This window comes from Calypte anna, chromosome 1 (assembly GCF_003957555.1).
Source record: "Calypte anna isolate BGI_N300 chromosome 1, bCalAnn1_v1.p, whole genome shotgun sequence".
Classification (NCBI taxonomy): domain Eukaryota; kingdom Metazoa; phylum Chordata; class Aves; order Apodiformes; family Trochilidae; genus Calypte; species Calypte anna.
This window is the reverse complement of record NC_044244.1, coordinates 56,468,677-56,540,765: the sequence shown is the minus strand read 5'-3', so window position 1 is coordinate 56,540,765 and position 72,089 is coordinate 56,468,677.

The following is a 72,089-nucleotide window of genomic DNA, read 5'->3' as shown; positions in this document are numbered from 1 at the left end:
AATATTATCTGCTCCTCTCCTTCCCCAAAAGACATCTTTGATCTTTAAATGCAGCAAAAACAGAGTTCCTCAACAAAAGGGGAGAAATACAAGCAGAGATTTTTTGCCATGTTTTCTCAAATCTTCCACCCACACCACTGAGGTGATTCTTCTGCCTCCTTTTTAATATTTGGGAGTTTCCTCCACCCATTATTACATACTCATGCCTTACTCCATTACTTCTTTTTCCCTGAAGTTCAAAAATACATTTCTAATAGGCATCCTGCAGGGGCTGTGTGGAAAAACCAGTTTTGGTCCTTGGGTCAGTTAGTGAGCAGTACCATCCACCAACTCCACCACTACCACTGTTTCCCCTCAAGATAGAATGCACCATGAATCCAGTATGGGCTGAGCCTCCAAAGACCTGATGGCCAAGGCTCTCTTGGGAGAGTCACACAGTATGATATTAGGCATGGTCACAATATCCAGGTGTGCTGTGATGGACCCTGGAAAATTTTCTGAATTTCATGGGGCTGAGCTCCTGGGTCAAATTGTGGAAGTTTGCTTGCCTATAGCTCATAAAGTGCTTTGAGATAAATGAGCACAATGGAAGATTTAAACTTTATCAAATACAAAAGGAATCATAACAGTTGCATTATTCTACTGACAGGAAGAAGAAGAGATGTGAATGCCAATAACTGCAATAAAGAAAAAGCAGAAGTGCTCAATATTAAGGTAATTAAAAGAACACCAAACTGTTATACTGAGCTCACTGCTGTAACAAAATCATAGGATGATCATGAAGTGCCTTCAACTATAATATCAGCTTATAAGGGTACTAAAAACAAACCACAGAAGTTAGACATCAGCCAACCTAGAAAACTGTTTCCAAGAGTTTTAACAGAAATTAGAACAGTTCTTTGGCTCCTCAGTAGCCAAACACCAAGGAAGAGACAGAGCCAGGAAGAAAGCTAATATTGTGCCACCATTTAAAAAAGGGTAAATGGCACGACCCAGGTAATTATAGACCTGTCAGCTTGACATCAAGCCCAGGCAAAACAGTGCAACAGCTGATAAGGGATTTGATTAATAAAGAATAGGAGGAGGGAAATATAATTAATGCCAGTCAACACAGGTTTATGAAAGTAGATCTTGTCAAACTAACTTGATTTCTTTTTTGGATAAGATTACTGGTTTCATTGATATAAGTAATAGTCTTAGGACTTCTACTGTGTATTTCACTTGGTAACATATCAAATTTTGATTAAGACACCACAATGACACAAAACTATCATGCTACCTATTCAGTGGTTTAAAAACTGGCTGACAGATCTGAAAATGTAATTAAAGATTAAGGACATTTATTGAGCAGTATCTTGGCCCACTTTTATTTAACATCACTGTCAACAATGTGTAAGAAAAACTTGTAATTGAAGAAGACCAAAGAGGGCCAGTTGGTTGGTAGGATGATAATTTCTAGGTGTCTTCATTGCTGATCCAGAGTGCTCTGGCTGGAAACAGTCAATGTCAATGCCAGCTGAGCAAAGCTCTTAACTACATTATTGCTGAAAAGTCTCTTTGTGACACTGAATGATGATTGTATCAGACATACTCTGAGAAGCAGAGAAGCACCCAGGCATCCTCTTAGCATGAAGCTAGAAAGCTGATCTAAGGGTCTTCATCAAGGAAATTGTTTCACTGGGACAGAATTAGGACTGGGCATTCATTGGCTTGCACCCTTTTTAGAAAAAGAAAGTTGAGCAGGTGTCAACATCTGAGATCACAACTTGGAATCTGCCAGTCAGATTGAACTGCTTTCAGTTTTTCAAAGGGAAAACAAGCTCGTGACACCACGGGAATCAAGTTGCACTCAAACTGCTGTTGTAACTTCTGTGTGGTGTCCCAGATACTTTGTGATGAGCCAGATTAATAAACAGTTGCTAAATTTCTGACTTTGAGTTCATGTAGAAAAAAAAATTAAAACTAATCTTTTAGTTTACTTTGGGATTCTGTTTGGTACAACTCTATTTTAGATTTAACACAAACATTTCTTACTGTCTATATTTTTGGCGTGTAACAAAAACTCAGCCTTTCTTATGCTGTTACAGGGACTGTTGTTCTTTCAGAGGTATTTTAATGTATGTTGTTGTTTCTGTTTTAGCAAGAGTTGCTCATTTTGTCAGAAGCAGATGGTGTTTACTGAATTTTGTTTGTTCCAAAAATAAGCAACATCCAACTGTTCAGTACAGAGGTGTGAAAAAGGAAAGGCCTGGTACAGAAATACAGCTTCTCTCTTTTACTTCCCTTTGCTATTCTTCTAGTGAAAGACATTGCCAGGAATTGTCTCATTACCAGGCTACAAAACTGTGAGATTTGTGCTGTGGCTGTGCCACAGAGGGCACAGAGCTCCACGGGCATCCCTGCTAGAGCAGAGCAGTAGCTATCAGCTCCAAGGAGAGCAGCACAGAGGGGTTTGTAAGAGCTCCTTAGCAGCTTAGGAATGAGGAAAGCACTGACTGGCTCATGTATGTTGGTAGCCTACATTAGGACACATCAAGGTAGACACATCATAGTCAGTGGAGAGAAGTAGGCTTTTCCCAGTGAGTCGCAGAAATTACACTCTGCTGATTAAAGAGACAGTCTATAAGGACTCACTTCCAACTTACAGTTTCATAGGCAAATGAGGTTTCCACTCAGCTGACCTCCCTCTGTCCACCATGGGGCAGAAAGAGCAGTGCAGAGGCTATGTGAGGTCTCAAGGGATGGATGTTCCTGGGCAGATTGTTCTGAAGATCACAGGGGAACCACTGGTTTCCAGGACTGGGCCCTACTAGGAGGAAGAAAACATGTCAGGGGTGAGAGAACAGATACAGTCTGACTCACATCAAGGAGCTGAGAACAGCACATTGAAACCAAAAGGAGCCAGCTCTGGATTCATATGATCATCTTTGTGGAAAAAAACCACAGAAAAAAGCAGAGGGAACAAAAAAGGAACATAACTGGAAAATTTTTCTATAACAACCTGAGCAGCAACGAATCCCATTGGTCTCCCTTTTCTCATAGCAGTGCTTGCCATGATCCCAGACACCAGCTCAACACCTGAGACTCTCTTCCAGGGTTAGACACAAAGGCTCAGGAGATGCATCATGTTTTCTGTGTTTACCAGCATCAAGCTCTGCCTTGGAATTTGCACCTTTCCTGTGGTGGTTCATCCAGAGTTCTGGCTGGGGCTTTCTCTGGCTGTTGCTCCACCTCTTTTGGTCTCTTCATGAGCCAAGGCATTGTTGCTCTGATTTGATTAAGCCATTAGAAAGTGTTAATTTGGCCAAACTATCTATTTTCAGTGGTGCTCTGTGACAGGACAAGGCTCAATGGACACAAATTGGAACACAGGAAGTTCCACCTCAACATGAGGAAAAACATTTTTACTGTAAGGGTGACAGTCCAGTTTTTACTGGAACAGGCTGCTCAGAGAGGTTGTGGAGTTTCCTTCTTTGGGGAACTTTCATGACCTTGTGAATGCATTTCTCTGTGACCTGCAATCAGGGCAATCCTGGTTTTGGTAGCTGGACTCAATGATCCCCAGAGGCTCCTTCCAACACCTACCATTCTATGATTCTAGGAACTAGCACCACACCTTTAAATCCTCTGCTAGGTGAGGCCCCTTAAAGACTCCTGAGAGAAGGCACCTGCCTTGCACACAAGACTAAGCAAGGTTTGTGAAACACCAACCACTGAGCAAGGCCAAACAGGAGAATCTGTGGCATCTGGAAATATCTTTTGCTGAATAAAGTAATAAAAAAAAGATAACCACTGCAGGGTGCACTATTACATTTTTAAAATTCTCCCAGTTTGCTTAGTGTTTATCCAGAAAAGCTAATTATACTTGTCGCTTAATGTAAATTGCTGGATAAATAAACAGAGAAACAGGAGCTCAGTGACTGCTCTGCTTTCTTTAAAATGCTGTCTGAAGGTTCATTATGCTAAACACAAAGGAGAAGGGAACTTCTTACAGTGCGCTTATTAAAGGCACATTTTCTACAGAAATGATTGCAGCATGATTGTACAATAGCATATAATTTGCTTTGTTGGCATTTTCAGCATGAATCTTGCCCACAGCAAGCGTGGATCAGAAAAGTGGCTGTGGGGCCGCCGCTTGTGCTGTTAGGAGCTGTCAGCAGCAATTTGGAGAAAGATGATGGCCCAACCCAGAAGAGAAGCATTTTTGGTAAGATGCACACATTTGACAACAGGGCAAGAACCCCACAGCTCATTTCCATGTGCAAGTATCCCTGCAGAAGTGGAAAAGCTCACCTTGACACTGACACCCCAAAAGACCTACATGACACCACTATGATCATTAACAGCAGAATGTGCTGTGGGAGGTGCCAGCAACGCAAATGAGATCCAAACCAGGCATGAACAAGAAGTTGTATTTATGTCAGGGCAGCCAGGAAAGGTACAACATGGAGTTATGTGGCACTAATGTGTAGAGAAACAAGATAAACCAGGTGCCTCGAGTTGCCAAGGAGTGGGTGTGAGTCCACCTGTGCCTGGTTAGGGCAGGCCCCCTATTACCAGGGGGCCAATAAAGGTGGGACACACACCCACAGAGAGCAGCTCAGCTCGCTCTAGGCAAGGCAATGAAGAGGCCAGCAGCTCATCGAGCCTCAGGAGCAAGAAAGGCTCTTCCTGCAACACTAATGTCCACTTGCTGGCACAGTGCCACCTGGAAGAGGATGAAAAACACCTGACACAGGAAACAAAGTGGCCCAAATTATTATCACCTTTCATGACATAGAACTGGCAGGTAGAAATTTGACCCATTAAAACAGATCATGACTTTGAACCACAGGCATCATACTTCTTACAGAGCTGGAGGAGGCCTAAAGTCAGTGATAGTTTAGCATCCATGCTTCACCTTGGAAGGGAGTTTCCAGAGACACAACAGGGAACATATCTCAGTGGGGTTAGGGTTGTGTTTTTAATCTTGTACAGATACAGCCAAATGAAAGGAGCAGCAACTGGAAGAAATAAGCATGAGGATGATATACCTGAAATTAGCCACTGAAATACTTCTTGAGTCTAAACAGGCAATAACAGTTGTATGTGAGTTTGGTCCCACTTAAGTTAAATTTAGTATCTGCAAGTCCTAGATGTAATTTTTCCTGCATGGCACCAAAACATCGCCAGAGCCACCCAGGCCTTGGCATACAAAGTGAGGAAATGTGGCTGCCAAGGCCAGGAGGGCAGGGAGTTCTCTGGGCAAGCTGTGTTTTTTCACCCCTGGCCATGGCCATTCTGCAGGTCACTGGACAGATTGAAATACTCACAAAAGAAATTTGTCTTTCACCTTTCTAGGCTCTTGAGAGACTTTTACTTGCCACCATTTCAGTATGATGGATGTTCAAACTTTGTTAAACTGTTCCTGGGAGCTGTGTGTTAGTTTGCACTGCCTTTGAAACTCAGTTGTTACCCTGAAAGGGCAGGAAGTGGGGATTAAATCCATTAGATGTTGTTTGAGCAACTCTCTTTTCACTCTGTGTTTTGACTCTGCAGCCTGCCAACACATTTCAGCCTCTTTCCAGGAACTGGCACTGTGGGATGAAGTGTGGCTGGCTGAAGACCTGGCATCTCTGCTGACTTTCATAGGTACCACACTGGAAGTCCAAGAAATAAACTCAATGGTAGAAGAGGAAGAAATGTCCCTGGCACAACCCTCTGCAAGTGGAGCATGGAAGACCTGTCTTTCAAAGAAGCCCTCTGCTGCCTCTGGGTTACAGGAGCAAAGTACATTATTCAACTGGAAAACGTGACAACCTAATCATCCTGAAGGGTACTATTATTGTCTGCTTAATATGCTTTACAGTCCCAATGAAGAGGGAAGGCTGGCTGACAAGTGTAGTATGATGTATCTAATGGCTCAATACCACTGTGATGGATCCATAAAAGGAATCTAATTTCACAGTTTGAGGGAAATACAGATCATACAGCCAGCACTTTAAGGCCACTGATTTCAGCAATTTGAACAAATAATTCCAGTTTTGGATATTCTGGTGGGTCAGCATTTTGCTTTATTTGTTGCTGTCTAATTAAAATCTGGGATCAAATACTAGAACCTGGGAAGGTTTAAACGCTACAGGATGCAAGTCTTATTTGCCAAACACACAATAACACCAGCACAGACATTTTTCGTTCTAATCAAATGAAACAGAACATTTGAAAACTCTTTGGGTCAGAATTATATGGCATTGAAGCTTGAACTGCACATGCAAAAAATTGTAGCTTTCAGGCATGTTACTTGTGCAGATTCAGAATTTCTTCTGGGCAATTGCACATGACAATTCAATTATTCCAAAGTTACAAAATGGTTCGAGTGTGTAAAAGGAAGGCTTGCTTGGGTTTTGAGTGCTTTATGTACTTTTGAAAATAAACCCCCTGTCTCTCTTCTCGTATAGAGAAAGATATCACTTTACAGAGCACATAATCTTCAGGAGTGTGTTCCTGATGATTAAGGGTTATTTGATAATAACAGTCATATCTGAAGTATGGCAAGATAATAGAAAACCGTGAGGGCAGTGGTTTGTCTCTAATGGTGCAGCTACCTTCGTCCAGTTTCATCTCTGGAATCAAACACAAGCTTCAGTATAGAATCTCACTACCTTGGAAGCCAGAGACAGTAATTTTTCAGTTCCTTGGCAAGGGGGAGCTGAATTTTTTTGAATTTTGAATTAATGTCAAAGACTGGTGCTTCCCCCTCCTCTTCTTCCTACCTCTGAACCTCATTTTGAGGGTTTCTGTAATCTAGGTTGAGAGGTCTACCCAAGCCCACATCAAGGTTCTCAGGCAGGCCTTCCACAGAGTTCAGAAATCCAACAGCTAGTGCAAAAGCTATATTTCTTTTTGTGTGAATCTTCAACTGATTCTTATAAGTCTAGGTGACAGAAGGCAAATCATACCTAAGGGTATGAAGAGTGAGAATTGTTCCAAATTAGAAGACAAAATATTAGAGACTAGGCATGCATCTTTTTTGGCCCTTCCTGGTGAACGGTTAAGAAAAACTTGATGTAATACTTCAAAGCATCAATTGCTCTTGCTTCTGTTGTCAAGTGAAGAGGTCTTACTTCACAATTCCAGTGTTGGGAGCACTCTCACTTCAGCTGTGTCCTCAGAAACTTTCCACAACTACTTTGGTCTGTATCACTGGACAAATAAACCTGCACCCCCTGTTCACAGAAGTCTGAAAGATTCATATTATAGGCTAAGCTGGCTGCTAGGGAAAAAATTCAGCCAAATCTGTCTAGAGTTCAGCCTTTCTTCATTAAAGCTGTGCTTGAGCAGTTAGTTTTATTTCACACTTTAATCTGTCCATGAGGAAGCCTTTAACTTGCTGGCCATTGTTGCTTGGGGATGAAGGACCTCAGAAACCCCCTGGGCACCTACATGCAAGGAGTCTGCCCAATGTAGCTGGCCTTTTCACAAATCTGAAGACTTTCTTTACTAGGAATTGAAAAGCTGAGCCAGACAATGAAGGCCAATGGTTGGCTTGCTAGGAGCTCAAAGCAAATACATCAATGCAAGGACAAAGATGATATTTTTCCTGCTAACTGCAGCCAATTGGGATGGTTTTAACTGTGTGGGAAGCATGGGCTTTGCTGAATGATTTTAATAAGTGAAGCACAGAATGCCACTGGAAATCTAATCCTGCTATATTTATGCAATTATTTATTTCAGTGTGTTATTCCTGTGAATAAATTGAGAAGGATTTGGCTTTGGTTATGGATAAGTGAAGAGGACACCAAAGCGTAAAATGGCAGCTTAGAATGACAGAGGAGCTCCTAACCCTGGGGAGCCCATTTACACCAGCCAGCATGGTTCAGACAAAGCACTAAGGGGGGACACGGTCCCTTTCTGAAAAGAAAGAAAGAAAGAAAATTGCCCCTAAAAGAAAAATCCATAATCAGGAGGACCATCAATAGAGGAGATGCCCTGTTGGTGAGGTACCTTCTTTCGACTGAGAAAATTCCCTACGTTTGTTGATTCTAATCCAGCTGGCCTGGCTTGGATTTGCAACCACCAGATGCATTGCAAACAACTAGGGATAGTCTAAAGAAAATCAAATAAAGGCTTTTTTAAACCAATAAGTAGCATTCCTGCAGATGGATGCAGAAGACAATCAGTCACAAAATGGATGAAATTGCTGTGGCCCCCTCCAAAATATTTAAGATGCTTGCATCAAGCTGCCTCTGGTTTGTATACATATCAGATTATAGAAGATCTGCCTCTTTATAATTTTTTTAAAAGGATGGCAGCCTTAGTTCAATAGAGTTAGTGAGACAATCCTTTAAGCTGTGTCAAAATGCCAGTTATCCTAAGATGCCACCCAGTTTTGAATAATTTAGAAAGAGACAAAACCACAGAAAGGAGGAATCATCCTTTGACTACTTTTGCTTTTGACACGGCTGCCTCCCTCTCCTTTTTACCAAAGCATCTTCGTCTCTCTATCAGCCATGACAAGTGCCAATCAAACCTTCTGTTTCTAAGGTGCTGGGGGAAAATGAAACATGAAACATTTTCTAACAATCACTGACCAAAGGTCCACTATCAGTGTGTGGTCTGGGGGAAGCCAGACTTTTCCTTTTTCACTTCTAATCTCTGACCCACTGTTTACCTCTTCTTTTTTATATACTTTAATCTCTTTGTTGCTCCAAAGGATGCTAAACAAATTGTAGGTCAGCATGGATTAGGCTGCTTTGTTACCAATGATTAGTACATTTACGTTTGCTTTAACATCTTCAGCAACAGCTGAATGTCAAAAAGATCCAGCAAGAGTTTGTTTAATCACAACAAAAACTATGCCCACAGTCTTACAATTGCATTGTCAGCCTCAGCATAAAAAACTGGAATACAATAGGAGACAGTGACCATGGACCTGCATTGTTAACATGTGTTTTCAGAGGTACTACTCCAGCAATTCAGTATTATAATCGGGTTCACAGGCAATAATTAAACTTCAGATATTTGCCCAAGAATCTCAGTTCTGGTCCCATTTGCACAGCAGTTGCACAGGATTCAGAAACAATCCATTTAGCTTGATATTTCTGGAAATATTTTTAGCAGAGAAATGATAAAGTTTCCCAGTAAGCATGCAAACCTATGGATCAGAACTAAAGAGGGGAATTATCAGACTCTGGACTAACTTCACACGGTTGTATAAGAATCAGGTAGACTTTTTCAGTTGCAGGTAAGCTTTCTTAAATCAATGTTGCATCTGCTCAGCCTATGCACAGTGGATGGTATAGTGATGTGGTTTACATGTAATGGACCATAAGGAAAAAAAAATGGGCAGGAGAGGAATTTTGTTTAAAGTCCCTTGATATTGAAATTATAACAGTTTACATCACTTTATCCATTAAGGTGATGGTTAAGGGTCAGGACCAAGAAGTTTGCCCACAGAAGCTAAGATCATCTTTTTACCTCGTCACCCCATCTTATCTTTCCACATCAAGTGGAAAGTTTTGTGTCATGAGTTTCAAAGTGACTTTATCAGTCCCAACTAGTTTTTTCCTTTACCTGCCATTGCTTCTGGTCCTCCAAGCACCACCAGCAATACCTGACCTGGGCCCTGTTTGTCCACGTCTCTGACAATCATTGCCCTTGGCTTCCCCCGTTCACTTGATGTAGGAAGTGACAACCTGAATTACTCTCCTTCTCTGCACCAAACCACCCCTGCCTGCTATCACCATGTATAAACCCTCCTGATTCAAAATTCTATCCAAATTTCTGAGACAAAACCTGCTTGAACAAGAAGCTGTTGGCAGTATCTGATATAACTGACAGCTTAGTAAAGTTTCCAGTTACTCTTTATTTTAAATCTTTGTTTTGTGGTTTTCACCAGCAGTAATAATTCAGTGATAAGAAGGCTCATATGTCAGTAGCTAAACATATGTTTCTTTTCACTGACAGGAAAATAAAACTGTGATACAGTTAACTTTTTGAAATATCAGAGTGATCTGGAAATTGTGATGATGCACTCAGTACACAAATCCATATACAGTGTCTTATACAATTCATCCAATTTTAGTGATTAGACTATCTATCTATATCAATATATCACTTTACTTATGGACAGAGAAAGAACATACACATGTAATACTGGAGGGAAAAAACCCTCAATCACTGAGTTACAAACCAGCCAAGGGCTTTCAGGTCTGCAAATCAAGTAATCAGACCTTCAAAAGCAAGTGCTATTTGAGACCAGTCTCCATTCTGCAACCCCTGAGACGTGTAATAAAGGCAAACGGAGAGATCAGAGGAAAAAAACCACCATGAGATCAGATAAGAAAAAGGCCTAGAAACTGGAGGATAAACCATCAGTTTATCTAGGCAATCAGTAGTATTTATTATTGAATATACAGGCTGGTGTGCTTCAGTGAGAATGTAAATGCAATATATGAAAGTTAAGATCACTTTAAGGAAAAAATCCTCAGCTTACCTGTACCATCCCCAATTGCCCAGTTAAAATAGTGTCTCAGTTCTTCAGCATGGATTCAGTTTCATGGAAACTTGTCAGAATGTGTTATAATAAATGAGACTAAAAAAGGGCCAAGAGATTTTTATCATAATCTAAACATTAACAAGTTTATCTGTACAAGTCACCGACCTCTTGTTTTACTGCAATGGCCTTTGTTTTCCATGTAATTCCAATGAAAGATAAACGAAGAAATATTTGACATAACAGAGTTAGAAGTTTTGAAGATTAATGCAATAACTGAAATTTTCAAAATCATCTCTAACATTTAAAAGGCCTTTTAAGAGGCCCATTTTTTCTTTTGTTTTCTCTTTATATGATTGAGCAAGCAAAAGGGAACTGCACCTAAAAAAAGAACTTTCATCTGGATGCTTTCTCTGCCAGGTTTTTGCATGTTAGCAACATTTTCTCTAACAAAGGTGATGGACATGGTGCAAGTTTAGCCCAGACTGCCTCATGCCCTGAGAAGGCTCCCAAGCAAGGACCAAGTTCCTGTTGACTGCATGGCTTCATGAGAACTTCTCTCCCTATCCACTGCAAAGGCAAACAGGGATGTGAAAGCCACTTCAAGATAATTTGCCTGTATTTGCATTTGCCAATTACAATCTTGTATAAAGTTGTGTACAACTCACTATGGCTTCTTCCCCAGTGATGGAGGCCAAACTGCTCAGAAAGGTTTGCCTCAGCCACAGATCCAAACACAAGCCCTGAGATCCAAACTATGGGCCACAGCTGCCTGGATGCAGGAAGAGTAGCTGTGTAGATGGACCACAAGAAACAGCATAAATTCAGGTTCAGACCTGAACTGAGCATAGGAGGATGACATCTCTCAAACCAAAACACAAGCCTGCAGCTTCATTTCAGTCACTTCTCTGCTATTAACTCTCTGCCCCTGCTTTCACGGTATGTTCTGCCCTGCTGCTGGCAGAGGTGATGACAATATTACAGTTAAGGGTCTTGGCACATAAATAGATTCCTTTTGTCTTTAAAAAAAACTGGGATTGAGGGAAAGGGTCTCAGCCTCCTCACACTACAAGCTGTTAAGGACAAATAAGTATGCTCACTTGGTGACTCTGAAAAAACCCTAAAATTTAATGAAATATCATATCGATAAACAGCAGCAAGTACCATCACCTACAAAAGAAGCTGTACACCCAGATCACTTTGTTCAGGTAAAAATTCAAGGAACTGAAAGTGCTCTCCTTCTGAATGTGACCATTATCAAGGGACCTCCAGGGAACAAATTTTAATCTGCACCTTGGTCTGCTCCTGGGGCACCTTAAAAAAGCTCACCTTCAGGTCGCAGTTATTTGCTTGGTCTTCAGTCAGGCAAAACTTCCAAAGAATCAGGAGAAAATCAGGATCAAGTCTTCAGTGAGGCTTTAAGTCTGTTTGGGGCTATGACCATGCACATGTCCCACTTCTGCATCTGGTCTGAAGATCATTATCTCCTTGATATGTGCTATCCAGGTGTGTCCTGTGAGAGATGTAGGGAAAATATAAAAACTTTTAAATGAAAGTATCTATGTAAGTAACAGTGGTTTAGCTGCAAAACATTTACAGATCAGCGTTTCTTTGGTCACTGTCTACTGTATTTAACTTTTTGAAAATCTGTTTTGCCAACTCATAAATAATTGTGGTTAGATCAGTCTAATTACTGAACATGAACAGATCTGTCATAAATAAAATACCACTGATGTCTTCACACTAATTGTTCTGTAACTTGAGCCTTGCATGTACAGGGGTAGCTGCGCTAAAACATTGTAAATCAATTTACCAGTTCCGTTCACACATTGACAAACCCTGTAACAAACAGGATCACATTTCCTACCTAGACAGCCCCTGATAAGCAGTCAGTCAGAAAGGAGTAATTTGAACAGGCTCACATTAAAAAATAGATGATACTACACAGAGGGAGCTGTCATGCATTTATTTCTGACCCATCCCTACAATAACAAATTATATTGTTACACAGCTAAATATTCCCTTTGTGGCCAAATTGATTGTAAAACTTCAGTAAAATAAGAAAATCTCTAGGCAATTAACAAAAATTATAGCTATGTTATCCCTTAAGAGGGCAGTGTAACTGCTAACAGGTCTCAGTGCATTGCCCAGGTGTGCAGAAGCAATCTCCATCCAGGAGCTCACAGGTGCTGTCATCAGAGAAGCTCTGGGTGTACATAAAGCAGGACAGGGATGGGGTAGTGATAGGGATAGAGAGTGCCTGTTCTGTCCCATGTACTCCAGATTCTGATGAGTATTTTTTAAGTCTTTAGAATTATTGTCCTTTATCCACCACACATTCTTGTAGAGAAACAAGATAAACCAGGTGCCTACAGTTGCCAAAGAGTGGGTGTGAGTCCACCTGTGCCTGGTTAGGGCAGGCCCCCTATTACCAGGGGGCCAATAAAGGTGGGACACACACCCACAGAGAGAAGCTCACTCTTGTGTGAGGCAATGGAGAAGCCAGCAGCTCATCAAGCCTCAGGGGCAAGAAAGGCTCCTCCTGCTGCACATTCTTCTGCTTCTCTCCGAGGAAAAAACAACCATCCAGGACACATCACAGTTATTACACAGTACTCTACCTTTTGTAAGTCAGCTTCAAACGTCAAATGCACCTGAACAGTGCTTACTCCAGGCTTAATTATTTATGGACAAGCATTAAACATGTTAATTCTTTTCTGCAATTAATTTCAGTAAATTACAAAAGTATAAATAAAATTCAATCCCCCCGGCCCTCCATGACTATATCTGGATTTGAGGAGTCTGTAGCAGAAGACTTGAAATGTAGTTCAGTAGAAATGACAAAAAGAAAAACATTCAGAGAGGGCTGGGCAGCTCTGCAGAACAGAGTGAAGACAGAAGACTGTTTCTGGCAATAGTTCTAATATTTGGTTGTTAAATGCTATTTTCAGTGACATTTTTCGTGCCATAGCAGCACAGGTCTGGTTCACTCTAGAGCCTGGGGCTGGCAATGGACTGAAGCAAAACTGTGCAGCACTCAGCCCTTCTGCACACAGGTGGGCAGCAAAGCAGCTCTGCATGTTTGGGTGTAGTAGGAGATATTAGTAATAGGAAATGCACAACAAGATATTTACTTGACTGAGGCATAAATGTTCAAAAGCAGCTGAAGTGATGCAGAAAGTTTTGACTGGTTTGACTGGCTCTGCAAATTTTTCAGGGTCTTTCAGTACAGCTGAGGAGCAGGAGCTGCCTCACCACTTTGAAAGAAATTGTAGGATTCACCATGAGTAGGAAGGCTTGATGGATGCTGAGGAGATGTTCCTCACAGGTGTCTGGTGAGCACTCCTTAGACCCTGAGCAGAGCCATCCTGCCTCCTTGCTTCCCTTCTTCCTTCATCATTTTACCTAAGGAGCAAAGTATCATGACTCCAGCAATTCTGCCCTCACTGCTAACCTTGCAGGGCTTATCCCAAACATGTTCTATTTGTGGGCAGACTTGTATTGCTGCTGAGAGACCAAGCCTTCAAATATTCTTTTTTTTTTTTTTTTTTTTTTTTTCCTGTATACATCTGTAAGACTTGATTCAGGACATACAATTATTTACCTGTAATGTCCCAGCTGCTAGATATTTTTTGCTAGTTTTATTTTGTCCAGACCTTATTTTGCCCACTCCAATATCTCCTCAGAAACGAAAAATGCCACTGCCATAATTCTGTTAAGAATGTAATGGTGAAACTTGATTTAAATTTCTAACAATTCAATATTATGTGGAATAGTATAGCCCTTGTTAAAGGCAGTATGTCCAGTATATATTGTCTGACCTTAAATTTCTGCAAACATGCCATAGGTAGACTCTTAAAGGATCATGTCAAAATGGGTTTTTGTTTTGGAAAGAAAAAAAAATTGTTGTCAAGAAAATGAGCTGTTTATGCTGTCTTTTGCCATGCAATTGAAACATTCAGCTCTTGTGCAGTATGAAGTCATTCAGGTAATTAATTTCCACAGTTAGGAGAGGGAAAGGAGCAGGCATTTATATTCAAGAGTTATTACCACGGAGCCACTGTGCATCCTTCCTCAGATGAGCTCTGTGTCCATTTATCATGCAATTCCACCACAAGTAATTTGCCACTGTTATGAAAAATAGTCCTGGTAGAGTCCTGGGATTGTTTGTATATCCTACCTGTATCAACTGTTGATAAAACAACTGACAGGAGCAACCAGACTTATGTCTTCTTCGTCCTCAGTGTTGGACCACACAGTCACACTTTTCCTTTGCTCACTATTTTGCCCAGTACATTTTGGTTTCTGTTTTTGTATAGAGGTACAGCTTCAGCAGGTGGGTTACAAGGGCCCATGGCTGCAACACAGGACCCTGTCATGGAGGATGTGGGGTTAAATCCCTTCTGGAAAAGGCAGGAACTGCCCCTGAGAGCCCTGTTTCCTCAATAACACAGCTCTCCCCATCCTTCTTGCTGATGTGGGGTTTTTTTGAAATACAACCATAACTGTGCTTCAGCTCAGTCCTGCTGGTTGTGTTGGGCAAGCTTTGAGGACAGGTGCTGGACTAAACCCTACAGAGGGGTTATGAGCTCCCTATATGGAGCTCAGGCTTCAGGCCCAGGACAGAGGAGGGATGGAGCAGCTCAGGGGAGTATCTCCAGTACCTCTGGGATTAATTTCAGTAAACATCAGAAAGGAAGCAGTGACAGCAACTTTTCCAAGTGGGGAAAAGCCAGCCAAGAGCTTCTAACTATTGAGGCATCAACACTATTTATCTACATTAAGGTATTAACAAATAGGCCTGAGCACCTGCTAGAGATGGGCATGTCAAAGGGAGAAGTTCCTCGCTCCAAAAGCTTAGGGTCAAAAGAAGAGAGACCTGGGGTGATCCAAAACACAGAGAAATTAAATTATTTACCAGCACACCAGGCTGAGAACTGATCACATTTCAGTACTCCACTCTGTGAGCTTCTGAGCTTGACATGAGCTGGCCTTTAATGCTGGAAATAGAGGAAAACTGCTGCTGTACAGGAGGTTTTATGAGAACAGCCAATACATTTGTTGGTTTTGTTTCACAACGACAACAACATGCTCATGATTTTTATTCTGATGAGTTTAGTCACAACACTTTTCTTGCATCTTTCAAAGATGTTATGACTGAAGAGTGTCTGGTTACAGTTTTCCTGCTGCTACCACTTTAGACAACACTCACTGTGCATTTGGTTTCAGTAGTAAACACGAACCCCAATGCAACCTCCTGTCTGCATTAGGCAAGAATATAATACTGGGTGGACAGTGACATTTCAGAGTGCTATACCATCAACTCCCCTTTCTTTAATAACCTTGTGGAGTTGGGTTAAATTGATTGCTACATGAAGATAGGATATTTGGTGAAAGGACATACGCCTTTTCAAGTGTGGCTTCAAGACAGCTATCTTAACATTTTGAGAATGTTGTATCTGGCAATCCTACATATTTTTACATGTCATCCCACCTCTCTCAGAGAAAGCAAAATAGGAGGCATGCTATACTCTGAACACTACAGCTTACCTGCTTCTGCTTTGTACCTAACATGGTAACTGTTAGGATGAGCAGAAATCTTTAACCAAAGGAGATTGAGGAGTTTTCATTCCAAATTGCTTATTGTGATGCATTTCAGGAGAAGATAAAGCATTTCTGAGTGTATTTGGTGATTTTCTTCCAGGAGACTGCAAACAAAAGCACAAGGAGAAGTAGTTTACCCTCAGAAGTACACTACAACTTGCAATCAAACCCTGGTAATGAAGAGATACCCAAGGCTATGTTCAACTCAGTCTCACCCTAATGTTAAAAAAACCAAGGTCTTTGACAATCTGCTGACAGCAACAGGAAGACAAGGCTGTGGGTGCACATCAGGACTCAGCTCCAGGAATGCCCAAACCAGAGAATGGTCAACAAACAGACTGGCTCTGATCAAAGGTAGGAAATAAGGAGAAACTTCAAAACTGGGAATGACACCCAACTGGGAATTGGCACCCGTGCAGTGCCAGTGAGCACCATAGAATCATAGAATCATAGAATTAGCCGGGTTGGAAGGGACCTCAGAGATCATCTAGTCCAACCCTTGACCCACCGGAGCAGTTGCTAGACCATGGCACTGAGTGCCACATCCAGTCTCTTTTTAAATGTCTCCAGGGACGGAGAATCTACCACCTCACCGGGCAGTCCATTCCATAGCCTAATTACCCTCTCCGTGAAGAAATTCTTTCTAATATCTAACCTAAACCTCCCCTGGCACAACTTAAGACTGTGTCCTCTTGTCTTGTTGAAGGTCGTCTGTGAAAAGAGTCCAGTTCCCACCTCGCTACAGCCTCCTTTCAGGTAGTTGTAGACAGCAATGAGGTCTCCCCTGAGCCTCCTCTTCTTCAGGCTGAACAGCCCCAGCTCTCTCAGCCTCTCCTCATAGGGCCTGTGCTCGAGTCCCTTCACCAGCCTGGTTGCCCTCCTTTGGACCTGTTCCAGGACCTCTACATCCTTCTTAAACTGAGGGGCCCAGAACTGGACACAGTACTCGAGGTGTGGCCTCACCAGGGCTGAGTACAGGGGAAGAATCACCTCCCTGGACCTGCTGGTGACGCTGTTTTTGATACAGGCCAGGATGCCATTGGCCTTCTTGGCCACCTGGGCACACTGCTGGCTCATGTTCAGTTTCTTGTCGATGCAGACTCCCAGGTCCCTTTCTGCCTGGCTGCTCTCCAACCACTCTGTGCCCAGCCTGTAGCGCTGCATGGGGTTGTTGTGGCCAAAGTGCAGGACCCGGCACTTGGCCTTGTTGAACCTCATCCCGTTGGAATCGGCCCAGCTCTCTAGTCTGTCCAGGTCCCTCTGCAGAGCCCTCCTGCCTTCGAGTTGGTCCACACTTCCTCCCAGCTTGGTGTCATCTGCGAATTTGCTGATGATGGACTCAATCCCTTCGTCTAAGTAGTCGATAAAGATATTAAACAGAACTGGGCCCAATACTGATCCCTGGGGGACACCACTAGTGACCGGCCGCCAACTGGATGCAGCCCCGTTCACCACCACTCTCTGGGCCCGGCCCTCCAGCCAGTTCCCAACCCAGCACAGGGTGCTCCTGTCCAAGCTGTGGGCTGACAGCTTTTTCAGGAGAATGCTATGGGGGATGGTGTCAAAGGCTTTGCTGAAATCCAGGTAAACCACATCCACCGCCTTCCCCTCATCCACCAGACGGGTCACCTGATCATAAAAGGAGATCAGGTTGGTCAGACAGGACCTGCCCTTCCTAAACCCGTGCTGGCTGGGTCTGATCCCTTGCCCATCCTGCAGGTGCTGTGTGATTGCACTGAGGATGATCTGCTCCATAACCCTGCCAGGCACTGAGGTCAGGCTGAAGGGACTGCACTAGCACACCTTGGGCATCAGCTTTGTACTCAACAGCCACAGATGAGCAAGACAGCAAAGGCACCAAGCTACAATTTTTCCTCTTCCCTTCTTCCCACAAAAGCTAAGCAAAACGATGGTTTATGCTGATTCTGGGCTGCAAAGCCTGTGCTGGGTAGTTACCTCATCCTTTAGTGGGAATGGAAACACTAACCCTAATCTAGTGTTGCCATAAATCCTCAGAAGGGAAAAATCAATCTGGCTGTACCTACATTTTGTTAAAGTGAGTAGGAAACAATTCTTTACTGAGTCTCATGTTATAACAACGATGCACACAATTTACAGCAGTATCTTTTTTCCTCTCTCACTGGCTTACAAACACTTCAGCAACGGAGGAGTCTGAGAATGTATTCTTAAGTACTTCTCAAGACACTGCCCTTATTCCCAGAGAGCCATCAGTCCCCATTCATAGTCACACTGACCCAGGGACAGTTATTTGCTTTGGTGTCAAATGTTTGTTAAAGTACTCTTACCAGCAGTTACTTGCTTTTTGCAGTATGTGTGGTCTCCAGGCATGGATAAGGACCTCACTGCCCTGGAAAATACTATGCCTATGGAGAATGCAACCTGGAGCTAGTTCTGCTTATTTCAGATTCCCTTTCTACTTAGGTAGGATGTGTAGCACACAGCATTGTAAATTCAAAGAACCTATTTTTCTGCCTAAAATCTTTGCTCAATTTATTTGATTTTGGTGTTAATAGCTTACCTTGATTTTGATGTGGAGATTTTCAAAACAATTGGCCTAGCTTAGCCAGAGTTGTGCAATTGCAAAAGGGTTAATAATTTTATAACTATCTTTAAAACAGCTTACAACTAACATATTAACCAGAATAAAGCTCTTAATTAGCTAAATTGCTTAGCATTAAAGGGAATGTGATTTAGCTGGTATATTTTCACCACTGGAGGGCTCCTACATTTTTGCCATTACTACACAAAAGCACTAAACAGGATCCGGCCTCATTTAACATCCTGAAAGAATAATCAACATCTAAAGTTACTGAAAGAATAATCTACAGCTAGTAATGTATTTGATGACTTTCATTTGTATTTCTACTTGGACCACAGTGGACAGACTGTGAAATTATTGAACCAATAAATTATTCAAATCTAGTCACAAATGTTTTCACCAAATATTTTTCAGATTTTCAGACTGTTCAGATGTTGACATTCCAGTTGAGTATCTGGTTGGCGATTTGCATGATCACTTCAGATACCAGTGCATCAAAGCCAATCTAAACTTTCAATTGTGTCTTCATTTGCATGAAGCGTTTAATTTGTATGTCACTTGCCAAACAGTACAAATGGCCAGATCAAAGGCCACTGAAGACAAAGGAAAAGCTGCTGATTTGTGTCGCTTCTGGATGAGGCCAAGCCTGTATATTGCTCATTTCTTCTGCAGTTCCAGCAGTGAGAAACAGAACAAACATCAATGCTCTGTTCTTACCAGGAAGAATCAGCCGGGTTTATAACTTTTATATTACAGCACACAACTGAATTGATGTTTTCAGGGACTGCTTGAGCTTTAAAAACTGATTTGCAGGCCTGTTTGAGATAGGAAGGCAGGATCCTCTCAGATCTTTGTGGAAAACAAACAAGTAGTTATTTTCAGGATCCAGATCAAACGTTCTCATGTCAATGACCTTCACTTGTTATGCACATCACACTCAGACTGAATCACAGGCTCTCTTCAGCCTGCTTAATGCCAACAGGTCACTTGATAAGTTCGACCGAGCTCTGCTGACTTAGAGGATCTGGCCCTAGTTAGAGTTAAACCCAGTTTCTTCTTGTTCCAGACTTCCAGTGCTTTCCAGGCCAATGGGGTCTGTTGATATTCCCTGAAACATCTCACAGGGTATTTTTAGGCTATGCTTGGATCTTTGAGTGGAGGTTACTGTATGCCTAAGTCCCACCACTTTCTATTTCAGGTTGTCATTCCTTTGGGTGTCTGCCTCTTCCTTAATCTGGTCTATTACAGTTTGTGCTAAAAGCAGAGAAGTTTTGCTGGCATCTTAAGAGAACACTACCATTTTCCCTCTTTCCCTTGCAAATCTTCTAAGACCGTTTTGGCTTTTCCTTACACTTGAAAGCTCCACTTACAAAAAAGATCTTTGGTAGGTATTTCTGATTGAATATTTCCATTGAATACGGTTGCCATCATTTATGTAACCAAACTAAATTAAACATGCCAGGTTGACAAAAATCTCTTATGACAAGCTAGAAAACTCCTTTATGCAACTCTGATGAAAGACAAATGTTTCATGCACACTAAAATGAGAGGTTGCTGGGTGTCTAAGGAACTACCCCCTGAAATTCTCTGATTTCTGATAAAACACTGGATCAGTCAATATTTGTTAAAATATTGGTATGGCTCATACAGTTACTGAAAAGAGAGAATGTCCTCCCCAGGAGAACACCAGTAGCACATGGATAAACTGATTTTCTTATTTTTTATTTCATTATGAATCCTTAATATTTTTAAACATTCTCAAGAAACACAGAACAAAGCCTTCATCCTTATTGGGCTTTAATGCTGGGGTTGAAGATCTTCCTAAAAACAATGCACAGTATAGTCATGAATTGTCTGCATTTTTCCATTTTCACTCAAAGTATGTAATATTTATCAAAACTTTCACATTTATTTGGAATTTCTCAAGGAAGGATGCTTACCTCAAGCCCGTTTACCAGTTGTGGACACATCTGTGGTTCTAGTGAAATAACACAGCTTCTCTGCTTTCAAGTTTTACCCCACTGCCCACCAATGCAATGAAACCTGAGTATTTGCAGGATAAAACAGATTGGCAGTAGTCAAGTCCTTAGTAAGTACTGAGGAGCCTGTTGCTCTTTTGCTTTTGGAGTACAGGAAGCTCTTCTCACCTTCTCACCTCTGCCAGTTTGGTTCAGATCTAAGGAGGAGGTTTAGACCTCACAAAGGAGAAGACTGGATGCTGTCACAGTGAAAAGCTTTTCCAGTGGGAATGGGAAGCCACAACTTGCTAGTGGCAGTTTGTCTTCCTGGTACTCATGCTCTGGGTTTGTCTTTTCTCTTCTGGAAAATTGCTTCCAAGATGCTTCACCTCCTCTGGCTATGTTTTCTTGCCTCACTTCCCACAGAATTTTGTAACCTACCCTGTGGGCTATAACTGCCTTTGAAGTATAGATTGGATGGCACTGACTTTTTTTCTCCTCAGATAAAACAACTATTCCCACCCCAAAATTACCAGAATCACTGAAAATTACCTTTGCCATTCTGGGCTAAAATTCAGCCAGGGGAAAAAAGGAAAAAAAAAAAAAAAAAAAAGGCAGCAATAATTTTTCCAAGTGTTGATTGCTGGGCTCTATTTCAGTTTTCCATATCTAGTGCATTGCACAGAATTGCACAGATTGTATCTGCTCCTAGACAGACCCACAGGTCCTATATAACTTCACTGAAAACAGGAGTGCCTCAAGGGATGCTAGACTGCTTTCAGCATCACCAAACTCTTCCCAAAAGCTCTCACACTGGTGGCACCCATGCGTATGAGCTGAACACAACACAAACATCTGCAGTGACAGCAGGCAGAGGACACTGTGTCTTACACTCAAAAAGTACACTCAGCTATGGCTCAGGTGTCAGGATAATTGTTGGAAGAACTGAGCCTATAGCCCCTCCATGGACTGTTCTGATCCCATCTCATCCCATCTCTTCAGTTTCAGCAATCCCGTTGCATGTGAAACACACTCCTATTTCACTCCTCTTTTTAATTATGGCAGGAGAGGTTTACCCCTGAATTAAATGTAGTTAAGAAAGCTTCCCACCATCATGAAAAAGAGCCCCTTCATGTTTTGTATCTTTAATACGGTTAATTTGCAGGGTCCTTTAAGAGCAGCTGCAAGTTTTATGTGTCAAACGACTGCCACACAAAAGAGAGTGTGGCAGTGAGCTGTGGGTTTTGCTGACACAGCACACTGTTTCAATTGAAAACAAGAAATAGAAGGAGCAGTTTGAGAAACTTGACACTGGCTGTTACCTTTAGAAATCAAAACTTAACAAAATAAAGGCAAGCATACATATTACATTTTCCTTTTTTAAATGAATTCTCACTAGATGCTGCTGGAGACACAGGTAATTGGCAAGTCCTTCTGAAGAAACATCTGTTAGAAAGGAGAAGAGAGGGAGATGGAGAAAGTGCCATTTTTCCATCACTATAGTAAACACCTAATGCACCGTAAACAGAGCCAGTCATGCAGTAAAACATGAAGAAGCTCTTTTTTAATCATCTGAATAGAAATTTAATATCTTTGCATTTGTTAAGTAAGGCAACGTGCCCAAGTAACCAGATACACAAAGCCTTATGCATTTATTCTGCCTTTGTTGCTACTGAACAAAGCTTCCAAGTCACAAGCATTATGGCTGGTATTTACTAAGCAGTTGCACACGAGGGCTCATTTGGAAAATAGGGTATCCAAACGTGTAAAGAAATCTGAGAAATCAAATAGCCACATACAGGTTACAATTAAAAAAAAAAACAACAAAATACAAGCACTTCCATTAATTTTGCTCTCTTAAATTATGAGGTCCAACAGCTTGGACCTGTTCCTCAGGGCACCCCCAGCTGTAAGGTGCTGTGAAGCAGCAGCACAGACCTAGGTCACTCTGTGAGGAGTGGAGGACTCTGGGTTGTGTGGGGATGACATGCTGCAGAAAGCCTTTGCTACCAAACCTGTTCATCACTTCCAAGGTGCACCTCTCCAAGAGGAGAAAAATTGAAAAAAAAAGACTGAAAACAACCATTACCACCCAGGAGACCTATAGGCTTGGGTAGTAATGTTTGTTTAAGTATTATATATGTACTGTCTGCTTCCAGGAGTCCACAATACTTGGCCCTGGCCCTTTTGAAATGATGGTTTCAGAAGATAAGAGCACTGCCACTCTGACCAACATGCTTCAGTTTTCTTTCTTTTCTGAACTCCTGGCAGGAAGGGTGACCTATGTCAAACATTAAGGTCACATGGATGTAACAAAATTCAATTTTCCAACCTGGGAGAATCAAAAACCAATCTGCTAGTCAAAACTGGGTAGTAATAAAAAGGCTCATGTTCAATATCCCAGCAAAGCTCTCGTACTACAACAGCAAGACAGCCCTCCACAAGCCTTTTGTCTGTTATACCACTGTTTGTACAACCGCAAGCACTACAGCATGGGAACATCTTCCAAGGAGCCTGGCAAATATGCAAGCATCTTCTCCTAACCCTGGGGATAAATGCTAAAACTAGGTCTGTAGGTCTTCAGGAGGTAGCAAAAAAATTTAATGCTCAGCACATCAGGATGAAACACAAACCCATTTGTGTAATAGATGTAGAATTAGTTTTGCAGAAAACCAGAAAATCTTCCCTTTGCACAGGCAGAAAATAAAACAGGACCTCAGCTGAAGATCAGGCTATGAATGAATGCAAATTCCTAGTCAGAATATCAATATGAAGAATTCTTTCAGAGGAGACAGCGACCAGATTTAGTCTCTGGGTCAAATGGCTCTTGCAGGTGGTATTTTAGTAGGCAAATGTGACATTATGAGATAAAATCTTTCACAACATGAGCTTTAAATAAACAGCCTGCCTTAAAATACTTTACTGTCACCACAATAGTCCTTTTCTGTAGTCACATTCAAAAGTTTTATGTGTGGCTGCAACAGCTCTGACATGAAAGCAGAGGTGGTTGACTGGCACAGGGATTCCTGAGTATAAGTTCCCACCCTCAGGTGGGTACCTCAAAGAAGCCTTTATTCTTTTAATGTTTTGAGCAACTCCACAGGGTACAAAGTACCTCTGCACAGTACCTCTTCCCCTGCACTCCTCCATACAGTTATGACTTTTCTTCCATTAGGATGCATGTGTCTTTCTCTACCTGTGGCAAAGAGAGAATTCTCTGAGGCCATATTTTTACCTCATTTCCTTCTCACCACTTATATTAAGTATTAAAAAAGCTCAGGAGCTTCTATCTATGTACCATTTGTCCACATAGGATCGTACTCTTGTCACTTTTCTCTTAATTGCTCCATTCTTGCACAGTATTTTCATACCCTCTTTTTTGTTCCTCATTCGATTGAGAGCTCTCAAGCAAGAATTATCCTTAGTTACAGCTCGTAACACAGCATGTTGGTATGAATTCTAAATAATCATAGATAATACAGTACTCCTCAGTGGAATGTAGGTTGGCATTCTCCATCACCATGCCACCATATGCAGCTGTGTTATTCTAATGTCTTAAATGCTTTGGGTCAAATACAAGAAGCTGACTGGTGCCTGCATCTGTCTTTGATAACCATACATGTGGACAATGCGCAGAGAAGGGCTGTTTTACAGATGGGAAGTGGGGCTCAGAGAAGCCAGTCCCAGGGGAGCTGTGGCATCACAAAGAAATGGTTTCCACACCTCAGGCTAAAGCCTTAACCAAAGGACCCACCTCCCATGACACAACATTCTGCTTTTTAGCAGTTATGCATTTTGCTTACAAGGAAAAAATGTCAATTCCTGGTAAACCGGATGACCTTTCCTTTCATATTTGTGAATAAGATTTTATGTATCCTTTTTATTAATATCTCCTACCAGTCCCTTTATATCCTGTCTCACAGATACAGTTTTCCTTTGATTCCTTCTTTGTTTGTGTGTTATGGCCATACTCTATTCCTCAGAAGTTTGTATACACGAATATAAGTGGGTGTGAGTTCATATTTAAATATACACACTCACACATTGATGTAATATACATAAGTTTCATATGGAACAAATACAAATGAACATGTAGTTTTGACTCTTCTTCCACTTTGCTTGTCTACAGAGAATTACTAAGACATCAGCTTCATTATTTGAAAGATGAGACCATGATATTGTTATTTTTACACTTCCAAGAAGAGTGCAGGTGTTTCACAGCATTTCTGGAATTGCTTGATTGACTTTTATATAGAAATCTATTGACAATAAGTTGGACCTTTGCAGCTAGGCTGTAAAAGATTTGATTATATTAACAATACTAACCGTCATGAATGTCATAAATCTTAAGAGAAAGGACACATATGTCACATATAAGGCATGAAAAAGTTGTCCTTTTATCATGGATAACTTACCATTGTGTAGACACTCTGCTGATCAGCTATTGCATTATTTGAATCAGTATCTGATGTCTTGTTTTCTTTCAAGGAGGCAGGTGCAGGATGAAGCAGGAAGCCTGCCAAGAAAGATGATAAATTGCCACTCAGTGCTGGGGACCAGTGCTTAACATTAATGCAATGCTGCTAGGAACTAAAGCACTAGAGTAGTAAGAAACCAGAAAGAAAATAACTTCTCATCCCCCATTAAACATATTGACCTCATTTTCTTTATCCATTATAATTTCTAGTACATCTAAAACAAAACACTGTCCCATTACAGGCAAATTAAAATGGGTTTGGAAAGTATCCCATGACTTACAAGCTGTGGAACTATATAATGATGATACCAGTTGTTTTTGTGCTAGCTAACAAGCTAGCAAGTTGAAGCTAACAAGTTCAAATTAAATTACACAGAAAAATAATTGCAAAGAATTATGGCCTAGATTTTGAAATCCTTTTCCACTTTGGCAAGTGTGAACTGGGTGAAGTAGCTTATTCAGTCCCTAGATCACAGTGTAGTCAGAAGTAACAGAGGGCCCATAATATCCCAGGCTTCCTTGTCTACTGTTAATCCCCTCCTGTACAGAATTTAGACTAATGTGAGTTAACTTTGAAAATAATTCCATGTGATTTAATTAAGTTTATGTGAGAAACAAAGCTAAGCCCTATAGCAAATTTGAAATTGGGTACTTATATATGAGTTACATACTGTACAAAATGTCAATTGAGTGAGCTGTTTGTCATTCATGTGGACTTAAAATAAAGAAAATTTTCTTTACACTTTGACATTAGAAATTAAATTATCCAGCCATCATATTAATATCAGTTTAAGGCAAAGTCACATACACATATTTTCCACTTCCCTAAACTAGCCAATAAAAGCAAAATAAATACATAATTTATTTCTCCTTTTTGCATGCAATAGGATATGTGGAGAAAAATTAGGTTTGCAAACACCTGAGGTCTTAAAAACTTTGACTTCAGAGGCAGCTAGGGTCAAGCTATAGCTATAGAGACAATCAGTGATGCTGTGCTGGCATTTTGCTTCCCAGGAACAAAACTCTGCCAAGAACAAGGATGCTTCTTGCAGGCTGAAGAAATCCATGTGTTTTGATCAGTTCCTTCCTATGTGGCCAGTTCACAGGTATTCTGGAAGATAACTGGAAAACTTAGCCTTGGAATGGCCCCTGATTAATTTGGTCTGGGCAGTGGTGAGGGATCAGGTCTCTATGTATAACCAGAGCCCCTCTTCTGGTAGTAAAACAGACTTCAGCACACTACACAACCAAGAATAAAAGTTGTCCTGCTCATAGAGAACCCGTTCAAGAGGAAGCACTGTTCAGAAAAGTTGATTTTAAAAAAATATTCTAGGTTTTGCAAATTATGGAAAATATAGACCTGTGATTCTCTTACTCCTCTTCATATAATGAAAATACCAACACAGATATCACACAGGGGCACCCAACACTGATTTTAACCAAAACAGTAGGTACTAGGGAAACATCAGCATTTTACTGGAAGGCTGACACATGCAAAAAATTAACTAGAGCTGTTTGCAACATTCATCCATCAGTAAAATTAAAACTAAATGGAACAACTGATGATGAATGTCATCCCTCTTCTTGCACCACAATAATTTTCAGTAATCTTTATATTTTGAAATTTGGCTATAAACCAAACACTTTATCTTCAGAAATCCTCATCTTGATTTAGGAAATCTACCTTAAAGTTACTAAGATGAAAACCATTGAAGAAACATTTTTTAAAAGCTTGCATAAGATCCATATTCTCATCTGTATCATGTCCAGAAATGTGCACGACGTTAAAAACAAAACCTGAAAATCTGTGTGCTACTTAATCTCACCTGTTTTTTTTCCCAGAGCTATGAATCAAACCACCAGGATCAAGTAATGTTAGGACAGAGAAAGATAGCTCACCACTTAGATGCAGATTTTTCAGGCTGGACATCCCTCTGAAACAATTCCTTAGCAAATTATTACATAATTTGTGGTTGTGTCTATGTCGTGATTAGTTTGTCACATAGTGTACGAAATAGGAAAAGAGGACAGCAAAATATTCCAAATACATGTCAGGTCAGTATGATGCATTTTAGAAAAGGGAGAGAGTAGGACTGTGGCAAACTTTGAGAAAAAATATGCCTATGCCTGATTTTAATGTAACGAGCTCATTTCTGGGAACTAAATGTGGTGGTGCCATAAAGGAGGTAGCTCACCAGCAGAGGAGAGGCACAAGTGCTAGTTAATAGTCAAAGTCCCTTCTCAGTTACACTTAAATATTTCTATGATGCATAACATATACATAACCAGGGAAAGCACTGGACTTGAGAACCTGCATTATGGCTTTGTATTTCCATTTCCAATTTCTGAGCCTTGTCAATAACACCTCATGATAGCTAGAATGAAAAAAAATGTATTCCTAAATGGTGTTAATGACTTTACATCTTCAGCCTCAATTCCTGAGGTGTCATCCTTGACCACAGGCCCTATAAATGGGAATAGAAAGGTGTCCTTCAGGATTGGCCTGTAACACCTTCACTAAAAGGAAGAGACATCTAAGCCCAGTGAAACTGTCCTTGGCCTCTGTAGACTGGTACATCTCACACATACCCCCACAGACAAGGCTTTGGCTTTCATTGTCCTGCCCATGTGCCCTCTTCTCTCCCCTTTCTGATATTTCAGACTGGCCGCTGCATCCTTTCAGTTGTTATTCGGCTCCACTCCCTATGTTTTTGTTTATGACCCATTGGAACCAGTTTCAGACCCAGACCTCTGTTACTGTTTGATCTGTGATTATTTCCCCATCTTTTTCAATTCCTCATTCTTTGTTTTGGTTGAAAGAAAATCCTCAACAAGAGTACCTTGCCAGTCTGCTGGATTTAATATATTTCCAGGCAATTATATTAATTGCTGTCCAAGTAAAGATCGGAGTCCCTCTGAACAAAAGAGTTGTTTATGTAAATATTTTCCTATCATTTATGTTGGTGGTAGTAGCTCCAACAATAATTTGCCTCTTATATCCTAAAAGATCTTCTGAAACTTTGCTTTGTTTCCAGATCATTCTAATTATACATTTATGATGCATCTTTTCCTCTTTATCCAGCAAAGAAAGTCTGATACCAGCCACTCTTTCATTGTTCATAAATGATGCTCAAAGCTTGGCCCAAACAGGAAAAAAAATGGTGTTAATTACACAGACATTCTCTGAAAGAATAGAAAGGCATTTGCAGAAATTTGCTGAATTTGCTGTGAATACTTATCAGAATTCCTAAGAAATATCACCACTTATGGCTTCTTAAGAGAGAAAAAAGGAAAATAAGCCATAAAATCAGATTTCTGCAAACCAAAGGTTAAAGAATGCATATAATATTCATATTCTCCACTTTCTCCATGAGTGCTCATGCAGTCTATGCAAAGTAGGTGTCTTGTTTGTGCTTGGAATCCAGAGCTTCTAAGTGTGGTAAGGTGACTTAAGGTAGGTTAACAGGAAAGAGATAGTGTCCAAGAATTGTTTACATTTCACTGTACATTTCACAGATATGTTTTTGATATAACAAGAAAGAAAAAGGGATTTTCAAATCATTTCACCTCATTTTTTTTAAGGATTGTGTTGTATCTTTTGCAACACACTACTAAGATGTCTACTTTTGTCATCCTTTTCTCTACAGTCATCATCAAGCATATTTCAGCTAAAGTTATGTTCCAGGACCAGGTGATCTAGACTAGAATCAATTGATATTATCAATATAAGTCCCAGTTAAATAGTGAGACCTTAATTCCTTCAATTTACTCATCAATCACCCTACTAATGCTAGTAGTCATCGTTAAGACTTCAAATAGGAAGATTAAACCCTAGCCAAGTGATTGATTTCAACTCCCAGTCAAGCAAGAAAACCAAGAAAACCTGAACCAGTAATCTGAACTGAACTTTGTGGAACAAAGAGGAAGAAATACTTGCTTGTTTATTGATTTTCTGTGTCATATTCAAGTCTGAGAAACCTGAAACGAAAAAGTGGTGGGCACCATCTAGTATACTTCTAAATTATGTTATGTTGATATTTCCTATGGAATCAGAATGACAAAATTGTATATAGAATAGAATTGGCTGGGTTGGAAGGGACCTCAGAGATCATCGAGTCCAACCCTTGAACCACTACCGCTGCAGTTACCAGACCATGGCACTGAGTGCCACATCCAGTCTCTTTTTAAATATCTCCAGGGATGGAGAATCCACTACTTCCCTGGGCAGCCCATTCCAATGGCTGATAACCCTCTCTGTAAAGAAATTCTTTCTAATATCCAACCTAAACCTCCCCTGGCACAACTTAAGACCATGCCCTCTTGTCTTGTTGAAAGTCATTTGGCAAAAGAGCCCAACCCCCCCCGGCTACACCCTCCTTTCAGGGAGTTGTAGAGAGTGATGAGGTCTCCCCTGAGCCTCCTCTTCTCCAGGCTGAACACCCCAGTTCTCTCAGCCTCTCCTCATAGGGTCTGTGCTCGAGTCCCTTCACCAGCCTGGTTGCCCTCCTTTGGACCTGCTCCAGGACCTCAATCTCTTTCCTGAACTGAGGGGCCCAGAACTGGACACAGTACTCGAGGTGTGGCCTCACCAGCGCTGAGTACAGGGGCATTTTGTTGCAGACACCTATACAATGATAGATTTTTTTGTTGTTGTTATCAAATGTTTCTCAGTGATATTTCACTGTTTTTATTTTCCTGTATATTAACATAAATTATTCTAAAATGATGAACACGGAAATCTGGAACAAAGTAGTCTGTACTTAGAAGGAAAAAATCAGTTGAGAATTTTTAGTTAAAATACTAACCAAATCAGTATGATTCTGGGGAACATACTAGTTTTCTAAAATCAAAATTTTGCTAAAGGAAAGCTCATGAAAACAAAAAATTTTCAATCTGCCCTAGCAAAAAGTGTGAAGTCATTCAGAATCATTTTTAGAAATCATCTGACTCCTACATGAAATACATCAGCAGAATTCAAAGCAATGAGCAGAACTTTTTGCTTGGCCTTTGTGCATCATTTTTCCACTTCATTATTAAATTCCTACATGAAGAAAAACTTCCATAAATGAAAAATCTTACTGATTAAATATCATCCTCATGATGTAGATGAGGCACCAGAAGGAATTCATCCTCTATATTTTTTTCCTACATTAGTGATACAGGTCGGTCATAGATGACCTTTTCAGTAGCTAATGAATATGTGTACTGTAGTTATTTATTGTAACTATTAATTTATACTTTGAATTTTATTAATTATTTCAAATAGAAGAAGTAAAACATTGCAGGCTACACCATCTGAGACTAACCTTACCTAGTAAAAGGGATTACCTTTTGCCAAGAATGTTTGGATACAGGGTTAGAAGGATGTCTTAATACTTAGACCATACATCAGCACCATCAAATCAGTACAGAACTGAGATGATTGATAAGAGAAATTTATGTACACCTACACAATAATGAAGATGAAAATTTATAGGCCCAGCCTTTTGTTTGAACCTAGTTACATAGATGTGTATGCTGTTGACAGGAATCTCTACTAAATGGACTCAAGCCTTTGTTGTGTCTTTTTGTATGCCTTTTATGCTTTTTTTATGATGAAGATTTACAAGCATGCCTTGAAACACAGCAGGAACTTGAACAAGCAAAGGTTGACTTAGAAACTTGATTTTTAAGTTTTGTAACATACATCAATCCAGTGTTATTTTCCCATACAGATGAAATTATTGCTATGGCAAGGAATACTCCTAGCATGGCTTTCTTGTTAATGGTGTGATCCAAATTTTACCAAACTGGGGAAGAGATTCCCTGTTGATTTTAATTGGCTTTTCATCAGTGGATTCCTTACAGACTATTTCACACTTGGCACTTTGATAGTAATGGGAAATGCTATCAGGTGTCAGGTGCATCTTCAAGTGAACACTTGGGAGCCAAATTGACTACCTGGAGAGCAAGCAGAGCTCTCCTCAGTGGCAGAAACATACAGCTTGGCCTCAACCAGCCTCGGGGTGAATATCTCATTCCCACTGCATTCACTCCCAGGATTAACATGGGAATTAGCACAATCAGCTCCCATATGAGCAGCATTATGTTATCCAATTTGCATAGTCCCCCCATGCTCACACCACGATACCAACGCTGACAGTAGGAGCCTGTGCTTTTGGAGCAGAAGGTACAGCATTCTATCTCCAGTGACAAGCATGACGTCTGTATGGCGAGGGCAAGCAGAACACTTGACAACCATGAAGTTTGTATAGCCTGTGAATTGTTACAGTGGGCATATTTTGAGACATCAGCAGCCTGTGAGAACTCTTTGCATATTTTCCTACTAGGCCTAATCGAAAGAGCAACCATCTTTATTTTGATGATGAGAACCCTATAGACATTTCAGATAGTGATCAAGTAATAAATAACCATCTCCCTGATGACCATAACAAGGACTCTGCCATGCTTACTCTGAAACTCCTGTGAAAAAGGCGTGGGTACCTCTTCAACCTATTCAGCTATGCAACATCTTCAAACAGTGAAAGGAAAACCATAAAACCAAATGTGATGCACATCATCCCAAGAGATTCATGCCTTGTGAGTCCCTTGACAAAATTTTTCCAGCTTCAGAAATAGTCTACTTTGCAAAAGAGCCTGAAGCAATTTAACACCGCTGCCACTTGGTTCTTCCCTGAATGACTTCAGCACCCTCAAGATGAGAAATTTCCATGACACATATTAATTAGTGATGGCAGTAGTAAATAGGTCTCTTGTTAAGACCATCCAACAATCTTCCTAAGAACCTCTTCTCAGCTGCCTACCTCATAGAACTATGAAAATCTGTTCTGAGTTTTTCAGTGCTTGTAACATATTTTCTACAAATAGAAAATCACGAAGTTCACTCCTTGTGACATAAGGAGTTTCAACAAGTTATCAGTCAATACATGAACAAATATGAAACCAGACACCAGTGGTGACAGGTGAGCATAGACCATGGATGGCAAAATTACTGTGTTTTCAGCTCAGAAGAATATCTGCTAAAATAGAGAGATTTTGTATCTCACTCGGAGGACTGACTTACAAAAGGAAGACTCACAATATAAGCAGGAATTACTTGAAAAAAAGTAACTAGAGAGACAGAAAATGCAAGTGAATACAAAAAAGCATTTTTAACATCAAGAATAAAAATTATTAGGACCCTGTCCTAATAAGAATTAGGACTATGGCAGCTGACAGCATTTCAGACAATGCTTTAGCCATGTACTTCAGACCAATTGATCTCAGATACTCAAGAACTTCTGCAGAACGCTTCTCAGCACCAAGGTATCTACTAGTGAAGAAACAAATATAGTCATCCACTGTTGAGAGCATCACAAGCACCAGTCAATTGCTTCCCATAAATTTTATCATTTCAGAAGCAGAAATCATATTTTTAACATGATTACTGACTATATTTGCAATAATAACAGATATAATTTTTATATCATCATGTATGCTAAACCACTAGAGTGAAAGACTCCAAAGATTTCCTCAGAACTGAGACGTCTGTGGAAACTACAGAAGTTGATTGGTTCTTGACATTTTTGGAAACCAGGTCACCTAACAACAGTTTACATAGATTCAACTGCCTGACTTATGTTAGTCCCTGACTTTTTAAAATATTAGTGCAAATATTTTAAACATGCATGCCATAAACTATCAAATTAAGTCCTCAGATGTTCTGAAAGGTTTCACAAAGTAAATCTTTCCAAGCCATTTCTCCCTGTTACAGTAAATTATGTTGTCCATTCCTCTGTTTGATTGGCAGCCTTTAAATTTCTCTTCCCCATTGAGTTTATGCCATGTGAAGCAACTGCAAAAGAAGATCTTGTTTTCAATTTTTCAGGGTCAGGTTGTCTTTCAGTAACACGGATGTCATTCATGACACAATGAATGAGAGTCATACCCGGGCAACCAAAACAAGGGATGTTAATTCTGAAAATAAAAAGAAAACATCAAAGGTAATAGTTGGAAAGTCTGTTTAAACCTAAAATAGGATACACTCTATGCACTAAAAAACCCATAAAAATCTACACAAAACAAAACCAAAAACTACCCACCTTGGAAATTGGCTCTGTGGTAACTTTAAGAGTGTTAAGAAAGAAATAAAATATCTATTGCCATTATAATTTCCTGAATTATGTCAGTTATCATGACCAAAAGGTTGGAAAGAGGGGTGTAAGACATGGTCACTCCGCCTACCCATCTGGGTTAGCTACATATATGCAAAGGGCCATTAAAAAAGGGAGAGAGGGAGAGAGAAAAGGAGGATGGAAGGCTTCACCACACTAAATGAAAAGAAAACAATATGCATATCAGCATCCTAAGGAGACGTACCACTCTGCTGGGAAAAACCAAGACAAAAGAATTATCTGACACAACAGTTCAAAGCATATTGCACCTGTCAAAACGTCTGTCATCTTCTATAGAAATGCACCATTCTAAAAGAAAAAAGGGAAACTCTAGCAAAGTCACTCAGAAACAACAGACCACTTTGTCTTCTTCCTTCCAGCCAATTCCTCCATCTGAAAGCCATTTAACTCAATGCTAAAGATTGCCTGGAAGGACCAGACAATAGGAAGGTCTCTTTCATTGTCAAGGACAGTTACACTTTGAAGATGATGCTCAAAAGGGGTTAAAATGGGTCAACAAGCAATTGTTGGGTCTAGCCAAGGAAATGTGAACAGAACATTGTTAAAGTCACACACACAAAAAATCTAAAAGAGCACATCTTTAAACTGGGCAAGTATGGGGCGAGCAACACAAAATACTGATGTAATCTCATGGTGAAATGGAGTTAAAAACTCTAGCAGCAGAAGAGAACAAAAGGTGAATTTCAGTCTAGATATGGCAGTTCTTAGCAACGTGCATCCAAAGCACAGAAAATATGGGAGAGATACAGGATGCCAAGCAAAGGGGGAAACAACAGCCATCCTGAAAGGAAATCACATTTTCCCATTACTTTTTCATTTCTCTGCTTTCAGCTTTCACGTTTCCCCAGAATCAGTGTGTGTTACACAGCTTGATGGAATCGGTACATCCTAGGTACTGAAAAGGATTTACTCCTCTGTCAATACCAGCTGTGTGAAGGGAAAAAAACAGAAAATTACAAAAATATTTTTGCTCACATGCAAATTATCTAATTATCTAAAAAAAAAGCTTCCAGGCTTAATTTACACAAATTCAGTTCCTAAAGTAAATCTGTGTAATAAAAATTTATACCAAGTAATTTATTTCTCTAAAACTAATTCTTTTTTTATTTATTCTTAGATATTCATTAAAATTTGGTTTGTTTTTTTATCCTTAAATGAAGGATTACATAGGAATGTAGGCACCAAGCCTAAGAAAGACTCACTTCAGCAGAACTAGTCATGAAGTATATTCATTTGCATCTTCATTTGCAGCAAAGAGAGTTCAGTCAGGAAAAATGACTGAAATTTCCATTTTGCTGAAGTCAGTGGCAAAAATTCCAGTAACATCAATGGGGCAAAAAGTCAGCTCTGTTTTCACATGCCTGTACTTCTGAACCAGGTCAGTGATGGTCTTGCATATGTTGTTTGTTAGACAAGTTCTCCTTTTCCAGTGTTTCAAACCTTCAAGCAAGACAATAATGATGACAAAAATCGCTCTTGAATCTTTGCAACCAAACTGAATGGACCCTCAAATTCCAGAAATCCTTGAATCTGGGGCTGGAATTTCCTACATCTTCCTAGATCTATTAAGATTGAGAACTGGTCTCTGGAGTGGTACAATCATTTATCTCCCCAAACTCAACAGTCCAATGTTCAGCTGCTGGGAATACAACCCAGAGGGTTCTCCTTTAGTCTCCAGGGGTGTTGGACATTAAATGCATGAAGGCCATGAAAAATTAAATTCATTGAGACTCAAGGAAGCTCAAATCCATAGTGAAATTCAAAATTGATATTTGCACCAGTAAGTTCTATTCTACAAGAGTAAGAAATAATGAATGTAACAAATGCTATGAGCCACTCCTTCTTTTCTCCGCCTATTAGTTTATTTAAATCAAAGACTGCTATTCCTAAAGCATTAATTGAAGGTCAACATTTTCAAGAGTTTGCAGTCTTTTTTCAGATATAAAACCTTTTTCAAACATGTTTTTCACAACCTATTTCATCTGAGACAGTGCTGGATAATTGCCTTGTAGCAAGCCCTAGCCAGTTATTACAGATAATAACAAAATTCTTATTTCAACTCCTCAGTTTCTTTGTTTCACACTCATACACTGGATTCCAACCCCCCCCATCCCAAAAATAAGTATTAAACTCTCAAAATTATTTAAGTCTCAATGTTCATCTGGCACCAACCATTTCTATTAATTTAAGCTGAGCTGAAAGCCCCATAGACTGATCCTTGTACTGGAATCTGTTGCCTCTGAATTAAGAAGCAGTTCTTTTGGGAGCTTTTTACAGTCCCATGTGAGTGATTATCTGCTACTAAAAAGCAATGGGAAATACAATTAAATTACCTGTGCCACTTTCAGAATTCACTGTTTTCAACAGTTTTTGTCATTTTTTTAAGCTTTCTGCAAAAGCAGTCTCATACTAGACCACTCAAAGTAGGGATAAGAATGTTTCTTACACAACTGAGGGCCTCCTGTGTAATTCAGACACATGGGACTAACTTAGCCTCACAGAAAATGCTTCGGCTGAGGTCAGAGTACAAAACTCCCCTCACCAACAGTGTGAGGCAACTCAGGCTGTGTCATTACTGTGGTTTTCCTCCTCCATTTCCTCTCATATTCTTCCATCCCTCACAAAACTATGGTCTGCACCCTCCGCATTCCCTTCAGACAACTTCTCCAGGGCTCGTGTCCCTCAGCAGGCAGGAGTCTGGAGAAAAAGGGAATGATTATCCCCTTATTGGGTTCTGATGTTGAGGACTGCCACAGCCAGAGGCAAAAGAGAAGGAAAGCTACATTCAGCTTTGGAGATCCTGAAATGGGGATGCTGCACACACTCATCTTCTCAGGATACGTGAAACCTGTGCATGCTCAGGGCCAGGAGCATCTCAGGAGAATGGTGGTGGCAAACTCTTAACTCAGCTACACTGTGTTGCACTGCTATGTGCAAATTCCTGTTCTCAGGAATCAAGAACAAATCTAAATTCACATCCTGTATAAGAAGTCATGTCTTCCTCCTCGCTTTATTACAGCTAAAAAATACAGATTTTTGCAAAGTGACAGGCATTAAAAGTGGTTTGTAATCATAAATGGGTATAGATATTACGAACAGCAGTTCAAATTGAATAAAGTGAAAATAGAATATAAATTACAGAGTCTTTTCATGACTAGTGTGGGTTTGATTTTTGGGGGTTGTTTTCTATTTTGAGAATAAGCAGGATTTTAATTTCCCTGTGATTGATATCACTCGGCACACAACACAAAAATGCTGGGTTAGATTTTCTGCTGGTGTGTCTCTGTGAAAGGCAGAGTTACACAAGCAGCAAATTTTTCTTTTTTTTTTTTTTAGCTTAGCCATAATCATGTGGTTTTCACACAGGTCTGTACCATATTAAGGCAAACAAATTCTCCAACATCTTCTGTTTTCCCGTATTCATGTATTAACATGTGTTCCAGAAAAATCTTTTATCAGAGCTCATTACTCTTCTTTTTAGAAAAACCCCATTCTCAAATCAGGAAAGGAGACAATCATATGTGACTTAGAGAAGCAATTATGCTCCATGATTTATGGCTAGCTGAAAGAACAGTTCACATCCAACACAGGTTGAAGTTTTCTGAAAGAATCTTAAAGTTGGTTCAGGTAATAAGTAACTTTAAAAATTCCAAGTCCATTCCATTCCAACTAATGACAACAACAGGGTTAAATCCACCTGATAATACACTTGAAATGAAATATTTATCCAGCTAGTGTGCACTTGCATTTCAGATACACTTCTGAGGATAACAAGTGGGAAAAAAGGATTAAAATGTCACCTTCAGGTACCTGCTTCCAGTGCTTTCATAAGATATCAGGGGATTTCCTCTCTAAAAAAGCGTTTTCCTCTGATCTCAGGAGTGTACACCTGACTGACACAACGCAATTCACTTCTGCCATTAGCAGAACAAATAAAGCTTTGTTCTTTTTCATATATAACCATCAAATGGATCAGCTATATTCATATCTCCAGATTTTTTTAGGAAAAGGTGTAGTTCTTACAGCACAAAGGCTCAAATTTCTATCAACCATGGTATTGGTAGTGATTAGGAAAACACTTCTCTTTTTTAATATTTAAATTATGCTGTGAGGATTCCAGCTTTTGTAACATGTCATTGGTAAGATTTGTCCTTTACAGGAAGGGTTGCCTTCCTATAAAAAAAATAGGGGTCCAAGCAAACAAGATTTGGAGGGTCACACATTCTCACCCATCTTGACCCTCACTGTAAAACTGTGTGTGGCCGAGGGTGCTTTTAGGCATTTACTTAAACATAAAACATCTGAGCTGATGAACCATTTCAAGGACCAGAAGGAAACTCCTACTCTGACTTAAGGCTCCAAGAAGACTGTAAACATTTTATATTTGACCTGAAGCTGTATTCCTTCTTGAAAAAGTCTGACGGTGGACAGGAGGAGACTCCAGGTGGAAATAATCTCTGACTATAATATATTCATTTGGCAAATCCCACCTCATTCAATCCCCTAACAAAGCCTTTGATTTACTAGGAAATTTCTCTCACTATGCTCACAAGAAATTAGTTCCTGTCTTCTAACGAGAACAAGGCATCACATACAGTCTCCTCCTTGTCTTTCCAAGTAATTCCACTTATGAGCAAGGTTCAAATGGCAGCAAGACCAGGTGCACACTGCAAAATTTTGCCAGCTGACCCACAGCAGAGAGGGTATGAAAAACACACGGGGGGGTATGAAAAGCACAGAGTCACGAGATGATGCATCAGAGCAGCCAAACTCCTGGCTGAGTTTCACACTGCTCCCATCCTGCTGCCAGGGGGAAGCTCTGGCTGCCTGCCCAGCCAGGCTGGGACCAGTGAGCTTCAGTGCACAAGCCCTGACAGCACTGCCCGTGCCTCCTCAGGGCTCTGCACAGCAAGCACAGCAAGGCAAAGGTTTTCAAAACCTTTCAGAGCAACTGAAGAGGTCATTGGTAAGGCAGCACAAGCAGGGAAAGGAGCAGCCGTGGGCAACAGATGACAGTGGTGTTGCTTAATGCAATGTTCAGGGGTGCTCATTCTACAGGGGTGAAGGGAAAAGCAAGGTGAGGTAAGAAGATAAGAAGAGCTGAATTCTTGTTTTCCTCTGAGAAGTTCTGTAGCCTTCAGGAAAATAAAAAGTACAAATTGCAGGAACAGACAATGCAAAAAAACCCACAAATATTCATCATCGAGAACTCCCATCTCCAAAAATCTTCTTTAGATTCTCATGTCCAATTTATAAATCAAGGTTTTCATCTTCCTCCCATCAGCAGTATTTTTTTTTCCTCTGGGTTTTATGCAATAATTAAATGTAGTCTGAAAGAAGAAATATCTCACCAGAAATAATGAGGATTCCCCACAGAAATTATATTTTGTGTAAAGGAAAGCTACAGTGAGATGCATGATCTCAGCCTTGTAAGTAAAATATCATGTTTGCATTTGAAAGGCAGTGAGTCTCAGTTCAAATCAAACTTGTATAGTTTCAAACTGTGCAGACACAGAGACATTTCAGTAGTCACAGCTGGATTTTTGGCATGTGCTGTTCAGGGCACCCACCACACTGTCAGTAGCTCAGCAATGCTCACAGCTCCTGCTCAGCACACCTGATGCTGCCTCACTTATCATGCTGGAAGTTAATCAGGCTGCTCATATCTGTTGCTGCTTTCTACCAGTTGCCAAAGCCTGACAGCAATGAACAGATTTTTTCCCCTGCTCTGTGTGTGTCCTTTCACATTTCCAGGTAACCTTCAGATTTTTAATTACTGAGCTAAACCCAACTTTTAGGTCTAATCTAGGCCTCTGCTTTTTAGAGAAGGACTACTCTGTATCTGCTATCTGTGCTACAGGGCCTTTCATTCGGACATGACTGATAAGGTTAGGCATGCTGTGTGCAGTATGGAGAGGCAAAAATCTACCAATCTCTCAAGTAAAAGGAAAGATGTTTCATGGATGAAGTTCTTTTTCCAACAATATAACAATTCCATTAATAATTAGTGAAAGGAAAAGGAAAAAGATTAAAATTTGTTCTATCGAGGGTGTCCAAGAGACCACTTTATATCCTTAGACCAATGAAGTCAAACTATACAGCTTAACATTGACAACTGCCATGTATAACAGAGTACTAGAGATGCATAAGACAATCTACACCACAAAAGCCTTTGAATCCTTCCTAGGATTCCTAGATTAATTTCTCAGAAGACCACACATATTTAATAAGAGATGGTCTTAGTACAGAACATAGAAAAACTTCCTAAGGCATTGGCAAGAGCAATGGCCAGAACGTGTCTCAGCCTTGCATGGCTACAGGTAGTCTGAGTTAAAAAGGACAATGTCATTAGATGATTATTACTGATATTATTCAATTTTCCAGGAACCAGAGAATCCCCTGGCACTAGGCTGGGATAAATCCCCAATTGCCTTATTACTTCTGAAATTGTAGGAATTAGTCTACCCTGGAGCACTATCCATCAGGATGCTGAATGAGGAGCAAGATCTCCCAAAGCCTTTCCAGAGATCACCATGCAGGTCCCTGCCAGTCTGCTTCCAGAGGACACAGCTGGGCATCCCCATGCCCAGCCAGAAGTTTACCCACTGCCTTAGCCTGGAACCCACTCGTAGTGACAGAGAAGCCACCACACATCAGAACTTGGCAGCCCCCACCACCAGCATGCAAAGTTACTTCCCACCACAGTCCCTCCTAACAACAGGAACAGGTTCCTGAGATGGAATGTCCTTAAGAAAAAGATTACCATGGCAGACAAGCAGTAGACTTCACCCTCAAAAGGCAAATATCTCCTGCATTTTGCAGTGGCCTTGTACTCTGACAAAGTGATTAGTAATCCACGTATTTTAAGAAGCTAGCTGCTATTCCACTATTTTTGTGTTAATATTTTGATAGGCCTTCTGACAGATATAGGTGTTAAGAATGGTGCTGTTTACAGCCTCTTTTCTTTGCCTGTAGAATTTTTTTCTGCTCAGTTGTAACAGAATTATTTCCCCCCTGTATTACAGTAGACCAATGTCAGCATTTGTATCATGTATCTGGGGAGTTGGTCATGACCTGAGGCAGTTTGTCAGTGTTGATTAACAGAACATACAATGAAAACTTGAAGGTGTTAGAATTACTGCTTTAGTGCAACAAACAATTCTAAATTAATCCTAACCTTCTAACCTCACACTAAACCTCATTTACATTTACAGGCAAAGCAGAATATCTCAGAAGGAAAGAATTTTGCCATTTAAAATTACAGTGACTTTTCAAATATTAGGAAAAAGTTCAATAACTTTTTTCTTATGTTGTAACATAGAAGAAAAACACATCTGTACTCAAAACTGTTATTGTATCTATTCTGTCCAATAAAGATGTTGCATTTTCCTTTCTTTTCCCTTTTCCTTTCCTTCCATTTCCTTTTTCTTCCCTTTTCCACTTTTTTTCTTTTCATTATCTTTTCCTTTTTCTCTTTTCACTTTTATTTCCTTTTCCGTTTTCCTTTTCCTTTCCCTTTTTTAAAGGTTCAACTGTAAAACAAAACAATCACAGACGTGAAACCCCTGAAGTATTGTCAAGAGTATCAGAAGCTTGATTTATCAAGCCCCAAATGGATTTTCATTCTCCACAGCAACTGCAGTGAGCTTAAATTTGCTTCAGACCCTGCCAAGTAAAACTACAAGCAAGAGGTTCCTACTGTAGGTCCTCTCCTGTTTATTTCTACTGTAGCCCGAAAACAAGTTAAAATGTCTCTTTTAGCACTAATCTGAAATGAGATGACTAAAGAAAACCACCTGTATAAACAGTTGTTTAATACAGATTGCATCAAACAGCTTTGGTACCACAGAGAATCTGAATGCACAGAAATGTGATGTTTGACATTTTTCCCTAGAACCCAATTAAAATAAGAAAAGTAAAAGCACAGAAATATGTCTAGCAAATGTTTCATCCTATCCTATGTTTCAAACACAGAAATGGAACGATTATCTGCAAATTAAACCACAAATTAAGGACATCTTGTTTGTTATTAATAAGTACTATATAAGAGATAATAGATTGCAGTGAATCTCCAATTAGAGTATTTTCCAGAAGAAACAGTTACTATGGTCCAGTTTAATAGATATTACTGCCAGAGGAGACTACTGTTATCATCTTTGACCATTGCTATCATTGTTTTTCAGTGCATAAAGCAATTGTTAAAACTTTGCTTTAGATTCAATTTAATTATGAGTTATGCAACATAAAACAAAGAAGTTCACTAAAATAGCATATAATTAAGTTCAGCTATTTGCTTTCCTCCCTTTCATTCCATCATTATTAAGATTTGGTCCTCCTGTAGTCTTGGAGTGATAAGGTTATTCAAGAAAAACTAACATTTATGTAAAAAATATTGGAATATCTGCCCAGAAAGGACAGGTTCACATCTCAAAAAAAAAAAATTATTAAAAAAAAAACAATAATGGGAAAGCGGCACGCGATATACCAGATTCCTATTGTGAGGCACAAATTCTTCACAACACTGGGAGACATTGCAGAACAAAAATACTATTAGAACTGATTCAAAAGGAACATTTTTGGCTAGGATAGAGACTTTTGACATTATTTATTAGGTTCAAAAATGCTTAACAAAAGCTTAACAATAGTCCTGTGGAAACCACTACATCTGAGGCACTTTCTGTTGTTATGTGCCGGCATTGATTTGAAGATGGCCAGCATTAGTAGAACAATTCCCTCACAGCAGTCAATGCAAGTGAGCATTCATACATGCACAAGCAAAAGCCTGTGAACAAACCATATGGAAACAGGAAAAAAAGTAAACATTTATTAACCTCTTTGTGGGGAGATGAGTGGAAAGAACAGGCCAGCGGCGAAGAAGACCGTCATGCCAAATTTATGCAAAAGAAGGTGTTTGCCCCGAGCATTTCTTTTTTTTCCACAGGATTTGAAGAAGTCTGGGGAATGTCTCCAGTGCTATGGTAACTAGGGGTGCTGGGGGTGCTGTCACCAGCCATCCGCCACCCAGATGCAGCCTCTACGTGATGCAGGTTGGCAGCTTTGGATGCTGCCCTTGTCTCCTTCCACACCCGTGGCCGAGGGAACCCTGGCAGAGGTGAAAAAAGCTGAGCAGATTTCTGTAAGAAAACAACCCCAGTGAGGATTTTGCTCAGCAGCTGAGCTGACATACAGATGTACATACAAAAAGACCCAGAAAGACATAGATTATTCTCACTGCGTGCACAAAAAGGTACATCAAACCTGCCTAACTGGTGCAAGAAGAAGGTTTGTGCATGATGCAGGATACTGCCTATCTTCCTACCATAGTGGGGCCAGAAAATCACATCCACCCTCATTTGAGGATGGGTATACTCAGACAGTAAACAAAACATACTTTGAGTCATAAGGTCACTGGAGACTCCAACATGTCACTGCACAGCCAGAGTAACATCGCACAACTAAACTGTTCAGGTTTACTGTTCAGTCATAAGCTTCCTTATGAGGGAAATAGCCATTTTCCAGCATAATCAATATTTAAATTGGTCTTGGAGAAAAAGGTGTTCCAACATAGGTACAACACACTCTAAAAATCAGTTTTTAATTTGTGTTTAAAATGTGATAAATGGTGTAACTGGTTTCTGAAGAATGCTACAGACTGTTAGCCAATATAAAGACATCTCAGATGGGCACAGTCTGGTGTTGCTGAAGACAAGACTGAAAGTAAACCACAAAAAAATGGGAAAAATGGGTCCATATGGGGAAGAAGGAGGTAAATGAAGGTAGCATCTACCTGGCCCAGCATCTGCTCTCTCAGGCATGAACCTTGGTATCACTCCTCCCACAGCCCCAGGCAGCACCTCTGCTCTCCCCAGTGACCAGAAGCTTTAGTAGCACAGCTAATGCAGCAGCTTTAACTGCACTCATGTTGGCCCAGAGGATCCAAAGAGGTTTGTTTCTTCTTGCCCTCAGCCTGGCAAAGAAGCCATCCCGGGTGAAGGGGCAAGGAAACACTGGGAAGGTACAACCCATTTCTTCTCTAAAATGGATTGAGAGAAGGTGGAGAAAGAATTTCAAATGCTATACAGTGCAGCAGCAACCACCAATATAAAGTTATTAACTCATCACCTCTCTTTCTCTTTTGCATTAAAATATTGCCCTTCCAGTTCTTGCAGAATAAAAAAAAGATCCTGAATTTCTAAATGCAAGGCAAGGAGTTCATGTTCAAGCTTCTGAGTGCTTGGAGACAGCAATGCTGCCTGCTTAGATCTAGCAGCTCAGCATCTTTAAAATTATCCCACAGATCCACACAGCTACCCTTACTGGTTGTGTGCACAAACCCTGAAGGCCCATATACCTCTGATTGCTTTTAATTTTAGACATTAATTCAATATTTCTAGCTTGATCAAAACAGCTTTTGATTTGGCTTCTTTCCATTCATTTCTGCAAAGCAAAAGATTTCTACCACAGGACACTCATGTTCCCTGTGCAGCAGACCTTGACAAGCGACGGCTGAACATTTTCCCACACCACCTCAAGCCTGCTTGGGAGGGACTTGCTTTTTTATGGACAGTTTATTATATTAAATATGCATACGTGAGATTACTGGGGCTGGGGGGAGGCTAAAAACAGTGCTTTTGAAAAAAGCAAGGAACAAACATGCAATTCATATTAATTAGTACTTAGAATTGCAAAAAAGTTCCTGGGTGCATTCAATAGTTACATATTTTATGGGTATATCTCAGTGCCTTGCAGACAAATACAGTGATGCATGTACTTAAGATATCCATTCCTACAGTAAGCAAGCCTTGAATTGGGGAGGTGTTACCTCTGAGGGCAATTCACACACATGCTTCTAACCCTGACTGTTCATTTACAGTCAAGTCCAAGATCAGATATGATGTAAAATACATGTTTTTCTGAATAATAGCTTACTTTAGTAAGCCATTTGGACATATTAGTGTGACTGTAAAATACCAATGATAGTTGTTATTTTAACTATTGAAATATCATTCCGGTGACTTTAACTATAACAAGAGACAATGTTTAATGGCTCTTGCTCTTTAAGGTGAATTTCAAAGTTTTTAGCATTTTCATAAATAGCTCACTGTCTGTACAAATGAGTTTTCAGAATTTGGAAATCTGTAGGATTGTGGATTCAAATAGTCTGAGTTTTCAAAGAGATTCAAGTCCTTAGATTATGCTCGATTCAAGAGGAATTCATGGCATGAGTAGATCCCAAGAGCTACTACAGATAAGACTGTAGTAGAAGCACTAGGAGACAAGAAAAGAGTAAGAATGGGCCTCATACTGAATTTTTTATCTGCACACCTCTTGAGACTACATGTACATAGACAATTGATTTGACACTAAGATGATGTCATTAGCTGCTCCATCACTCATTATGTTCATGTCAAGTTTAAAGTATATTCTGAAAGAGATGTAAAATTTCTTCCCAGAAATACTTAAATATAAAATGAACTAAACAAAAAAGAAAATTAAGCACCATGGCCCAAGAAATGCACAAAAATATGGAAACATAGGACACATACAGCATATTAAAGGTTAGGAGAAGGCCAGGGGCTATCTTAAGGCTGTAATTTGAGAACTTGTTTGGAAATGTATGTTCAAACACTGCTTTCGCCAACAAGCACCTGGGAAGTGGTCAGCAAAATAAATGTGACAGCCCTATTCTTGTCCCAAAATGATGCAGTATGTAAAGACTGAAAATAACCATCTATGCTTGATTAATTAGGTTTGTAAGTATTGTTGGGGAACTAAACAATATTTCTAAAGATTTCAATAGTTCAAAGATTGCCCTATGGCCGTCTGGCCAATACATCTTCCAGCACACACAGTTTACAAGCATTTTTCTTCCCAATATGTTGTCTTCGTTTGGTGCGACATTGTTTGAGCACAGGTCTGTTTGGGTCAGAGTGGTTTTCTTCCCATCACAGCAGTGGTGCTGAGGACGGCACTCGGACCATACATCTTCCATGTCATTTCAGTCAAAGGCACATGATGCTTCTTGGTGCCCAATCAGGAAGGGTCCAGAGCAGAAACGGGGGCATATTGGCAACCTCGGCTCTCTTAATGACAGCCATTGTCCCAGACAGACAAAAGCACGGTTCTGAATATTAGCATGCAGCCTTGTGTAAAGGTCATCTGTATGACACATCCATCATCGCCCTTAAACAGGAGGGCAAAATGCTTTAAAAATTCTGTCAAACCCTGTTATTGTCAGAATATGTCTGAAAGTTGGCAACTGATGCTAACGCAGCGACCACTTAGAAGACTCCTCCTCCTCCTCCTCCTCAGTGGCAATTCTGCAAGGGGCTGAATGCGTAGCAGCAGTGGAGAAAGAAAACTCAAGATAATGGATATATTCTTCCTAACTGCTAGTAGGGGGGCTACTTTAATTAGGCTACTCAATTAAAAAATTAACCTAATAATCTGTAATAATTAGGCTGAACAACAGCTCTTCCTATAAGGTAGTGCTCCCACAATACCTCGTGTATTGGCTTTCTGGTAACAGGCAGTCAGCAACTGTGCTCTGGGTGTGAGGCTCAGTGACACACAGCTCACTTGTAGAAGCACTGGAAAACCAAAATAAAAAGGATATGAGTAGCAGCTAACATCTTTGACTACTCCTTCAGTAGGCATGAAAATGATGCCAGTGAGGTGACACCAGCTGAACACTAAATCAGCAACTATTTCTCACTATATGACATTCACAATCTGGCCCTTAGACACCATGGAAGGGATGCAACTGTTACAACTGTTTTAGAGGTCTCTTTAGTAAAATTAAGACACGACAGGAAAATTCCATTATCAGTGTTCATTCATTTAGTTAAATTAAATAGTTTGACTCCTTTGTTCACTGAACAAATACTGGCTTCCCAACCATTTTCTGCCCCACTAAACAGTTAGAAGCCAGAAAGATAATATTATCTACGGGGTACTTTGGTTTTAACAGATCTATGTACAGCAGGATTGCACAGATACATATTCAAAATGAAAATATGAATATGACGCATTTCTCTTAAATCTCCTCATTTTTCCTTTTTTTTTTTTCCCTTTTTTTCCCCTTTTTTTTAATTTGGGAAGACTGCTTTACAGTAAGATAGGAACTGCTGCTCTCCTCACCACAGCAAAGGTTCAGCCCAAGTTTGTGACTTCCCAGGCACCAAAGCAACAGCATTTTTGATCAAGGCTCTTTCCAAGCAGCTCCCCTTTGCTCTAATAAATACTTGAAGACATGCTCTGAGAGAAGGGTGCTCCCTAAGAAAGACAAACCTAGACAAGAAAAACAAGCTATTGGAGAACATCCAAAGGAGAGCAACAAGGATGGTGAAGGGTCTGGAAGGGATGACTTAAAGGAGCAGCTGAGGTCACTTGGATTGTTCAGTTTGGATAAAAGGAGGCTGAGGGGTAAGCTCATTGCAGTGTATGGCTTCCTCGTGAGGTGAAGAGATGGGAATGGCACCAATTTCTTCACTCCTGTGACCAAAGACAAGACTCTATACTCTTTCAGTTTGAAACATTCTCCACCTCTCTGATCATCTTGGTGGCTCTACTCTGGAATTCCTTAAACAGCTCCCTGTCCTTCTGTTGAGAATGATAATAAGCATGAAGCAATTGGTGTGGGATACACCAGTAAGTCAGCCTGGGTCAGCTGCCCTCACTTAAACTCACAACTGACCTGAGGGCTATTAATGTCCTGCTCTCCATGGATGTGGCCTATGATTCTGTCCCAGTGCAACCAGAACACTCCAGGATAACATCAGCTACAAGTAATGTACATTAACTGCATCTGGGCATTATTATTTCCCATTAATGTGTTATGCTTCAGCTAAGTATTTCTGCAAGTATTTCTCCTCTCTGACTGCCCAGTAAAATTCAATTAAGCCATCTGGTCAAAAAAAAGGTGATTATCTCTCTGTATTCAGTATTGGTGCAGCCTCACCTTGAGCACTGTGTGCAGTTCTGGACCCCTACAATTTAAGGATATAGGGGTACTTAGATGGGTTAAGAGGAGCATAACATAGCTGGTGAAAGAGTTGGAAGGCATGGAGTAAGGAGCAGTGAGGAATTTGTGTTTGTCTAGTTTGCAAAAGGGAGGCTGATCAGAAACCTCATTTCTCTCCACAGCTTCCTGAGGAGAGGACATGCAGAGGGTGGTGTTGATCTCTTCTCCCTGGTACCCAGTGACAGGACGTGTGGGAATGGTTTAAAGCTGAAACACTGGAGGTTTAGACTGAACATCAAGAAGCATTCCTCTTTCGAGAGGGTGGTCAAGCAATGAGGCTTCCTAGTGAGGTGGTCAATGCCGCAGGGTCAGCCAGTGTTTGAGACATTTGAACCCTCAACAACATGCTTTAACTTTTGGTTAGCCTGGCATTCATCAGGCAGTTTGTCTACATGATTGTTGACGTGGGTCCCTTCCCTACAGGTTTGGCCACTAACTTGTGTGTCCCATGGGAGCGTGTCCCATGCTCCAAGGCTTCACATGGAGGTCAGCAGACACCAGCACAGTCCTGCTTGAGGGTCCCAGAAGGGTCAGTGTGCAGGAAGCAATCCTGCCACCACATCTGTGCCACCATGTGCTACCACTGCCACCGGGTGGGAAGGGACCCCTCCTTCAGACCTCCCATTAACCTGCAAGCACTGAAGAGTGATTGTCACCCTATAAGCAGGCATCCCCTGAGAGCACCCTGCTCTGGAGGTGCACCTTCACACTCTGGGTAGATCGGGTGGGATCAGCCTGCCAGAGAGCAGTCAGTACCTGCCACCCCCACCCAGGCTGCACACACCTCCCACCTGCATTTCAGGGGGACACCCACCTACCAGTCAAATGGCAGCCTCACAGCCATATGTGAGGATTTGGTTTTCACTCAGATAGCACTCATGAAAACCCAGATGTGAACCCAAACATCCCACACAACAAATATTTTCATTATTATTAGAATGATGGGATCAGCTTCTGCACTGACTGCAAAACTGCACTTGTTCAAAGACTAAGGGAACAGTCAAATAGACAAATATGCACAAAAATTACATTTAGGCATTAGATACTTTCCTCCTTGAGCCACAGAACGGATGGCATGTTCACAGCTGGAATTTGTTTTGGCAGTAGGTCCTTATTAGATGAATTAGGGGGTGTCTAAGTTTGTGTAATGTTCTCAGAACAAAGATTAGACAGCTACAGAAAGGAGGCACCACATCAACACATCACAGCTGTCAGCACACATATTGCCTTTTTATAATGTTTGGGTTTTTTTGAAAGATCAATTTCTTCCCCTCCCAACAAATCCTGCCTTTTGAAAAAAACAAAACAAAACAAAAAAAACAACAAACAACCCAAAAAACCCACATGGGCTCAGTAAAGTTTTCATTACTGGGATGGGAAAAACAATATTCCCTCCCAAAAAATCATCATTTGTCTTTAAGTTTCAGCTTTTTTTCCACAATACAATTCATGAGGATTTCCTTAGCAGATGGTAGGTGCCAGAAACAACTTTTGGGGTGTGGAAAACTGTCATATGCACTAAGCAACCAGAGAAAATAAGATTCCTGTCTTCGAGTTACAGACACATCACACAGCTATATCATTAAGCTCAGGATTTACTGACTCTAGGAGAGACTGTGTGCTTCCTTGTGTCCCATACAGGTTTGTTTACCAGACTGTTATAAATATACACAAGACCAAAGATACATGAAGAAAAAAAATACCATTTCTTATCTAAGATGTGGTCAACCAAAACTGAGCCTTTTTATATACAAAATCTGGATACCATAAATACTTGCATTCTCATTCTGCTGTGCCACGAAGGGTACCACTAACACAAACAACTAGGAAAATACGATCCCTTCATATATCCTCTGTTTTGTCATTGGTCTCACTTTTGTAATTTTTGTTGATCCCAGTGTCCACTACATCAGGTGTTTGGTAAGTTTACCAGCACAATAAATAAAATCACGCTACTTACAAACATTTATTCTATTTAATGGTGAGGATATATATAGACTTAGACTCTCAAAGTATATACAAGTGTGTGACATCTTTTCTGACATTCCTTACTCTTACCATAAAGCATTCTGCTCACCACTTTACTTGTGCTTTTGCCAACTCTCAGGAACACTGAAGCACATCGCCAAAAAGAGTCATACAGTGTAAGTCATTTTCATATCCATAGATAATTCATCATGCATTCTTTGTAAAATGCAGAGAACATCATCATAAATGGAATAACATCACACACTGTCTGGCAAATAGAAGAAAACCACAAGACCTGTTTACTATCAATCTTTTTCAGGTATATTTGACAGGTGGTACCAAAAGCTGACACTGAGACAGACATCAAATGGAGTCTGTGTAAAGGTGGACAGATCAAATAACCAGCAAGGCATTTTCATAGAATCATATAATTGGCTGGGTTGGAAGGGACCTCAGAGATCATCGAGTCCAACCCTTGATCCACTACTGCTGCAGTTCCCAGACCATGGCACTGAGTGCCACATTCAGTCTCTTTTTAAATATCTCCAGGGACGGAGAATCCACTACTTCCCTGGGCAGCCCATTCCAGTGCCTGATCACCCTCTCCGTAAAGAAATTCTTTCTAATATCCAACCTAAACTTCCCGTGGCACAACTTAAGACCATGCCCTCTTGTCTTGTTGAAAGTTGTCTGGCAAAAGAGCCCAACCCCCCCCTGGCTACACCCTCCTTTCAGGGAGTTGTAGAGAGTGATGAGGTCTCCCCTGAGCCTCCTCTTCTCCAGCCTCAACACCCCCAGCTCCCTCAGCCTCTCCTCATAAGGTCTGTGCTCAAGTCCCTTCACCAGCCTGGTTGCCCTCCTTTGGACCTGCTCCAGGACCTCAGTCTCCTTCCTGAACTGGGGGGCCCCAGAACTGGACACAGGACTCGAGGTGTGGCCTCACCAGGGCTGAGTACAGGGACAGAATCACTTCCTTGGACCTGCTGGCCATGCTGTTCCTGATTTTGTGGTATTAGGATCAGGACAGGTTTAGAAAGTATAAAATACTTTACACAGAAGTATTGACAGCACTGTAATGGGATTAACCTTATTTGTGCCAAAAAACCCACCAAGCCATTTGCAGCTAATCTGAACAACCTGCTTTAAACTCCAACCACTAAACACAACACAAAAGTCTTCCAGGGCTCCAGGTTAAACTTCTTTTGAGTGCAGAGGCAAAGCCATGGACCCAGTGCCATGCAAGTTGTCAGGATACATGCAACTGGGTTACATTGCCAGAGGGGTTTGCAAGAGACCATACTCATGGAGTCCTTCACAAGCCCATGAGACAAAATAGTCAGGAGCAGCACAACTATAGTATTTCTTTGCTTCATTGCAGGATTTCAGACACTCTGAGGTCTCCTCTGACAATCATGTTCAGTGGTTAGTGCTAGCTGTGTGATAACATTTTTCTGAGAAGAATTATAACTACCAGCAGGGAAGTTTACTCTCCATCCTAATCTAATTGAAATCAAATGCAAGATGAATTGTTTCCTGGGAAAAGGACACTTAACTATTGGCTGACTTTCCCTAAAAAAGGTGTTGTACAAGCCTTGCTTAATCTCCCATCTAAGCCAACTGCTTGAGGGTAAAAACATATAGCATAAATAAAACACAGGGAAATACAGAAAAAATGTCCAGACTCCCTTTTTCCTTTTTTTCATTGTTTATTGCCTTGAAAGTGCTAATATGTGACAGAAGAATAGCAGTGGGATATTTCCCAAACTATACTGAGTTAGTGGACTGCTTCAGCATGGTGAAGATTGCAGTAAAGCCAATATATCCACTGAACATTTGTGATTATTCAGCAAATAAGGCTGACAAAGATGAAACAAAACTAATTTAAGAAGTATTTAAGACATACTTCCTGTAAAAATAAATAAATAGATAGATAAAAAAGCCTATAGTCTGACTGGGGATCCTTATTACTCTCTGTGTTAAAGGATTTAGAAAAAAAAATACACAGTAAAGTTTTAAATATGCAACCTAACACTGAGAGGCACATATGATCACCACACATCCCTCACTTAATTTCCCATTTAAACCATCTTGGTTCATATAATCCACATAAGATGTATATTAAACATGGATAAGAGCAACACAATTCATCTGTTCTAAAGTAAAAGGCATTTTAGCCTAGCAACAGAATAAACAGCATATCCTATCCAAGTTGGTGAGTCCATCACTTCAGCAAAGGACTGTACTATGATTTAAGAGGACTGAATTAAGTATCAAACTCTCCAGTTCTTTGCCAGAAATGGCTGCATTGCTCTGTACTCATAATTTATGGCAATTTATAGAGGGATTTTTTGCAGGCAAGTGTTTACCAGTTCTCTAGATGAAGGGCATGGCAGATCTTGTGCCTCAACACAAAAAGAAAGCTTTTTGTTACATATGGGCTTCAAATCTCTTCTCTTGTTGGTTGGATCAGGGAGTGCTAAACAGAAGCTAAATTTAAACCCTACATTTCAGTGTACTTGTATGTTCTTCAATCTAAAAAAACCAAACAAAAAAACAACAACACCACAACCAACCAACCAACCAAAAAAAACAACAAACCTTTTCTACAAACATCTTTGTTCATAAAGAAAAACATTGTGCTCATCAACTGTCTGTTTTAAAAGCCTGAAGTCTTTGATAAGATCTTTGTGAAGCAAAAGTGTTCAGTGAGCAGCAGAAGTATCAAAGCATGGCAAAAAATGATTTTCATACAAGGAATCATCATGCAACTCCTCCCTATCTCCATTTCACATAAGAACCTAAGCAGTCAGCAGGACATTGAGATTTGAGAGACATTTTCCAGTCCAGATTCCAGTCCCCCAGAGCACTTCAAGAAAAGCAGTCAACACATTAAATCTCATGTTTCTCATACTGTGTGGTGTTCCAGCTGTTTACAAAAGACAAACTGTATCAGTTAAAGGCTCATTAGCTACTAACAGAGAGAAAAATTAATTTATGTCTTCTGCAACTGGAACATGAGATATTGACCCTGACATAGATACTTGGGACGTTCACTTTCTTCATGCCAAACTGTTTTTCAGATTTTGAAGTCTAAAATTGTCCTTGTATGTGTAATATATTTTGGAAGCAGGCTCGGAACACAGATTACAGTTCCTTTATTGAATTGTGAAATACAGAATTCACTTGCTTTTAGCAAAATACTCAGATAAGAGTCAAGGAGATGAGTGGCTGTGTATAGTGAAATCATTACAAAATCATCTTTTGGATTAAAAGCACTTCGTGAAGAAACAGGTTTGCAATGTTTTTCCATCACTGTTCTAGAGCATCTTGCATTCTAAAAAAGGACTGCTCTTACATCCAGGTGCTTTGGCTTCCATATTTGTAACCCAGTATTTTGAATATGCACCTTTTATTTTTAAAATAAATTATTTTGCTATTAAAGATATGCTTGTACACATGTATGTGCATGTCTGGGAAATGGCATGGGAGTGTGTATGCGTGTACATTGTATATGCTGAATTTTCCTAATAAATATTTATCCTCTTTTGGATTTTTCTCCAGGGAAAAGAGGTTATAAGCCATGACATTGTGCAGGCATTCAAATTTATGAATTGCAACCATAAGAATTCATTGCAAATCTCTTTGCAAAATCTGAGGGACATTTTCCAGCTGGAGAGCAGAGAGCTCTCAAAGCTCAGGTGTGCAAGTGGAACACATGTGGAGGAACACTTGATTAAGAGCTGGGGATTTAGAGTCACCTCCAAAAGATACAGGGAAGCAGTAATATGAAAATCCAGCCCTCTAGCAGTCCAGTGATATCAGGGCTGTTTTCTACAGCAACTGCTAGAGGATACAGGGTCCTAATATTCTACTGGACACTCCCTCTTTCTCTAATTCACATACAGAAACTACTAAGGGGAGAAGGGGTAAGCACTGGCTCAGCAAAAGTGTCATCGCAGATGGAGATCACAAAAGCCCATAAAGGCAGGTGATGCACAGCAGAGCCAAGGGGCATGCAGAGTATTCCCACAGAGTATTCTCAGAACAGTGCTGGCAAAAGACCTGATGAGGAAGTTCATTGAATAAAGAGCACTGGTTTATTCCTTCTCCAGAAGAAATTCTCAGTGACAGCAGTGTTATGGACTAGGGAACATCCTTCTCATAGAGGAGACAGAGTGGGTAAAAAGGTCTGATCATGCATGGAAGTCTCGTCCTGATGAAAACTAGTGCTGCTTACTCCTGGCCTGTTGTATATTTTGACAAGAGAATCCAAGATAAAAACACCTTTTTTTTTTTTCTTTTTGCTCAGTCTCTTCTGTGTACTGGCACTGAAGCAGCAAAGATCCCCCCTCCCCAGCCAACCACCACAAGAGCAGCAGATCCCACTTCCAAAGCCAACAGGCTGCTTCTTTGATAGGGAAGAATGGCAAATGGGGTTTGCATGAGGGCTGATCTGAGGACTATGAAAGCCACGTGGCATTCACCCAACAGTCCACTCAGTGTCACTCTGCCATTTCTGTTACACACAGCTACAGAAACTACAGCATTCCTTGTGAACATCCAACAGTGTAACGCCACATGGATATGCCACACATCCTCATTTGTTAATGAAATCTCAAAAACAGTGAATTGTAAAATAATGCTTGAAGTTTGTTATGTAAGAAGATTTAATTTCTTTCTGCTTTTTTGGTTTTTTGTTGTTTGTTTGTTTGTTTTTAGGTTGTGGGGGTCTTTTTGGGGGGAGGGGTTGTTTGGTTGGTTGTTTGGCTGGTTTTTTTACGGTCAAGCCCTCTGTATGTTTGGGCAAAATAAACCAGTAAGAAATGCTTAGAGAAAGGCACTACCACTGAGGACATCACCTACCACCTTTTGTGTAAGAAACTTTGTCTTTTATTCCTGGCAAGACCCAAACCCTGAATGACTGTGACTGATTCACCTGACAACCATCCCTGATGCAGGCATCCATACACTGTCTTGCTTTCACCTCACCTTTCCCATCCTACGTCTGCTACAACCACTCTGAGCAGCATCCATCTGGGCAGGCTGTGCAGCTTCAGAAGCAATGCATTTGCTGCTCATCAACTTTTTCTCCTAGTTCTTGTGAAAGGAGACATGAGAAAATTCTCAACTGCCACTACTTGTTATAATGAGTTCAGATTTAATTTGCAGATAATTCAAACCCACCCAATTTAATGCTGAATGGCACTAAAGTTCAGCAAATCTCTGCTTGGAAACTTCCAGTGCCTGCCCCATTCAAGCACTGTCAAGATGATATGAAATCCAGAAAGCATACAAGTTGCAAAGGCAACATGCTCAAATTAATCTTACCCTCCATTACTAAGCTCCTCTGCAAAAAACACTAACTCATTTCAGGTTTGAGTATTCTGAATCTAAAGCAGCTCTTATCTTAACTTGCCTATGTGAGATTTACAAATGAGAAAAGAACAAATAAGGAGTAATTTAAATTTTAATTTAAAACCTCTCCATTTTCTTATCCCTTATCAAACTGCCAGCATTTTTCCTGCTAACAATGATCCGAGTGTCATGGGCACAGCACAGCCCCCTACCACAAACCAAGTAATCTCTTTCATCTAAAACCCTGATCCCTTTAATAAACAAAATACGAAAAGGCAGTCAAAATTACGCTCTGGCTTTATGAAAGAAGCAGGGAAATCCTCAGAGCACAATCCCCTACTTGTTATTTTCACAGCCCACGTGACCCAAAGTCATTCTGAAGGATAAAAAGACAGAGGCTGCCACCAGATCTCTGCCATGATTTTTCCACAGTTCCCAGCCTTAGCCCATCTGTTATGCAGCGGCCACATGAATGGCATGTGTCAAGAGAGTCATCACTGTGCAAACTGCCCAAAGAAATCAACCAGCCAACATCCTTTTGCTTCCATGGCTCCAGCAATTGTTGCTGAGCCAGCTACCATATGGTGAATAATTAGTTTTTCGACCCCACTCTAGAAAAATGTTCTCTCCAATGCCAGGCATTAGCAATATGTGTGTTAATGAACAGCAGATGATGAATGCCTATACGTTAACAAAAGTTGAGATTGCAGCAAGCTGCACTCACCACAAGAATCCCAGGGACTCTTAATGCACCAAGTGATGGACGGTGGCAAGTCACGGCTGAGAAGTACAATTCGACCATATTCCTCCGTTTCTCAAGCACTGAAGCAACTTTCCAATAAACCATCCTGCTCCTGCTCCTCTCCTCAGCCCCTTTCTTAAAATGATGAATTCACACCACGTAAAGGATTGGCAATGTAGAGCTCTCAAACAGACGTCTTCTGTTCTCAGGCAATTGAGGTACATTGTATAAAGAGCTGGGACACAGGTTCCTCCACACTTCTCTTTGTCTGAGTGCTCGATGCGTATGAATTTATACTGAATACCTGCAGTGTGCAAGCCCCTTGAAAAGTCAGTCCCAGACCTCTGAGCAAACACTCACCTCCAAGGACTGAGGATGGTAAATATGTCTGATGGTTCCATCAAATGGACTTAAAAGCTCAGCTAAGATCTTGAAGCACATTTCACTCCCTGAAGTGATCTATTTTTCTAGCCATCTAATTAAAAAGAGATCTTATCTACATTCCTGTACAGAATGAAATATCCCCATACTGTGCAGACATCATGAGCTGATGATCACATTCAGAAAAGCCGATGGTTCTGTCTATTGTCTGTCATTAATAAAGTCCCAAATGCACCCCAAAGCCATTTTAAAATAAAAGCAACTACTTACAAACAGACCTGTAAGAAATCAACTGCTATTGATGGAAACAACTTCAACTCTGGCACGTACATTTTGTGTAGTACAGATATGCACATTTTATTGTGCATCACAACTATAAAATACCAGGCAATAGCTACTTTGCAGAAGACAGGGGACAGTATAGGCAGTATAGTGGTGAAAAACCCAGAGCACACTGAGATGAATAGCCTGATCCCCATTCAGATCCTTCTGCTGACACTGCCAAACCTTAGGCAATTTGTTCAGTCTCTCTGCACGGTATGGTCCAACTGGACCACGGTACTGACAGTGCCTATTTCCCAAAGTATCATCTTTCAATGGCATCCTGGCCTGTATCAGGAACAGCGTCGCCAGCAGGTTCAGGGAAGTGATTCTGCCCCTGTACTCAGCCCTGGTGAGGCCACACCTCGAGTCCTGTGTCCAGTTCTGGGCCCCTCACTTCAGGAAGGAGATTGAGGTCCTGGAGCAGGTCCAAAGGAGGGCAACCAGGCTGGTGAAGGGACTCGAGCACAGACCCTATGAGGAGAGGCTGAGAGAGCTGGGGCCGTTCAGCCTGGAGAAGAGGAGGCTCAGGGGAGACCTCATCGCTCTCTACAACTCCCTGAAAGGAGGGTGTAGCCAGGGGGGGGTTGGGCTCTTTTGCCAGACAACTTTCAACAAGACAAGAGGGCACGGTCTTAAGTTGTGCCAGGGAAAATTTAGGTTAGATATTAGGAAGAATTTCTTTATGGAGAGAGTGATCCGGCATCGGAATGGGCTGCCCAGGGAAGTAGTGGATTCTCCATCCCTGGAGATATTTAAAAAGAGACTGGATGTGGCACTCAGTGCCATGGTCTAGCAACCACAACGGTGGTAAAAGGACTCGATGATCTCTGAGGTCCCTTCCAACCCAGCCAATCCTATGATTCTATGATTCTATGATCTTTGCCATATGAGTAACCAGAAGAAAGCAGGAGTCAATTGGACCACAAAGGGCAGCTGGACACAGGTCTGAACTCACTTTCTGAGTCTGACTAGCAGGCAGATCTTGACATCTGCATCTGCACTTGTTTTTTTATCATGTGTCAAGCCTGCCCATTAGGCAGAAAGTTTTTTTCCCAAGACTATCCCAAATTTTGAACAAAGCTAACACATGCGGGCGGTGCCAATGGTTTGGGGTTTTCTTACATCTTTATGAAAAGAAAGTGATTGCATATTTAGCTACTACTGGTGCAGTCCTGGGTACTGACTGTTCCATTTAATTCATGTGAGAGTATTAAATGGGGAAACCATCATCTGACAGCTGAACGTTCAGCTAAATCTTGTTGATAACAGTTGTTAGCACAAGAAAGAGTTCACCCAGTTTAGTTCAAACAGTGCTACTGCCTATGTAAAAATGTATTTCATCTGCACTCATTCCTTCTCTATTTTTATTTTTATTCTCTTTTCTTCACCACCTGCTGTAGTTTAAAGTTTGCAGGAAAGCGTTACCACAGAATTACAAAGTTCTTTGATAGCACTTCACTATATCAAACACTCACATATTTTGCAGATGGCCAGCTTCTTTCAGTGGACCTTTCCAAGTGTTTTGGACCTTCTGGGGACAGCATTTTAGTTTTGATGAACAGGAAGTAATGATATACAAAGAACACAGTATAAAATTGTTTCCACACAGCAAGAGGTGGAGTGCCAGTTCTCAGTTATGAAGCTCTGGACCAGTTTCCAGGCCAACCTTGAGACCAAGGTTGGTAATTCAAAAGACATAGTTTCATGATTCACAGATTTGCAGGCAAATTGAGACATTCCTATCCTCTGTGCTACTGCCTTTAGACTGCTTCCAACACATTCTCTGAGTGCATGATCACGAAACTGTTCTGTGTTAAAAATAACTTTTAAAAAACAAAATACCTTAAAACTCTACTGCAATAAGTAACTGGCTGGGACACGAGTTGTCTTATGGAAATTACCAGCATTCAAACTGTGAGCTGTGCCAAATACCAACATATTTGGCAGTTATTCAACTGTTTACATTAGTAGAATTTTTCACATACACAAAATACACTGAGAAAACACATCAAGAGTTGTCCCTCAGTATTCAGTATTCCAAGTCCTGAAAACTTTTTTACGTTATTTAAATGAAATTCTGGTTTTTTTGTGATCAAATTGATACCCTTTATACCAACTGCTGATACCAAGAGTATCAGCTACCTTAATTTCCTGTAAAAATTTTTGTCTTGCAAACTAATAGTCATTTAAAAATACAGTTTATGGTTAAAAGAAGTGAATCTTTAAGAAGTTTATGAACCACAAGCTTTTATTGTCACTGAGATAATATTCTAAATCAAATTCTTCCCTTCTTCAGGTAAAAGTATGCTTCCCAGAGTTTAAGGATTTTAAAATAAAACAGGGAAAGTTTTTGACCTTTTTAAAACCATTCAAGGAGAGATGTTCTTAACTATCTATCACATCCTCTGGCTGTGACTGGTCACAACAGATATTTCAGTGTCACTAGCAAGCCTGTATATTTATCTTTTTACTTTGTGACACAGCAAATTTTCCAGGACAAGTAAAGCATTAGATTGTACTATCTGCCCACCATCATAGAAATGTATCCAGAAGCCTAACCACCTCAAGAATACATCCAGGAGACCAGCTATAGAAGTTAAAAAAACTAATTATATTTTACTGAACAGTAAACTATGTTTTCCTCTATTGCTCTCAAACTTTCAATCCATTTCCAAATAATTAATATCTTCTTTTTTTTTTTTTATCACCCTGGAAAAATCACAAGATAGACCAGGTTCCTTCATCCCTTTGTGAGGAAAAGGTCTCTCCGTGGCTGACCAGATATTGTGTTAAATTACAGAGGCCCAGAGAAGGACATAGAAAAGCTTTTAAATAGAAACTGAAATGATTGGCATGGTCTATCTTACAGAGAATAGAACAGAAATATAATATAAGTGCATGCAACAATTGACAGCCTAAAAATCATGAACTTGTATCAATGTTGGCTCAATGACTACAGAAACCAGTTGGAAAATGCTTCCAGTTATTGCAGTGCAAATGTAGTGATATTTGTCTCAATATGAGCCCTGGAAAACACTTAAGATGCTACAAAGAGCCAAGGATATTGTCATCTTGCATGTAGGAGAGCAAAATTTGCCCCTGTACTCAGCTCTGGTGAGGCCACACCTTGAGTCCGGTGTCCAGTTCTGGGCTCCTCAGTTCAGGAAGGATATCTAGGTCCTGGAGCAGGTGAAGGGACTCGAGCACAGACCCTATGAGGAGAGGCTGAGGGAGCTGGGGGTGTTGAGGCTGGAGAAGAGGAGGCTCAGGGGAGACCTCATCGCTCTCTACAACTCCCTGAAAGGAGGGTGTAGCCAGGTGGGGGTTGGTCTCTTTTCCCAGGCAACTCTCAGCAAGACAAGAGAGCATGGTCTCAAGTTGTGCCGGAGGAGGTTTAGGTTGGATATTAGAAAGAATTTCTTTACCGAGAGGGTGATCAGGCATTGGAATGGGCTGCCCAGGGAAGTAGTGGATTCTCCGTCCCTGGGGATATTTAAAAAGAGACTGGATGTGGCACTCAGTGCCATGGTCTAGCAACCGCAACGGTGGTTCAAGGGTTGGACTCGATGATCTCTGAGGTCCCTTACAACCCAGCCAATTCTATGATTCTATGAAAAAGTCATTTCAAGCAGTGTATTGAGATAATGGCTTTGGTAACACCTGTGGAACTCCACTGCATTTAGAAGTTTGTAGAAATAAGGGTATCAGGGAAAAATAACACATTTGTACAACTGGAACAGCATCTCCAGTTTTCTCCTACAAGATTTCGATTTATAATGGTTATGATCCATCCAGGAGAAACATATCTTGATTCTAAGCAATCAGGAAACTATATGGCAGTGATATCTGAAAAAGATAAATCCTATTTGCTAGGAAATTAAATTAAAAATCAGTTTGACCCCATGAAGACAGAACCTCTCATGCTATTTTACTGTCACTGGTCAGGCAGAACTAGAATTTATATACTGGGTGCCTGGGAAATCTATGAATGGCATCCCCGTGAAAAGAATAGAAGAAAGAAGAATTAAGTCCCTTTAGTAACTTTCCAGAAAAAAATATTAAATCTTTCTTTGAAAAAGAATATTATATACCCAGAATAAAACAAACAAAAAGGCTATAGTACTTATAATGATCTCAGAGTTAAAAATATTCTTAGACTAATTGCAGACACAAAACTAAAACACAAAAATACAAATCTTTGTGCCATTTAAAAAGTTTAACCATTTTCCAAAAATCAGAGAGATGGAATTAAGACATCATTAAAGCCTGCATTGAAAATCCATGGAATATCTATTTTTCAGTTAGGATGTGAAAAAAAAGTCCTTCCATTTCAAAAAGAATATCTTTAAAAGTCATTATGTAGTTGAATGATCTTAAAAGGCTGCATAGAGACAGCCAAGGAAAATTCCTGACATGCATTTTAATGGCACTGGTGCAGTGGCATTTATAGTAATGTTCAAGATAAGGAGCAAGAATACATACCACTATTTTAATTATTTTGGGTTTATTTATCTATCTTTTCCAGTAGTTAAAGAACTCATCTGTCTTAAAAAACACAGATTTTCTTAAGGCTTTTTAAAGCCTTTGTCTTTAAAATACAGCAATAGTTGACTAAATGGAGGCCTTTGAAGCAAGAGGGCTAATACCTTTGCCCAGATGAATCCAAATTTTTGCTGGAGAGGGCTATGCTGGCAGCCTGCCAGGAGCTTTAAGGCTGAAGCTAATTTGCATGAAATGGAGGAAATTGCAGCTGCCCCCAGAATTAATATGGAGTCACAGGCAGCCTCAATTGAGACAGAGCATTGCACAACGGGATTTGTGAATACAAACAAGCCACACTTCCTTATCTAGGAAGAAAGTAGAAAGACTGAGTCTCCATGAAAGCTACTTAGATACCTTTACCCCCACCTTTCAGGTCCAGTGACCTCATTCCAAATCCAGGTGGGGGCTGTCACTAGACTACAAATGGAAAGGAAAGTTGATTCCAGAAGACAACCACTTTCAGAAAAAGTGCTTGAGCATAGGATTAAATCCCATTCAAATACTCTCCTGGAAAAGAATTCAACTCAACATGGCCTTAAAAGCACTCAAAAATTCCTTACTTGGGGCCTCAAAAATCTCCTCCCAGTCGTGACTTGTTGTCACCATCAACACATGGTAGGTGATATGGCTCAGGACCATGTGAATCACTGAAGCTGGGTGCAGGACCCTTGTACGTCTGCTCTGAAAAACTCTTGAAAAGTCACAGCAGGTTATTATTAGCTTGATCAGAGTGACAGTCTTGCATACTGTTCATACAAAATCAGCTCTTAAAGTTTTTTTCATTATTTCTACAAGAACTGGTGTGTTTGCCTAATTCCTCAACAAAATAAGCATTATTGTTATGACTTGCAGTGGAGGTGAGCCATACTGTATTGGGTTTTCATCATACTCCTCATCCTGCACGGTACTGAGTTCACTCTCAGAAATAAAAAAAAAAAAACCACACCAAAAAAAAAAAAACAAAAACCCAAACCAAAAAAAAACTTCTCATCGACTGGTGCTGGAAGATGTGTACAGAAAATTATATCAAAAGAAGCTAAATGTAAAACATAATCTCTGATGCTGAGCAGAGGGACACAGACTACAATTCCCAGCAGCCAGAACTGGCATTATCAACCCATTCCATTTATTCTCAGTCTGATCTCACTGTGTTCCATCAGGAGGATGGATTGGCTCTTTACTCCTGGATCACTCAGCGGTTGTGAAATATGTAGTCAGACACTGAAATCTAGATTTAGAACCTAACCCAAGGCAGTCAGCTAAGAAAGTAACTTCATTTAGACTCCAGTACTTAAAAAATAATGAGTTCTCCAGAACATTAAACCTTGGGTTTATGAGGCTTTGTCTGACAAGAGGCAGGATGCCCACTGCATTACTGGTGAGACGTATTACAACAGTATGAGGGGAAACATTTCTGAATGGATCAGTACAGGATCACAAGGGGTCAGATGTCATTCATTCTATCCCTTGCTTCAAGGCAGAATCAGCTTTACCTAACCCAGTCCTGACAGATTTCTGTCAAAGCTATTATAAAAAATGATAAGCACTCAAAGCAACTGTTCTTGTTGTTAAAGTAGAACTATTTTAAAAAATTAAAAAAAAAAAAAAAAAAAAAAGAAAGAAGGAGGAAGGGAAAAGGGAACAAAAAAAGAAAAAGAGAAAAAGAGAAGAGAAAAGAAAAAGGGAAAAGGAAAAAAGATAAGAGAAAAGAGAAAGGAGAAAAGAGAAAAGGAAAAGAACGAAAAAGGAAAAGAACGGAAAAGGAAAAGAACGAAAAAGGAAAAAGGAAAAAGGAAAAAGGAAAAAGGAAAAAGGAAAAAGGAAAAAGGAAAAAGGAAAAAAGGAAAAAAGGAAAAAAGGAAAAAAGGAAAAAGGAAAAAAGGAAAAAGGAAAAAAGGAAAAAGGAAAAAAGGAAAAAGGAAAAAGGAAAAAGGAAAAAGGAAAAAGGAAAAAGGAAAAAGGAAAAAGGAAAAAGGAAAAAGGAAAAAGGAAAAAGGAAAAAGGAAAAAGGAAAACAAAAAACGTAAAAAGGAAAACGGAAAAAGGAAAAAGAGAAAATAAAGAAAACAGAAAAATTAAAAAAGAGAAAGGCCAAACTTAATTCTCAGGCTGCATTTTAAAATTACTATGTCTTGCCCTACCAGTCATGGAGAGAGAGAAAAAAATTACTCCCTTCTTTGCAAAAGCCTTTCATATTCCTGAAGATTGTGACTCTTACAATCCCTTCTGCTCCAAAGTGGGTCCAACATATTTCCTGCTGTCTGCTACCCAGGTCAACAAAATGCTACAGTGACCAGGGCTGGGCAGAACAGGCTCTGCACTATGTCTGCTGGTGTACATCATATTTCTTAAGCCATCACCTCAGCCAGTACAAACTGCAGCTGTTCACCTCACTGAGTATCTGTGTAGTAAGTTTTCACCCAGTCTCTTCTAGAGTACCCTAGAGTATAATCTGCCAGTAGCTTAAGATAGTGCCATGTCAGGTGATGTCTAAGGTCTTAATAAACTAAAAACATGAAGTTCAACACTTCTCATAGCCACAGAAAGGAATATACATGCTTGGTTTTATCATGTAAACACGGGGTAAGGAAGTGTTTTCTTTCTCACTTTTTTCAAGTGTTTTCTTTCTCACTTTTGGACAGAGAAACATAACAGGAAAATGAGTAGATATTTGTCAGTACCTAGACGTCATTGCTCTCATTTTAGGCAACTATAACTCCACAGCTGTTACTCATGCTGGCAGCAGGAATGCAAATTCAGGTATCTTGGTTCCCTTGCAACATAGCATATACAGCAGCAGTCTCCCCATAGAATCAGAGACATTGCTTCTACTTTCACCACAGGCCTTCGGCCAGCAGAAGAAGCCCCTGTACTCAGCACTGGTGAGGCCACACCTCGAGTACTGTGTCCAGTTCTGGGCCCCCCAGTTCAGGAAGGATATCGAGGTCCTGGAGCAGGTCCAAAGGAGGGCAACCAGGCTGGTGAAGGGACTCGAGCACAGACCCTATGAGGAGAGGCTGAGGGAGCTGGGGCTGTTCAGCCTGGAGAAGAGGAGGCTCAGGGGAGACCTCATCACTCTCTACAACTCCCTGAAAGGAGGTTGTAACCGGGTGGACGTTGGTCTCTTTTGCCAGACAACTTTCAACAAGACAAGAGGGCATGGTCTTAAGTTGTGCCAGGGGAAATTTAGGTTAGATATTAGAAAGAATTTCTTTACGGAGAGAGTGATCAAGCATTGGAATGGGCTGCCCAGGGAAGTAGTGGATTCTGTGTCCCTGGAGATATTTAAAAAGAGACTGGATGTGGCACTCAGTGCCATGGTCTAGCAACCACAACGGTGGTTCAAGGGTTGGACTTGATGATCTCTGAGGTCCCTTCCAACCCAGCCAATTCTATGATTCTAAGAGATAAGATGAAGATGAGGATGCCTTATAGTGGACAATCAGCTGACACCCATCTGTAGGGGAAAATGTTTCTATATTCATCCTTAATGAATGGCACTGACTATGGAAAGAGCTTATAGCCCATATCTTTAAAATTCCATTTATAGAGCAGTATTTCCCATGTTATTACGTTTTTTATTTTAAAAATTTAAACACCCATATGGGAAATTATGCTTCACAACCCTGAAATCACTTATCTTTAATAGATAATAGTCTTAAACAATATTTTAACTCTATTGATTACAAAACATGATAGGATAGGAGGAGATGATGCTCAGTACAATAAAAGAGAAGAATAAAGTGCAGCAATTTCTGCAATACATGGTAGAAAAGTGATTATTTAGTATGGATCAATGGTATTTCATGATCTGTAGGAGAATTTCTAGAACTCAAACAATGATACAGGCTATAAAAAATGGAACCTTAGCCAAAGCAGATACACTATGGAAAGTAAAGGAGGAGCTCACTGCTGAACACCCTGCTGTTTGGAATTGGCTTTATCAGCCTAAAAGAGATTCATTTTCAGAGCAGCATTTGAAAGAAAAAGAAAAGTCAGGCCACTGGCCTCTGACAGGAGAGGTAATTTGGTCTTAGGGGAAGTAAAAGGAGACACAGAGAGAAAAGGAGTTTCAAGAGCTGTACCCCATGAAGGTCGGAGGATGATGGAAAACTGAAATCAGTGGGGATGGACCCTGGAGCATTCTATAAGCAGAGGGTGCAATATGAGAGTCATCCAGCACTGTAGCAATGCATGTATATGGGACACTGCAGTAATACACCAGGACAGAGATCTGTGTAGAAAAGGGGGAATGGAAAGAATTTTAAAAGCCTGAGAAACAACAGGGAATGTAACAAGAAAAATGTTCTCCATAGCATATGAGAAAATGGACATCACCATAATGGATACAGAAACTCACTGTGTGAGAAAACTGTGTTGGACTGATTTGTTAAGGCAACTACATCCTTTATATCAGATCTTCATCCACAGAGTAAATAACGTAGTGTCCTGAAGGCCTAGGACATAGGAGATTAGTTCATGGGCATGTTATTGTAACAGACCATGACACTGTAATTTGGCAGGTTGAATGTAACACATCTGTCCTGAAAGGTGGAAGGCAGTGAGCCCAAACTAATAAATAAAGGTCAGAACTTCTAACTGGAGTGGACAGATAGTGAATACAGGAACATACATAGCATCTCATTGTGTGTGCATAAACCCTAGGCATGCAAAGATAAAGGAGAATATTTTAAAAAGATGTCAAGCTATCTTTGATTAGGATTCTTTTATTACTATAAACCCAGGCCTACAAGTAACAAAAATAAACATAGATGTATAAAAAAATTTCAAGTACATTCTACTCATGAAAAAGAATTTGGTTTGTATTTTGACATTAACTCTATCAGGGTCATCCATTGACCCTAATGGAACTGTTTGCAAGGTTTAAAGGTTCAATTTTAGCTCTGCTAAACCCTGAGATTTCAGACCTTTAACCTATCCATAAGATTGATTACTACTCATCCTACGTCCTGCACCAGTGAAAAGAAGTTGGGGCCTAGAGCAGAGGAAGGGGTCAACCTCACATTTAAGATGCAGAAGGATGCTTTTTGGGAAGCAGATGTTGTAAAAAATACAGAGAGCTGGAATCTGTGAAGAGAGGGAGTTGAACAGTCAGATCCTCGACAGTGGCAGCTTATCACATGGCTTGACAAAGGCTAACATCAGCATAAATTTTTATGTGTGAGGATATTTTAATGAAAAGTGTGAGCCTGTAGCTCCTGAACCACTCCTCTGTATGAAAGCTGTTAGACTACAGGGTTTCTCTGGTGTTAGCCCCTGCCCACCAGCTCCATTCTCCAGCCAGTGACTGCAAAAATACACAAAAGTGGTTGTTCCACAAAAGCAGCTCACTGAGAGCATTCCACATGTGCTGCCTGCCACACTCTTTGCAGAACTGAATAGAAACATGCTGAAAGAAAAAACGACAAGTTTTAAACTCGGTGTATTTCAGGAAGATAGGAACATTAGTACAGGGCTTAGTATATTCAGGCAAATCTGCAGTGCATGATCCATGGGGAAAAATTCAGGAAGCATACCATATAGAGGAGGAGGGTTATAGAATTCCCAGCCTATGGTACTCTTATAAATGCTCCATCTTTTGTTCCTGCAGGGCTCCAAAGAATAATGAAAGAAAATACAAAGCAGAGGAGGCACCACTGAGCGAATGCAACAGTGTTTTATTAATCCATGTGATTAATCCAGCATGCTGAGGAAGATTCTTTACAGAATCAAAACGTTCGTGGGTTTGATCCACATGGATTAAGGGAACACTGTGGCATTCGCTCAGTGGTGCCGCCTCTGCTTTGTGTTTTGGATTTATTCTTTGGAGTCCAGCAGCAACAAAAGAGGGAGCATTTATATGAGTACAGCAGCATGGGGACTTGGATAACCTCCCCTCCCTTCCTGAGGGATTCTGCGTGAATGTTTCTGAGGGCTATGTCTCTTGTTTGTGTCTACAGCCTGCCCTCCAGAAACCAAACCACCACCAAATAATAGAAGGCTGTTTCTGCTAAATCCTGAATGACAGTCATGCTGCTGAGTGGGCTTTCTATAAATCAGGCACATACCTGTGTAAAGTACCCAGACAATAAGTAGAAACACAAGCTACTTTCAAAATTTGTTGGAGGAGAGGAAAAAAGCCACAACGTAGTTCAGCAGATTTCTTTCTGGCAAAGCAAAGGACCCAGACATGATCCATGGGACCTGACAAAATACTTAAGTCTATCCTTAAGGTTAAAGCCAAACCCAGACTTAACTGCTTCGCATTTAACTTTTTACATGCTCTAATGCTTTGCTGCGTAGAGCCTGAATTTCCCCTTGTTTGAACTGATAGTGAGTTTTAACTTGCAGCAGCAAGGTCCTCTGTAGCTAAGCAAGACTTAAATGCCAGAGGACAACTTTTCACTCTAAATAACAAAAAATTCAGCAGATGAATTCCAGTGAGCCATCCCACTCACAGAGGGCACATCTTTGTTAAGCATCTAGGCAGAAGCTTGCAAGAGTATAAACTTGTTCTCACACTGTAGCATCTCATTTCTTATGCCAATGTCTTAAATTTTGCCTTGCCATGCTCAAAAGTCATCACAAGTCTCTACCTCTATTTCTGAATTTTAACTACAGGCTTCCATATACCCTCTTCATTCTCTAGTGGTTTGCTTCTTTCCCACTGTTTAGGTCTAGCTTCTCTCGACAACTCTCTAATCTTTTCTTGGAAAATTCACTGGCTTCCATCCTTCCTGTGCTCAGAACAAGAAAAGAAACACATGGTATCAAATACAAAGGCTAACTTCACCAGCTAGAACTAAGAGCAGTTCTGTTAATTCAGCTCTAAATAATCATAGAATCATGGAATGGTTCAGGTTGGAAGGGACCTTATAGATCATCTTGTTCATAGATCATCTAGTTCCAACCCCACTGCATGGGCAGGTACACCTTCACTAGACAAGGTTGCTCAAAGCCCCATCCAACCTGGCCTGGAAAACTTCCAGGGAGGGGGCAGCCACAACTTCCTTGGGCAACACTGTTCAGTGTCACATCACCTTCTCAGTGAACATGTTTTTTTTCTTAATATCTAAGCTAAATCTATTCTCTTTCAGTTTAAAATGCCCCCCCACACACACACACACCTTGTCCTATCAGTACATGCCCTTGCTAAAAGTCCCTCCCCAGCTTTCCTGTAGCCCATTTGGGTACTGGAAGGCTGCTACAAGTTCTCCTCGGAGCCTTCATTCTCCAGGCTGAACAGCCCCAACTCATACCATATAAATGTCAGGCACACAAGGTCCCAAGAAATGCTGTGCCTTTCAATTTTTTGTGGTGAAAGGTGTGAAGGTGACCTGAGACAGGGAGCAACCAGGTCTTAGCTGGTGGACAGAGGCAGCAAATGAACCAAAGCCCTATTACTTCCTACATTGCCACTATGGTTCTGCAGCGTCTTCAGCCTCCTCTGTGCTTCAAAGCTGTACTAAGAGACTACATTAACACATTCCCAGTCCCTGGGCTGCCACCCACCATAGCCCAGGAAGGGAGGCTGAGAGAGATCCAAAAGCACAGCATAGACAGCAGGAAAGGAGGGAGTTCTCAGGACTTGTGGACTTATCTGAGATTTTAGGTACCAAATAATTCTGTAAGTGCTTTCCTCCCACCCCTTAGTTTTATATTTTTTATAAATTATACACTTGGCAAAGTCCAGATCTCTGACAAAAGGAAAATCCTGAATAGAGGCATAATTTCTGCTTGAGATCTAGTCCCTGCTCCTAGGCAGCATCACTGTTTCTCAAAGACACAGCCTAATTTTTCCAAATTAGCTATGTTTTCCTTGACACTATTCTCAGAAGCTGCATCGTTGCTGTAGCTGAAACTCTTAAAAAGAAAAGATCCTACCTGAGGATGACAGTGAATATGGAAAACTTAAACCTGAATAACTAAAATATGGAAGTGTGTCCTCGTTGCCTTTAATCCCTGATAATTGCATGAAACTAAAAAAGTAGGATGCCTATACTTTATAACAATGAATGAAGATTACAAATTGAAATAGCAATATCTAACAATCAAAATATCAAGAAAAGATTTTTCCACTTATTCTAGGAACTGCAATTTAATTACACTTAGGGTGAAGTTATTCCATGTAAAATTTTGAAAAACACTGGGAAGGCTTGAACTTGTCTGTTTTTCCAGTATTCTTTTTGATGTCCATGCATCAACTATTTTTCATGTATATATATAGTTTTTGTCAGACATTCAAACTGTAATCTATACACAGATACAGTCTGAGAACACTTAGTACATTACAAATTAATGCCAAATAATCTTGCAACATAAGATAAAGAACTTATTTTGATTTTGCCCGTAAATGGCTGGAACTTGGTCACGCTTGTTCTGTCACTTTCAAAATACATATCAGAAAACTCTCACATCTCAAAGTCTAGAAGAGAAAAATCCAGAGAAATTCCCCCCCTCTGTTCTCAACATATCTTTCCAAATACTTACTGCTAAGGATTTGAGGCAGTTCCTAAATTTGAGCTTCTTACCAAGACTCCCCATGATGAACCTCAGTCCTCTCTTACTATAATTTGAGATAAACTGTAGCCCTTAGTCTACTGGGAGAAATTTCCAAAGCACTTGGCAATTGGCCTCACACCAATTCTCCTTTGATGCTGGAGCCTAAACAGAAAATGTCTTGCTTCCTACTGAGCAAACATTTGACCTTAGACTACTGGGAAGGAACAAACTGGACCTTCTGCTTTTCAGGGTAAGCTAAAAGGTTACACAATCCCTCCTGCTGAGTCCTAACAACCCAAGGCAATATTCTTAAGTAGGTTCTGCATGCCGAGGTGTCGTCATGGCTCTTTCCAAGACACAGAATATGGTATTCATGGAAATCAGTATGACATGTTTCTGGTGCACTTCCAGCCCATCTTGAAAAAAGAAAAAAGAAAAAAATTGGAATTCTGTGTCAGACTGATACAGACAGTATCAGGTACAGACAGATCTGAAACACAGAAAAGTGGATTCACCTTGAAAGCTTTCTCACCTAAGAAATGCAACATGGCAGGTGAGAAAGGCCAAAATTCCTACCTGCAAAAATTATCTTGAAGATAGGTCACTAAATTCACAGCATTATCCAAGAGTGGGAAGGTGGATGTAGAAAATGAGAAGGTGCTGAGGATGATGTAGCTGTTGGGACTGTTGGCCTGAGGGGAATACAGAAGCCTCCCCACTCTTAAGGATTCTTTAAAGAAAGATTGGACTGCTCCTTTTCATTGCCACTGCCATCCATCAGGTGACCTGTTCTGGACTATAAGCAAGATTAAACCAGATAACTGAAACAGTTGTTCCTAGAATGAAAAAATCTATTAAGGCAAATTATAACCATAATTGTTGAAAAAGACAAGAGTAGTAAGAAAGTGATTCAACAGGCAAAGTATGATCCATTTCTGCTGATAATAATAAGCAGAAAAGGAGGATTTTACTGCCATGGGATATTTTTTATCCACTTGCAATCACTGAAATTCAAAAGTTTACCATAAAAAGGATAAGAAATCGGATTCTGCTGCATATGTCACAAGACAATATTACCACATATGATGTGAGAATAATTTTGTTGTACAAACAGTTACAGCAAATAATTCCTCCCCACTTTGAGTCCTATTAGACACTAAATATTTTTGCACAGAATTTGTATTTATGTGCCCACACTGCCAGCACGTATCTGAACTTCTCTTTGATATTCTATTTTCTTTAAAAAAGTCAAAAAATAAAGCCCACAACTACAGTACATCCTAACTGTCCTTTGATTGACAATACAAATTTATTACCTTCCAAGAAGGGGAACACCCCCAGTTTTGACTCTCCTGTTTAGCTGGAAGGCCCTGGAGCTTGATGCTGAGCCTAGGACCATAAAACATCCCAAAGGTGCCACCAGCCTGGGGCCAGGCAGGGAAAGAAAGCTTCTCCTCTGAGAGAGCTGTGCGAAGTGAAACACAAGTGAGATTCAACACATCTGTGTGCATGTTGCATGAGACAGCAGCCTGCTAGCCCAGAGCAACAGGACTAAAGAAGAAGGGCAGGAAGTATTTCCCAGCATAATCTTTTTTTTTTTTTTTTTTTAATTCTTGAAGATGAAGAATTTCTAAAGAAAAGGAAAAATATATCGCTTTGATACAGCTTGAAATTTAGAGAGGTTTTTCCATTAATCTTCACTTTTTGTTTTCTCACAGTAATTTTCAAAAAAGTAACTTCATCTATTTTTTTTCAGGTGGGCTTTTTATGGATAAGCAGCAGGAGCTGGGCAAGATAAGGCTCACAGATGCCCAGGAGCCACACAGAGACTGATTACACATCACAGCTTGATGACTACTGGAGAATTTGTTTTGGTTTATGTAGAACTAATGTTTATCAGATATACAGTAACTGCATTTAACTTGGCATGTCAGCCCTCCTGTGTCCATCACAGCTCTCACTGTCCTGAGCACACAGCTCAGCTCTCACTGCCTCCACAACTTTGGGATGGAGGTGAGCATTTTGTCACCACACACAGTCCCCCATATACGCCAGTATGGCCCTTCACCTCCCCTCACATCCCTCAGTGCTTCCCAGCCCATTGGCTGTTAAGAGAGGCATCAATGACTGAAATAAATTTATTGCCTATATTACACACAGCTGCTCTGAAGTATTCACCCTGGGTATTTAACCCAAATCTCCAGCTAACCCTGTGAAAAGCCACGGGAGGAGGTTTGGGCAGGACTGGGGGTGAGGCCCTCAGGGTGTTAGTGAGAGGAAGGAGCTCAGTGGCTTCCCACCACCAGTCCCAAAAGCCAAGCCATGGTTTTTGAGCCCATCTGGGGACTTGGGGTAATGCAGCTCCTGAGCTCCTGGGAGAATGAACGCTGGAGCCTTCTCCATAGGCTCTCACTCTCTGCACATAGTATGTTCAAAAAAATTTCCATCTTTAGTGGCACACTGACTCCCTCTTCCCCTCCAGACTCCCAAATCCTGCAATCCTAACGAAGAAGATAAAAAAAAAAAAGTGAGTGCAGTGTTAAGCAGCAAGAGGTTTTACTTAGGAACCCTTATCCTCCGCCACTCCATCTTTTTCATTAAATTATAAGAATCATAGTCATAGTTTTTGACACATTTGAGAGCATTCTATGGGATCAAGAGTTTTACAAAGCAGAGACATATGCCTGCATAACTGAAACTCATAAACAAAAGTTAAAGTGTGGCATCATAAACGGCATCTGCCTAATAAACCATGGAAGAAGAGAGAGAAGAGCAAAGCTAAACAGTGAAATGAACAATAATTTCCATTCCCTAAGTACCTTTTTATTTCACCAAATTGGCATGCAAACTTCATAACTTCCCTATAGCCATCTCTAGCATCTGTTTTCCTCAGTTATACTCCCCTATTATAGATTTAAAAATTACGGATGAAAGGCTCAGTGCAGGAAAAGGTAAAATGAGAATTTATCACAATGGACTGAACTATCTTTTCATGATGTAGAGTG